This window comes from Canis lupus, chromosome 3 (genome assembly GCF_048164855.1).
Source record: "Canis lupus baileyi chromosome 3, mCanLup2.hap1, whole genome shotgun sequence".
NCBI classification, from domain to species: Eukaryota; Metazoa; Chordata; class Mammalia; order Carnivora; family Canidae; genus Canis; species Canis lupus.
The window spans coordinates 84,054,362-84,126,450 of NC_132840.1; the positions used below are offsets into that span (position 1 = coordinate 84,054,362).

Here is a 72,089-nt window from a genome sequence, read left to right on the forward strand (position 1 = left end):
TATCGCAATGGTATCTAGACCAACTATTAAACCATTTATAATGCCCAGGAACCAATTTGTGGCAGCCGGCAATTAGCTCTATGCCTGTTTTTAATTTTTCTCCCTTTGAAGTTTAATGGATGGTTATTATGGTGTAGTCTTCACTGCCTCCAAGTCTGCAGGCTGCTCGCAGCCCAGGTCTCCAGCTAAGGATTACCTTCTAGAGAGAAACTGCACCTGACCTAAAGTGACTCTTAGAATTCTGTTTCCAAGCCAGCTTTGCTTGGGTCTTCTTTCCTCACGAAGAGAATCGGGATGAAAAAGGATAAAGAATATACCCATTGGTTCATTCATTCATGGCCACACACCTCGAGTGAGCCTACAGTTTGTTCCTTGCATCAAGGAGAATCCATTCCTTCAAGTCCCTTAAGGAGGTTGTGGGAGACAGAGATGTGAATAAAAGGTTTCCAATTCATCACGATTGTCAACATTTCTCTTCCAGATGGCCCCTCTCCCCACAGCTTAAAAAACATGCTCAAAAGTCTCTTTTGTCCTGAAAAGAAACATTGACCTCACTCAGTGTAAGCCCTCCCCTCCCCTGTGACAGTTGCAAGCTCTTCACCTCTTCTCTTCCTATGTTAACCAGCTTCACCTCCTCCCTTCATTCACTTTTCCTTACCCAGCTGCCAGGCTTGCATCTCTGTACCCCACAGAACCCCTGCAGGAGCTTATCCGTGGCCCTCAGTGGCCATATTCCAACATATTCGTTTATTTGTTCAACACGATTTAATTACGCATCTCCTCTGAACTAGGCACTGTTGCAAACCCTAGGCTATGATGCCGTAAAGCCTCTGTTGGAGTTTACACATCAGTGGACTCCTTTCCGTTCTTAGGTCCCTGGAGCATTTGCCTTTGTTGCCTTCTGGAAGCCCTGGCTTGCTTTCTGTGACACTAATCTCTGATCGTTCTCCTATCTTTCCTATCATTCCTCCTCAGTCTCCTCTGTGGATTCCTTTTTCTCTCCCTACTCATTAAAACCTGACATAAGGTAGGTTGTGTTCTAGCCTCTAGACTTATCCTCCAAGAATAGATCCTTTTTTCTGATTTCAGCTCACAAACATGTATCTCAGTAATCGTATTATCAGCTCCCTCCAGACATCTCCCCATGGATGGCACCTCAGTGTCGACATAACTCCAACTGAACACCGTGTGCCGTGCCCCCAGGCATTTCCCAGATGTTAGTGGATCCTGCCATGCAATCATGGAAGCTCAAAGGTATCCTGGACTCATGAGTTTTCTTATCCTTGTGCTCTCTACGCCTACAGCTTCTCTTCTTGTCCAGGGCCCACATCATCTCTCCTGGAACATGACCATAGTCTCCCCGCCTCCAGATGGATCCTATCTAGCCCATGTTCCATGATACTATCAGAGCAGTCTTTCTAAATTGCAAATCTGACCATGTCCCTCATGGGGACAACGGTTCTCAAAGTACAAGACCCCACGACAGTTTCAAGAGGTGCACATGGTCTGAACTATTTTCGTCACACTAAGACATTATTCACTTTCTTCCTTGTGGTGTCATTTACACTAATGGAGCAAACGCAATGGTGGGAAAACAGTAGGTGCCTTAGCACAAATTAAGACCATAGAATCAAGTGGCTCTATGCCCTAGCAGTTCTCTTCTTATGCACGCAAAGAAAGTATAAAAGCAGTTCACTTAATGTCCCTGATGAAACAGTAAAAATTACTAATTTTATTAAGTCTCAGTCCTAAATAAGCATCTTTTAAAAATATTCTGTGTATTGGGGCACTTGGGTGACTCAGTGGTTGAGTATCTGCCTTTGACCCAGGGCGTGATCCTGGAGTCCTAGGATCAAGTCCCACATCGGGCTCCCTGCAGGGAGCCTGCTTCTCCCTCTGCCTGTGTCTCTGCCTCTCTCTGTGTGTCTCTCATGAATAAGTAAATAAAATCTTTTTTTAAAAAAATTCTGTATGTTAACATGCAAAATACACATAAAGCAATCTTCTGCTGTGTGTCAAAATATGATGGTTGTCTCGGGGAAAAGCATTTGTGTGATCATTCGAGTTGCAAGCTAAACTAGCCATCCCCCCCCTCCCCCCCGCCCCACCATAACACCATTTTTACTTGAAAGCATGACTGATAGCTAAACTGGTTACATAGGCCTGGGTATTTGGAAGGCATGTTCTTAAAAATTAAGTGATAGCCTGTCACTTTAAGGAAAACATTGAATGGTGTTTGTTGCCAATGTAAGATTTGATCTTTCAAGCTAAAGACAAGATTTTAAAACGCATGCATCTGCCACTATAAGCATGTAAGCTTCCCAATACTTAATGACTTTTGTTATGAGATCGGTGGTGATATTAAGTATGTGGGGTTTGTTTTGGATCTTCCCTAATGAGATATGCCAACATTTGGAAGATTTGAATAACTCAGTGAGTCAGTATTTTCCAATGGTCAATAGTTAATGTTACAAAATCATGCATAAGTAAGAAAAACAAAAAAAACAAAAAAAAGATCTGTTTGGGTGCAAGATGGACCAATGGGTTTTGATGGAACAGTCTAAAGTGTTCATTAACACAGCTTCAGGTTCTACACTGCAACTAACCTTTGAGAAACTACCACTTACTAGGGTGCCTGGATGGCTCAGTCCCTTAAGTGGCTGACTCTTGATTTTGGCTCAGGTCATGATCTCAGGGCCCTGGGATCGAGCTCCATGTGGGGCTATGTGCTCAGTATGAAGCCTGCTTGGGATTCTCTCTGTCTCTCTCTTTCCCCTCTCTCACCAAAAATGAAAGAATCTACCACTTATAGAATTTTAGTGTAAAATTAAAGAATATCCATAATTATATAAAAAGGCTGTTAAAATATTTCTCCCTCCCTAACTGCATATCTATGTGAAGCAAGATTTTCTTCATATACTTCAGCTAAGACAACATATTGTGAAAAATTGGATGTAGGTATGAAAATCCAACTATCTTCTATTAAACTGAACATTTCTTACAATATTTTCATCTTGGACAATACAAATATGTCATTTGTATTAACATGTAATGAGTTTATTATTATTTTTAAATGATTAACAAAATATTACATAGTCTTAGTTTCAATTTTGAATATAATAAATATCTATCTATATATATATATATTCCACATAAATACAAAATCCTTTGAATCATCACTAACTTTTTTTTGAATCCTCAGTAATTTTTAAAGGTATAAAAGAGGGGTACCTGAGTGGCTCAGTCAGGTAAGTAGCCGACTCTTGATTTCAGCTCAGGTCATGATCTCAGGGTCCTGGGATTGAGCTCTACATGGGGCTCTGTGCTTGGGATGGGGGGCGGTCTGCTGGAGATTCTCTCTCTCCCCTCCCTTTGCCCCCCCGCATGTTTTTGCATTCTCTCTCTCTCCCTCTCTCTCTCTGTCTCTCAAATAAGTAAATAAATCTTAAAGAAAAAAATTAAAAAAATAAAACTGTAAAGGGGTCTTAAAGCCAAAAAATTGACCAACAGGATTAAGGATCCAATTTAAACAAAAATCTTCTGGGCATTTTTATTATTAAGATTTATGTTAATTTTACAGATTAATTTGACACTTAATGTTCAGGAATAAAATACAGATAGCAGATAAGTGACAGTAGCTTGGGAAGTGAGTACAACAGAACTGAAATCTCTGAAATTGAGAAATGTTCATACTTAAATGATGATTTACTTTAATGACAAAAAAAAGGTCTTGATAGTCCCGTTAACCTATTTTTTTTCTTTTGTTGCCTATGCTTTGCTGTTGCATCCATGAAAACATTGCTAAATTGGTGTCACAAAACCTTTGTTTTTATAAATGGGTTTTGATGGAAAAAAACCATTTTTGGGGTACATCGGTACAAAACCCATGGTTTTGATGGTTTTTATAAAACCAAGAGTTTTATAACGTCAACTCTTACATTTAAGTCTTTGATCCACGTTTAGCTCATATTTATGGTATATGAAGGCCCCAAATTCTTTGCATAACATATTGGATCATTTGTCATTTGGCCTCCACCAACCTCTCTGGCCTGTGCTGTCGCCAGCATGCCGTTGTCACCCCTCCCACTCTTGCCGTGGCCGCACTTACCCCCTCCGCATGGGTTGGGGGTGGTTATCGAGAGGATGTGACCTCTGGTTGACTTACAGGCTGGACCTCAGCAATCAGAGGCTCTCTACCCCCCTCCCTGTCCTTGGACTGTGCATCCGGCTTGTGTTCTCTATTCGCAGAAGCCGGCCAAGAACCTAACCTTGAGGTAGTGATGTGGTCCTGAGGCCACCTGGACTGTAGGTGTGGCCGAGCTCGGTTAAGGCCTCCCAATAAACTTCAGGATTTGGCAGGTCATGCATGCAGGGAGCTACTCAACTTGCAGGCACCCTAGACAAGCCTCATGTGTGAGTTCCTTTGCTTACTAAACCTGCCACCTACCAACCCGGGGTGACCTGTCTCTTTTTTTCGCTGTCTTCCTGCCCCAGTTTCAGATTTCATCCAGAAGCTCCAAGGAGCTTGTGAATCTCCACCATGTGCCGGGCTGGCTCCAGCCAGGGTATGCCTTCACTTACCCTCAGCCTGGTCCACCCTCTTGTTTTGTCTTCTTTTTTCTCGACTTTCAGACTCCTATGCACACTTGAGAATGCACTGTTTTCACCTTTATTTATTTATTTTTTTTTATGTTTCTGTCTAGAATTATTTTTTCTTTTTTTTTTTAATTTATTTTTTATTGGTGTTCAATTTACTAACATACAGAATAACACCCAGTGCCCGTCACCCATTCACTCCCACCCCCCGCCCTCCTCCCCTTCTACCACCCCTAGTTCGTTTCCCAGAGTTAGCAGTCTTTACGTTCTGTCTCCCTTTCTGATATTTCCCACACATTTCTTCTCCCTTCCCTTATATTCCCTTTCACTATTATTTATATTCCCCAAATGAATGAGAACATATAATGTTTGTCCTTCTCCAACTGACTTACTTCACTCAGCATAATACCCTCCAGTTCCATCCACGTTGAAGCAAATGGTGGGTATTTGTCATTTCTAATAGCTGAGTAATATTCCATTGTATACATAAACCACATCTTCTTTATCCATTCATCTTTCGTTGGACACCGAGGCTCCTTCCACAGTTTGGCTATCGTGGCCATTGCTGCTATAAACATCGGGGTGCAGGTGTCCCGGCGTTTCATTGCATTTGTATCTTTGGGGTAAATCCCCAACAGTGCAATTGCTGGGTCGTAGGGCAGGTATATTTTTAACTGTTTGAGGAACCTCCACACAGTTTCCCAGAGTGGCTGCACCAGTTCACATTCCCACCAACAGTGTAAGAGGGTTCCCTTTTCTCCGCATCCTCTCCAACATTTGTGGTTTCCTGCCTTGTTAATTTTCCCCATTCTCACTGGTGTGAGGTGGTATCTCATTGTAGTTTTGATTTGTATTTCCCTGATGGCAAGTGATGCAGAACATTTTCTCATATGCATGTTGGCCATGTCTATGTCTTCCTCTGTGAGATTTCTGTTCATGGGCAACTAATATTCGATAAAGGAGGAAAGACTATCCCTTGGAAGAAAGACAGTCTCTTCAATAAATGGTGCTGGGAAAATTGGACATCCACATGCAGAAGAATGAAACTAGACCACTCTCTTTCACCATACACAAAGATAAACTCAAAATGGATGAAAGATCTAAATGTGAGACAAGATTCCATCAAAATCCTAGAGAAGAACACAGGCAACACCCTTTTTGAACTCAGCCATAGTAACTTCTTGCAAGATACATCCACGAAGACAAAAGAAACAAAAGCAAAAATGAACTATTGGGACTTCATCAAGATAAGAAGCTTTTGCACAGCAAAGGATAAAGTCAACAAAACTCAAAGACAACCTACAGAATGGGAGAAGATATCTGCAAATGACATATCAGATAAAGGGCTAGTTTCCAAGATCTATAAAGAACTTATTAAACTCAACACCAAAGAAACAAACAATCCAATCATGAAATGGGCAAAAGACATGTTTTCACCTTTAATGAGACACCTTGGACTCCCTCAGGAACACTAGATCACTCCCTGTTTTGTGTCCCCGAGGTACTGCTATCCGAGCACCCATAACGCCTCAGTGCTGGTTCTCCACTTTAACCTCTAGGCCTCACGCTCCGTAGAATGGTGCACAGATCCCCAATGTTAGGCAATGGATTGTTTCTCATTTCTTCTGTTCCTAACGAAGCTGCCCTGGACATGCTTGCACACGTCTCCTTGGGCACTTGTGCAAGCAGCTCTCAAGAGGAGATTCCTGGAAGGGGGATTATGGTGTCACAGGGTTTGTACCTCTTCACCTTTACAGAGAATTGCTAAGTTGTTCTCCAAAGCCATCATCCTGGTACGTACTACCACCAGCAACACATAAAACCTGCTGATTTACCCACATTTTTTGTCAACACTCCAAGTAATCAGACTAATTTTTTTTAACTAATGAAATATCTTAATGTTTTTTTCCTAATTACTAATGAGATAAAAGAAAATCTTTCTGTCATCCACCCAGGATTCCTCTTTTGTGAATTGCCTGTTCAGAAATATCCTTTGTCTGTTTTTCTGCTATTTTTGTCTTTTCCTTACTGATGTGTAATTCTTTTTTTTTTTTTTTTTTGAAGATTTTATTTATTTGACACAGAGAGAGAGCACAAGCAGGGTGAGCGGTAGAGGGAGAGGGAGAAGCTGACTCCCTACTGAGTGGAGAGCTCATGTCGGGCTCGATCCCACAATCCTGGGATCGTGACCTGAGCAAAGGCAGATGCTTAACCCACTGAGCCACCCAGGTGTCCCCGACTTGTAATTCTTTACATCTTCTGGATACTAACCATTTTTCTGCTATATGCATTGAGACTCTCTCTTCCTTGTGTGTGGCTGATCTTTTAAGTTGGTGTATGAAGTTTTTTTATTGTACAGAAATTTCCATGTGTAATACAATCAAATTTACCCATCTTTTCCTGTACAAATGAAACATTTTATTATTATTTAACAAGGCTTCCTCATCATAAGTTCAGAAGATTTTGCATATATTTTTGCCTAAAACTTTGAGACTTTTACTTTTCGTATTTAGGTCGTTAATCTTCCTACAATATTTTTTTTGGCAATGTGTAACTAAGAGGTCTACTTTTATTTTTTCCCATCTTGCATAATCAATTGGTCCAAATCCACTAACTGAATATTTTATCCTTTCCCAATTGTATTGAAATGCCATTTGCCATTAGTCTTTTATTCTGTTGGCCTATTTCAAGGGTCAGCATAATTTTTCTGTAAAGAGCCAGATAATAAATGTTTTATGGTTTGTGAGCCCCAGAGACTGTCACATTACTCACCTCCGCTGTCGTGGTGCAGAAGCAGCTAGCAGGCGGGGGTTGTGCTCCAATAAAACTTTATTTACAAAATAGGTAATAGGCTGGATTTGGCAGGCAGGCCTTAGTCCGACTCTGGTCTACTTATCTACTGTTGCACCATCAGGACACTGTTTCAATGATGTGGAAAGCTTTGATCTTTTATCTTTCTGTTTGGTAGAGTCCATTTCCCCTCCTTATTCTACTCTAAAATTGTCAAAGCTTTCCTTGGCCCTTTATCTTTCCACATAGATAGGATCACCTTCAGAATTCCATCAAAATCTCTGATTTGAAGGGAAGAGGAGTTTCTTCTATTTTACTTTCCTAACTTCTCAACCTGAACAGTTAACTCTTGATTTTTTTGGTCTTTCTTCTTGTTACACATTGTCCTTTAGCTGTTGTCTATCTGTATCTCACAGGTTTGGCTTGCTTGCTGTATTTTCACTGTTGTTGTTACAAATATTTTCTAACACCAATTATGATTTGCTTGAACTATGGATTATTTAGAAGTGTGCTTAACTTGTCCAGATATAAGGGAGTAGTGAGGTTTGTGTGCTCATTAGTTATTAACTTCATATTTGATTACATTGAACTTGGAGAGTCTGGTTTAATGAAATAAACAGGATTTTTTTTATCTATCGCAACTTGCTTTGTGACTTAGTACATGACAAAATTTTATAAATATTCTAGAATGCTTAAAAGACTATGTTCTCTGATTATTGGTAGCCAACTCCAGTATTCTTCATTTAGATCAAACTTACTATCTGTACTATTCTAAGCTTTCCAACATGACTATGGATTTCTCAATTTTTCCTCATAGTTTCACATTTTTGCTCTTTCTATATATATTTAAGGCTATGTGGTTGGGTGCTACTGGGGTTTTTGAGGAGGTCTCCAATAAATAACACACTCTTCCCTGCCTGAGTCTGATTATATTGAGAAATAAAATGAAAAGTAAAGATGTAGGACAAACTATCACTGTCATGGCTGATAAGGCTTAGACATATGTTGGTTGAGAACCAAATGGGCCTGCATACCTACCAAAAAGGGCAGGCATCCATACCCCCAGGTGCAGGCAGCTCTAGGTCAGGGCAACCCCACCTGAGAGGAGCAGCCCCTGAGGACAGCTTCCTTCCAAGAGGGCGAAGGCAATGGCAACGTGACCTACACATGCCATTTTTGGTGCCCACGTACCCATTGGATAAGTTACTCCCAAGGGCTTAGAGAGTCAGGTGACAGAGAGAAGTAGAACTTGTTTCAGGAAGCTCTCTGCTCGTGGAAGCCAGGAGCAAACAGTGTTTCCTTTAGCATACGCCTACACGTTATAATGGTTTCATCTTCCTGGTGAATTGCTTTTTCTACCACTGTGTATTGACTTTATGACTAATATGACCTTTTCATTTAAAAATACCTATTTTGTGTGACATTAAAGAAGTTACATGGCAAATTTAAAAAATTAGTTTATGCCTCATTTATCTTTTCTTCAACCCTTTGAACCTTTCTGTGTCATGACATTTAAATTGTGTCATTTTCATAACTTTTAAAAAAAGATTTTATTTATTTATTTATTTGAGAGCGAGTGAAAGCACAAGCAGGGGGCAGGGCAGAGGGAGAGGGACAAGCAGACTCCTCGCTAAGCAGGGAGCCCAATGTGGGGCTCGACCCCAGGACCCTGAGATCGTGACCTGAGCTGAAGGCAGATACTTAACCAACTGAGCCACCCAGGTGCTCTCAAGTTGTGTCATCTTCAAATAACACCAGCTGCTGGTGGTGATTGGAATTATTGAATAAATTTATTTTGTTTTTCTCTTGAAAATGTTTAAACCTATGTATGGAACACCACTATACCCCTCAAATAAGGAGTTAAAAGTCTTGCAAAGCTCATGTTCTCTCACATGTGTGTGCGTACACATGTGTACCTACACCACACTCTTTACAACACTTCACTCCTAAGTATTTCAACACGTGTTTCCAAAGAGCAAAAACATTTTTTATACAACTCCATCGCCATTACGACAGCTAGGAAAATCAACATTAATTCAGTAATATCTTGTGATATTCATATTTTCCAAGCTGGTTTTTCATCTTTGATTGAGGGTCCATTCAAAATCCATGTATTGCATCTGGCCATATGTCTAATTTCCATCAACCTAGTTAATCCTTACCATTTCCTTCTGTTCTCCATTATATTGAACTCTGTAGAGAGTCCAGGCCTGTGGTACTATAATAAGTTCCACATTTTAGATTTGTTTGTTTCCCCATCATGACATTCATCTTAAACATTCTGGATAAGGACACCACATAGGAGATGGTGTATATCTTGGGTAATGCTAAGCTTGACTCTTTGATTAAGTTAGTAGCTGCCAATTTGTTCCTTTGGAAAGGCACATTTTCTCCTTTCTATCTAAAAAGCAGTCTGTGTAGTGATACCTTAGAGCCAGTAAATATATTTCACTCAGTTTTTTTGACCATTGATTGATCATCCTTGCCTGCATGAATGGTTACATTGAGGAGTTACAAAATAGTGATTTTGTGATTCCATCTTTCCTTCTGTATTTGTCAGCAGGCATTCTTCCACAAAGGAAGAAATTTCCATCATGCTCATTCTTTCTTTCTCTTCTTCTCTTTCTCCCACTTTTGCTCTCTTCCTCTCCTTCCAACTTTATTGAGGCATAGCTTTCCATACCATAAATTGCACATATTTGAAGGATATACTTTGGTGACTTTTGACATGTGCATACCCTGATGAAACCATCACCACACTAAGATTTTCACCATCCCCAAAAGTTTTCTCATTTTCCAGCTCCAGGTAACCACTGCTCTGCTTCCTGTCTTCTGTCCCTACGGATTAGTTTGCATTTTCCAAAGTTATACACAAATGGAATCATGCTCTAGACACTGATTATTCTTTTGCCTGGCTTCTTTTATTTAGCATAATGATTTTGAGATTCATCATTATTCCTTTTTATTGCTGGGTAGTATTCTCTTGTGTGAATGTGCCACAGTTCATCTGTTCATCTGTGGATGAGCATTTGGGTTATTTCCAGTTTGGAGCTATTGCAGATAAAGCTGTTGAGGGTATTTTTAAAAAATATTTTATTTATCTATTCATGAGAGACACACACACAGAGGCAGAGACTCAGACAGAGGGAAAAGCAAGCTCCCTGCAGGGAACCCGATGCAGGATTCCATCCCTGGATCTAGGATCACACCCAGAGCCGAAGGCAGATACCCAACCTGAGCCACCCAGGTGTTCCTGTTGAGAGTATTTTATACAAGCCTTTGTCTCAGCGTAAGTTGCTATTTCTCTTGGGAAAATACCTTGGAATGGAATGACTAGGTCATACGGTAGGTGTATGTTTACACTATTAAAAATCTGCAAACTCTGGCTGGCTCAGTTGGTTGAGTGTCCAGCTCTTGGTTTCAGCTCATGATCTCGCAATCATGGAATCGAGTCCCATGTCAGGGTCTGTGCTCAGTGAGGAGTCTGCTTCAGATTCTCCATCTCCCTCTGCCCCTCTCCCCCCTCCTCTCTAAAATAAATAAATAAAAACTTTCCGATATGGATGTACCTTCTTACATCACCAGTAGTGGTGTATACAAGATCCAACTGCCCCACACTGCGTAACACGTGGTATGGTCAGTCCTCTTCATTATGGATGGGTGTGTGCTGGTATCTAATGGAGATTTTAACTTGAGTTTCCCTGCTGAGGCTTGGTGTTGAGTATCTTCCCATGTGATTATTGCCCATACGTATGCCTTCTTTTGTGAAGTCGCCATTCAAATCTTTCACCTTTTTTCCCCACACTGCTTCTCTTCTATCAGATTTTAAAGTTTTCATTTTTATATTCTGGATATAGGTCCTTTGTGTCATACCTAGATACTGTAAATATTTTCTCCCAGTCCGGCCTTATTTTGTTTGCTCTTTCAAAAAGCAAAAGTTTTTTTTTTTTAATTTTTATAAAGCCCAGTTTATCAGTTTTTTTTTCTTTTACAGGTTATGTCTCTATGTCCTTTAGTATATAAGAAATATTTGTCTGACCTAAGGTTACGAAGATTTTTCTCATATATTTTCTCTCAAGAGGTTTTTTTGTTTTGTTTTGTTTTGTTTTAGGTTATGTATTTAGATATATGGTTCATTTAAAATTTATTTTCATGTATGGTGAGAAGTAACGGGTTAGTATTCATTTTTCTCATAGGGACATTCAGTTATTACAGTATCATTTCTTTAAAAGACTTCCTTTTTCCTGTTGAATTTCCTTTACATTTGTGTTGGAAATCAACTGAATTTATATTTGTGTCTCTATTCCTGGGCTCTATCTGTCCTATTGATCTATATGCTTACCATTTTGCCAATACCAAACTATCTTGGTTATTGAAGGTTTATTGTAACTCTTGAAATTAGGTGCTATAAGTCTTCCAACTTTGTTCATTTTATTTTTTTTATTTTTTTATTTATTTTTTATTGGTGTTCAATTTACTAACATACAGAATAACCCCCAGTTATTAAAATGAACTTTGTTCATTTTAAACATTTCTTTTATTACCCTAGGCCCTTTGTATTTTCATATACAATTTAAAATCAGATTACCAATTTCTGCAAAATAGCCTGCTGGGATTTTTTTTTAAGATTTTATTTATTTATTCATGATAGACACAGAGAGAGAGAGAGAGAGAGAGAGGCAGAGACACAGGCAGAGGGAGAAGCAGCCTCCATGCAGGGAGCCTGATGTGGGACTCGATCCCTGGTCTCCAGGATCGTGCCCTGGGCCAAAGGCAGGCACTAAACCGCTGCACTACCTAGGGATCCCCATTCTGCTGGGATTTTAATTGAGATTCTGTGGACTCTGGAGATCTATTTGGGTAGAATTGCAATATTAACAATATTGAGCCTTATGGTACATGAACATGGTAACCCTTCCTATTTGCATGTTAGTCTTTTTAAATTTCTTCCAGCTTTTTCATATTATTCCTATATATTTCAGGTTCTTTGGTGCTGCTGTAAATGAAACTATTTAAAATTTTTATCTTCCACTGGTTTGCTACAATCGACTTTTGCATATTAACCTTATGACTTGAGACTTTGTTAAATTCACTTATTAGTTCTAGGAGTTGTTTTGTAGATTTCATGGAGTTTTCTTTGCAAACAGTCATATTATGTGCAAACAGGGACAGTTTTACCTCCTCCTTTCCTATCTTGATGCCTTTTTAAAGTGTTTATTATCTTATTGCAATGGCTAAGACATTCAGTACAAGGTTGAATAGAAGTAAGGAAACTGAGGTCTTTGTCTTGCCCAAACTTAAGGTCAATTTAGTCTTTAATTCATCATTAAGTTGGATGTTAGCTGTATGTTTTTTGTAGCTGCCCTTTATGAAATGGAGAAAGTTCCATAGTTTCCTGAGTTTTAAACACTTTCTCAGAATTTACCAGCCAGTATTCTTTTACAAAGAAAAATATTCCCTTTCCCTATACTTCTTCCTCAACCGCTCCTTTTCCAAAAAGAAAAAAAAAAAAAAAAAAAAAGACTATTAAATTGTAAATTATTTTGTTCCATTTGTTGTAATCCATCCTCATCTCTCTGATGCTCAAATTATCCCAATTTTGGCTGCTGGGAATCTTTTCATGTCACTTCCTATGTCCTTTTAATAGATCCTACTACTGGGATCCCTGGGTGGCGCAGCGGTTTGGCGCCTGCCTTTGGCCCAGGGCGTGATCCTGGAGACCCGGGATCGAATCCCACGTCGGGCTCCCGGTGCATGGAGCCTGCTTCTCCCTCTGCCTGTGTCTCTGCCTCTCTCTCTCTCTCTCTCTCTCTCTCTGTGACTATCATAAATTAAAAAAAAAAATTTAAAAAAAAATAGATCCTACTACTCTTTAAGCCCTTCCTTGCTAAATGGTATAATAAATGTGTCAGGTTCACCTTGTGCTTTCCTTGCGCCAGACACTTTCTTGAGCAACTGTAACTTCTTTTAGTGAGAATGATACTTAGAAACCAAGAGGTGGGTGGCTAAGCATATTCATTGTTACCTTAGATGCCATTGCTTCTAGATACTTTCAGAAGACAGAGCTAATACACACACACACACACAAACACACACACGCACACAGTTTATATTAATAACTCCAAATAAAATCCAACAGTACATGGTTCTTTACCTTCCCTTATCCCATGTTTGATTCTCCCTCCTACCACAAAACATGTTTTCCCCAAACATAGTATCTTTACTCTATCCTAAATATTATATTTTTACTGGGTTATTGCATCCCACATGACAAATATGTTTGTGCATGGAAATAGTGAAAAGCACCCTAGTGAATACTTAGGTTCCAGACATAGTCTTCCTTGTCCCCATTATATAGAAGGGAAAAAAGCCATATTTTCCTTTGCTAATTCAAACCATTTATCCAGCAGTAGAGTGACTCTCTCTCCTTTGAGACCTGAAAGGCCCCAGATGGCCAATGGAAAGTCTCAGCTTCTAACTTAACCATTTTTCATGGTGAAAGTATTACTACCTTGGGCATTATGATCTCAATTCCATTGAGCCTAATGATGCATGGATAGAAAGTGAAAAGTCTTAAGTAGGTTATTTATAGCACTCTACAGTGCTTTCTGCTCGTGCTCTTGGACAACATCCTAGCCTTGCAAAATGCTGTCCCCATTTGGTTTCGTAAATGACCCTTTAGCGGGCTATTTCGTCATTCTCCTAAGCTTGTAGGTAATGAGCCATGAGGTAAGGCCTTTGAAATCTGAGACCATGCGCCCACCGACACTCTCTTCACTGAAAAATATTTTTTTCTGATTGGAGAGTATATTGAGTGTAATGCCACGACAACAAATAGGATTTTCTTTATGTCCATGGATGATGATGCTGGCACCAACTTTACGGGCAAAGAAGATAAATCTGTGTCTATTCTTATGAAAATAAACCACTGCCCTTCAGTGATGTAACATATCTAACACAGTGAACCTGCCATCAGGGAGGAGGCTGCAATCCCCAGGGAATCCTGCCATTTGGGGATTGCATGTTGCTTTTTCCTGTTGACAGGTGTCTTTCGGCAATAGAGGTAGCCAGAGCATCTTTGGTGAGGAAGAGGTATGTTGTCACACCCACGAATGATGTCCATCTTGCCACAGAGGTAACGATTTTTCATGGGTTCATTGAGCAAGCACCAAGGTAGCTGAAGAAATAAGCCGAATGATCACAAGATGGGTCTTCTAATCCACTTGATTGTTGAGTACCTCCTTTCCAGTGGATGCCCTCTAGTGGGCAGCTCTCTTCATGCTTGAGTACAGAAGAGCCATCCACATTCCCCTTTCCCAAAACTCTTAGTTATCAATCTTCCAATCTTATCTTTCCAAGTCCCTGATCAGTCAGCCAACCTATTAGTAACTACCCATAAATTAGTGTAGAGTCATACCTCAAGCCATCTTTCTTTCCATACAGAGAGCAATCAGATATATTTCCAGTTATCCTGCCCACTGAGGGGATTTTCCTTCACCATGGTTTTTGAGGGCATTCTTGAGTGATTGCATTGCCAGTCCGTTTCTAGCCAGCGCCAGTATACTGTATACTGTATACTGTGCAGACTTGTTCTAAAGTTGGGCCTGTTAACTGTTAAATTCTGTTAACTGATCATTAAAGAAATAAAATAAAAAAACCACTCCACGAGGTTGTAGCCATGGGTCAAGGGTATGGTGGCAAAGGAGAAGGACTAGATACCATGGGAGCTGAGGCCACCTGTTCATGTAATTTATTTGTGCATTCCGGACCCACCACTTCCATTTAACATGCCACACACGTCCAATTTTATGATTCAATGAAGCAGACAATACCCAGCTAATGGTGGATGTTTCAGATCACATAGTGACTTGGTGTCTCTGGCTCAGGCACTCAGTTTCTACCAGAGCGTGCTAGCAAGCCAATAACTGCTTTTGTCATTATTAGCAAAAAACAACCTTACTCCAAATTCTTAGGAGTCAATACCATGATTCTCTCATTGAGTCTTACTCGAGTTTCCATAAGCATCTCCAGCTACCAGACACTAATTACCACTGGAGCTGCTAGGGCATAAGATCCAAGCAGTGGGGAAACTTGCACTGTGGTCTGGATCTGTTTTAGAGTTTCTCGCTCTGGGACTTACTCAGAACTGATAGCTTTATAAATTATTTGGGAATAGATCTATTGATACATTTAGTTGCCCTGCATTTTTTTTTAAAGATTTTATTTTTTTAAAGTAATCTCTACACCCAGAGTGGGGCTCAAACTTACAACCCTTAAGCCAAGGCTTGCACACTCTATTGACTGGGCCAGCCAGGCTCCCCAAACCCAGTGCTACACTTAAATATGTCTGCTTCCAACACCTAAAGAGGTCCATCACATAGTATGCCTCTTTCTGCATAGTAGGCAGTGTGAGATACAGCAATTTGACTCACTTTATAAGAGGATATCCTGACATTTTCTAGGTCAATGACCTTTTTTATTTTTTAACTGGTTTTGTGTGTCCTGGAGTTTCGTGGGGTTTATCTCTGATCTTCAGGCATGTATATGCTTTATTAAGACATTTAAGGTATGCAATATTTCCTGTTTACCAGATCTAATTAGCATAATATCACCATTGTGGTGGCCAAAGTAATGCTCTGTGGAATATCAAAATGCTCAAGATCCCTTCATACTAGATGAGGACAGAGAGCAAAACTCTGAGAAAAAACAGTGAAAGTGCACTGCTGATCCTACCACAAGAATGCAAACTGCTTCTGATCATCCTTATTGATGGGAATAGAACAGAAAACCTCTGCTAGGTCCACGCTGCATACCAGATATCAGGAGATCCATCTCCTTTCTCTAGTAAATACATCAGGGCAGCAACTTAGAGTTACCAGATCATTAAGTTTCATTCTCAAAGACCCACTTAACTTTTTCACCAGCCAAACATGAACATTAAAGGCAGATGGGAGACCCCTTGGTGGCTCAGTGGTTGAGCATCTGCTTTCAGCTCAAGGTGTGATCCCAGAGTTCTGGGATGGAGTCCTGCATCAGGTTCCCTGAGGAGCCTGCTTCTCCTTCTGCCTAAGTCTCTGCCTCTGCCTCTCTCTCTCTCTCTCTGTAACTCTCATGAATTAATAAATAAAATCTTAAAAAAAAAAAAGCAGCCGGTCTAGGAATCACACCCCCTGCATTTAAAAGTCCTCAGTGGGAGAAATGTATCTCAAATTCCCTTATGGAAGGGCAGTTCTGAGCACTTCTTTTTGGCCTATTGCACCCTAATAGCTTTCAATCCATAGATTACATAACCAATGTGGAGATTTTATTATTTACTAAGCATGTCTAAGTTCCACCACACATTCAGGGGTTTGAGAAATCACTACCAATTGGGTTCTTTATTTCACTGGACCCACCATGAGCAAGCCTGAGTCAAAATCCCTTCTATCACCTCACATCCATAAGTCTCCAATCTTAACAGTGAGCTCTGGAGGCATTTTCAAATCCAGGAATTAGAATCAGCTCAAAGCCAGTATCGAAGAACACCTAGAAATTCTGCATATTTACCTTTCACCATGCACGGTCACCCTGGTAAATGGGTACCAGCTTCTCAGGAAAAGATTTGCAGAAATAGTCATGGAATGTATGTTGTAACAACATCGAAGTCCCTTTGCCACAGGGACTCAACTTGCTCCTCAATCAAGAGACTCCAAGACTTTTTGAACTAAGCTATGTCTGAGAATTAGGAAAGAGGCTATGTAACCCCACTAAGGTATCTTGAATCATGTTGCCCAGATCTAGAATAGTTCCATGTATATATTCCAGTTAGCACCATTGCAGATTGACTCTCCATTCTGTTTCTTCGTAAGCCTGATGAATTTCCAATCATAGAGATCCATGTGAGTAAAAATATAATTTGCCCTCTACCCCAGTTTGTCCAGCATGTCTCTGATGGCTGAGCACTACCACCAGATCTCTCCTATGCCGGAATCTGTCATTTCTACCGTCATTTCTTTCCAGTTCCACTACATCATCTACTACTATGATCTCTGGCCCATGTCAGATTACCACACTTTTTCAATAATTCTTGTGCTTTCCTGAGCAATGCAGTTATTATATTTTGATGAAGGGGATATCCCCTAGGACCTCCAGGGGGATAGTTAAGCAGTGGCTGAGCTAATGGTGAGTCCATTCCAACCTTCTCATCTTCTGAGCCTTTAGACCCTTTTCTCCACATTATTGGTTACAGGTTTTTGCTATTTGAATATGATCAATGAATCAGAACTTGTTCTAAATGCATAATCTCAGGCCTAGCCTGAACCTACAGAATCAGAGTCTACATTTTCACAAAATTGCCCAGTGGTTTTCTGCATATTGAACTTTGAAAAACCCTGCTATGCACTATTACTGAGTCCTGGCTTCAATTATGTGACTCTTCTAGGTGTTTGAGTCAACATATTAAATCTAGAATACCGGGGGTGCCTGGGTAGCTCAGCGGCGGTTGAGCATCTACCTTTGGTTTGGGGCTCGATCCCAGGGTCCCGGGATTGAGTCCCACGTCGGGCCCCCTGCAGGGAGCCTGCTTCTCCCTCTGCCTGTGTCTCTGCCTCTCTCTCCCTGTGTCTCTCATGAATACAATCTTTAAAAAAATAATAATAAATACATAAATAAATCTAGAATACCAGGTGAGTGCTCCAGTATCAATAAATGCTGCCTAATTTTCTATTCTATATTCCTGTATCTCACACCTTCAGAACCCATTCCCATACATTCTGCCTATAAAGGAACACTTTAAAATATGCCCTGGCAGAGAAAGAGAACCTGAGACAGAGCCGCCCCTGTGGTATGCTGGGCCCTGGGCAGAGACAGTAGGGCTCTTTTCTATATAAATGATTTAATTGTAAAAATGTTCTGCAAAGTTCAAGGACACATGTGAGCCAAAGTGATTTACGATATATGCACAACTCTTTCGAACTTGTACTTTTTGACACAAATATGTCTCTTTGAGTCTGCCATTTTCTAGAACCATTTATCTCATGCTCCTGACATCATTACTCATGATGTTGCATCATCCATCGTGCTGCTCATGCACACTGGCTTCCAGGGACTCTCTCAAAAGTGGTTATTGTGTTTTACTCACAATGACTGTTGGTCAAATTGATCCAGAGTATGCAGAATGAGAATGATAATTTGATTTCTGGTCATGTTAAACATTCCATTCAAGGCTGACCTGGGAAAGCAAATTGATACCACATCAGTCAGGAGCAACAGAGGGTGTGGATTAAGACATGGGTAGCAGTCTTGAAAGCCTTCAGAGGATATAAGCATGGCCACTCCCAGAGAATTGCCTGGCACATGGCACAGAGCCTGTGAAGAGGGTGGTGGCCACCCAGTGAGCCAGCAGTGAAGCGTACACAGGATAAAGGACACCTGCTGTTGTCCCCACTGCCTTTGGGTACTAGTGATTAGAGTCAGTACCACTGGCAAAACACATTTAGGCAAGAGTAGTATAATGAGTCTACATAAAAGGCATAAGCCCAAAGGTCAACAACAGTCCAGTAGCCTGGAGTTCTGAACTCATCTCCCTGATATGAGTCACCCCAAATCAGCATATCAGCACCATTCTGTTCTTTTGGCCCAATTCTAAGTGGGTTACAGGGTCAAAATATGCCTCAAAGGTGATAAATAGGGCCTGGGGCCCACGCAGGTCCCAGCCCAAGCTCAGAGCTCCTGCTCAGATTGCACCCTTGATTCCAGCTGGTCCCAGGCACTGGAAGAGGACTTGGAAAATTTTGAGTAAGACACTTACCTTTAAGGGCCCTTGTAGGACCCAATATGGCCTGGAGCACCTTGCCTGGACAGCACTACCAACCACGGAAGGAAGAGTTCCAGCCAGTTCCAGCCCCTGAAGGAAGAGTTAGAAAATTATGATTCAATTAACCCAAAATCATGCAGAACCATGTGCAGGCTATGGTGTCCCACCTGTTCAGTACTACTGGTCCTACCTGTCCCACGTACCAGACAGGGGTCGAGATAATTTTAAGGAAGGCATTCCAGAACATGTCTCTACTCCATCCCCCAGCCCCCACACACCTTATAGTGCAGGGCCCAGAACAGGGGTCCTACTTGTCTGGATCTCAGGGCAGTACTGGTTTGGGGAATAAATACTCTGTCCTCTCTTTTGAGCTATCTTACCACCCTCTACCCTTACAGTGACTGAACCCAACCTGAAGCCAAAAAGCAAGTGACTTAAGTAATAAACGTCAGCCTCCTGGGACAAGAAGCAATGAGCAGAAAGGTGGAAGTAGTCCAGAGAGGCAAACTGAAAATATCTAGCACATGGATGGACAATTATTTTTTATTCATCCCTTTAGTCCATTGTCTTTTCATTTCTATTACTGCTAATAAATTGATTTCAGTTGAATTGTTCCTTTGTAGATATGCTGGATCATTTTCTCAGCTCTATATTCTGGCTCACTAATTCTCTGACTATTTAATCTGTTGCTTAAATAGTCCATTTGAGTTTTTCATTTCAGTAACTTATTTTCATTTACAGAAATTCTATTTTTTACCTTTCTTTTAAAAATAGTGTTTTTTTGTAGTTTCTATTCTTCCTTTTAATTCTAAATATTTGATTTTTTAAAAATAGAAAGCAGTTCTTAGGTGACGTTTGTTTTTTTTTTTTTTTAATTTGTTTCCTGGCTCTTATTCATGACGAATGACTTTCTTGCATGTTTCACCATTTTTAATTGTGAGTTCATTTTTAGTGGGGTTGTACTTTCTATGCAAAGTCTGTATGACCTGAGTTATGGAGGTATTCCCTCCAGAGTGGTCCTGCATTTGCTTTGCCAAATGGGTTAGAGCTATTATTGGCCAAGCTCCAAATTTTATGTTAATTTCTCAGGCTTGGAATTCCTGAACCACATGATTCAATAACACTTAGATGCCAGTCCTGAGCAGGGTGGAGGCTTGGCCTTTAATTTCTCATAAAAGGCATGTTCCTTCCGCTCAGCATTCTTGAGAGTTATAAGTTCTTGTCACCTTCATAGATGGCCTTCTTTCATTGTATGATTATAAAAACCTAAGCTTTATTCCTGGTCTGAAACTATACTAATCTTTTGGATTCCCTTACCATTCTCTACCTAGCCCTCATCCTCTACCCAATCCCAACCCCTGCTATTGCGATGTCAGCTTCTAGCTCATATGACTGACTTTCATGTCCCATTGGATTTTCTGTTTGCCGGTCTCTTTTTGTTTGTGGCACCTAAAATGTTTCTTGTTTTTCCTCTGGAGCTCAGCTCTATTTTAGAGTTTTTAGTTATATGTTATCTACCATTTCTAGAAATCTGTAGTGGGGAGGTGTCTTGTTGTCTCAGCCCACAGGTTTCCAGAATCAGAAGTCCTCACTGTCTTTCTATTTCACATAAATTTAATTTGACTCATCTAAGTTCATCAAGAATTGATTGAGAATCTAAAACATGTTAATTCACTGCTAGACATTAGAGATAAAGAACTAAATAAGACTTAGTCGCTGCTTTTAGGAAATTTGCCATCAAGTGGGAACTACAAGCATCTTTAAAAATTATAATACAATGTGGTAAGTACATTCCATTTTACAGAATAAGTGGTGGAGAGGATAGATTGAAGGATACATGGCATGAGGCCAGAGACCAAATGAGTGATTCTTTGACTACGAGATTATGGGAATCTGGACTACTGTTTTCATGTAGGAATTCCTTCCTGACATTTCTTGAAGAATTTTATGTTTATCCAAATCCTAACAATAATAATAATCAGAAAAATGAGAGAAAGTATAATTTGCCTGTGAGAATTAGAGCTTAACTATTAACATTAGAGGCATTAATGGCTCAAAGAAACCCATTCAACATCAAGTCAAAATCAAGAGCAGGAACCATGGAGCCACAGAGTCAAATATTGAAGCTGACATTCCAGAAACTGGAGCAGAAGCATGTAAGAGGGAAGCAGTCACAATATAATCAGTTGGTCTTGCTTATGGTTGTTGACATGCTATAGGTGTGTTTCTGTGGCTCTGTCTTCTGATAATGATGTCATTCTTGCAAATAAAATAAATATTAATAAGTTTAGACACATAGTATACTTCATACAAATTCTCAGTGGTGTGCTAAGAAATTAACAAGTTTTTGGAAGCAAAATAAGTCCCGAATGGGCAATTTGGGCATGCAATCCCATGGGGCACTGTTGAGCTTGTTAGAAGAGCTAAATGCTGTGTTGTTTGAATATTACCAAGCTCTTATTAGCATTTCTCATGTGTAAATATTCATCAGAAGCTATAGGTCTTTGCAAGTATTTTGACAAAAGAAATAAACAGAGAAAAACAGACTAATGTTATAGAATGCTCTAAAATAGGAGACCAGAAGCTAATCTAAAATTTGAATTTAGAAAAGCAATATCTATAAATGGCAAAACAAAAACCAAGCCAAGCAGACAAAATATTTTCATTGGTAAAAAGAGAAAATGAGCTTATTCGAAGCAACATGTTCACTAACACCCAATCCAAAGATGTTTTTAACACGTCTTCAACCAACCAATTCAACTAACCTCAACACAAGATAAAAGACATTTTTTGACACCTGGAATCTTTGTCCTAAAACAAAGTTAGATTACTGATCAAGGAGATTCATGCTTGTGTGATTTATAATTTTATTTTAAGAATAATTTTAATATATTAAATATTTGCAATTCTATCTTTCCATTTTTAAAATGATTCTAAAATCAATGATTTAAAATTATTACTCATAGCTAAAATTAACAACATAGGAAACAACAGTTGTGGAGAAAGGGGAACCATCTTACATTGTTGGTGGGAATGCAAACTGGTGCAGCCACTCTGGAAGTCAGTATGGAGGTTCCACAAAAACTTAAAATAGAACTACCCTATGACGCAGCAATTGCACTACTGGGTATTTACCCAAAGCATAAAAGCATACTGATTCGAAGGGATAGATGCACCCCAATGTTTATAGCAGTGTTATCAACAATAGCCAAACTATAGAAAGAGCCCAAATGTCCATCGATTGATGAATGGATCTTCATAAAAGAGGTGATGTATCTACATACAATGGAATATTACTTGGCCAACAAAAAGAATGGAATCTTGCCATTTGCAATGACATGGATGGAGCTAAAGAGTATTATGCTAAGTGAAATAAATCAGAGAGAGACAAATACCATATGCTTTCATTCCTATGTGGAATTTAAGAAACAAAACAGGTGAACATAGGTGAAAAAAAAGAGAGAGAGGCAAACCATAAAACTGATTTTTAACTGTAGAAAACAAACTGATGGTCACCAGAGGGGAGGTGGGAGATGGTGGGAGGATGGGCAAAGTAGATGATGGGGAGTGAAGACGGCACTTGTGATGAGCACTGGGTGTTGTATGGAAGTGATGAATCATTATATTGTACACCTGCAACTAGTTTACACTGTGTGTTAACTAGCTGGAATTTAAATAACTTTAAAAAACATAAAATCATTACTCAGCATTTCTTTGGGGTTAATATTCCCTTCTAATTTTATCTTCTCATTATTTTATCTTCTAGTCATCATCAAGTGTCTACATTAAGCAGAGGTTGTTTTTCATGTTATTGAATTATGTAATTTGATTGCAATATTTTGGCTCATAATAGTAATAACCAAGCATTTATTATTATATCTTGTTCTTCTTTACAGAAAACCTTTCAAATGCTTATTCTAACCCTATGACAGAAAAACTACACATTGTTTATCATGGTGGCCAATCTTTATTATTTAAAAATACTTAAGGGGGTATGAAAACTATAGACTAACATGATTTCAGAAATTCAGATTTCTTGTGTCTGCACCACAAAAATCATCATGCCAGACATTTGGAAACGCTGGCCTGTGCTAAGGCAGCCGTCGTGAAAGTGGAGAGGAAAGATACCGAAGAGTTGGAATCATCAGGCTTTAGTGGCTGAGCCGATGTGAGGAATTGGGGAGAAAGGAATCTAGAATATCTTCCCAGTGTCTGGTTTTGTCGACTTGGTTGATGCGGATTTGAGAAAGAAAAGCACAATGGGGAATCGAGATTGTTGGAGTGTAGAAAGTCTAAGGAACCTGAGTCATTAGTCTGGGGATGTCCTCTGGTGTCTGGAACTCAGCAGAGAGGTTTGTTCTGGAGATGGAGACTTGAGACAGCCGTGAACAGAAGGGAGAATCGTGGGCAAGTCAGTATTTGTTTCCGACTGTTCGGACTCGTTTAGAACACCTAAAATATAATAGAAGAGGTGGGTGTTTGGGAGCAATATGCGATAATTATTTTACAGCTTTCCCAACCTTATGCATCATCTTAGTCATTTTGGCAAACAAAATACGACAGCTGGTCATGGCTTTTAGCCCCTAGAACTTTCAGAGTTGCAGATTTATATACTTCCAAAAGTAAAACAGAAGTGCCTTTCGGTTTTACTTTAAAAGGAAACTAAAATTGTAGGGAGGGGGAAGAAATCCTATTTAACCCTTCCTTTTCCTTTAACTACAACAACGTTTACACAAATGTGGAGGAAAAAACATGAAAATACATTAAAGCACCTAGGAAATAATACAGTATCAAAGAAGAGATGAAGAGAGCCCAGAGGAACCACTGGCATATGAATATGGAACAGTAATTGTGTGTGCAACAAGTACCTCGTGCTAATTTTTTTTTTCAGTTGAACGTCTGTGACTGTGTTCTGATTTGTATGCTATGGAGCCTAGAGCTAAAAGCCAAAGCTCCAGAGCTAGACACATTGAAGCTTGGATCTTGACTCCTCTGCTTCCAAGCTGTGTGACCTTAGGTAAGCTGCGTGACCTCTCTGAGCTTCAGTCTCCCTATGTGTGAAATGAGTCATCCTCAACTTCTTCCATCCCCTAAGCCCTCCGCCGGTCATGTACTAAACATTTCTTGCATCTGTGACCTTCTCTCCAGCTCCACTGCCCATGGCCAGGTCCAGGCTAGGGAAAGTTTCATTGGCCTCCTAGTTTGGTGTCTCTGCCTTCAGTCTTGGTCTCTTGAAATCCATTCTGGATCCTGTAGCCAGAGTGATTGCTTGGAATACTAAGCCTGATCCTGGGGATGCCTGGGTGGCTCAGCGGTTTAGAGCCTCCCTTCAGCCCAGGGTGTGATCCTGGGGTCCTGGGATTGAGTCCCACGTCGGGCTCCCTGCATGGAGCCTGCTTCCCCCACTGCCTGTGTCTCTGCCTCTCTCTCTGTCTGTCTCTGTCTCTCACAGATAAATAAATAAATAAATAAATAAATAAATAAATAAATAAATAAATAAATCTTTAAAAAAAATAAAAAACATAAACCTGATAATGTCACTTGATGATTTGAAAGTCTGCATTATCTCCCCATTGCTCGTAGGGCTTCCCACCCGCCTCCCTCCTGCCCCCACAATGGGGCACTTATCAAAACCCTCCCTGAACTCCCTCTGGCCTCTGGGTCTTTGCACAGGTTGAACATGACCCCCGTCTCCTCCACTCCATGCACTTTGACCACCTCCCTTTTATCCATCCAGCCTCAGCTTGGAGACCGCTCAGGGAGTCTCTCTTCTCCCGCCCTCCAATTTTGAGATGTAGTTCCCTTCACAGGCATTCCCATAACACAGTATACTTCTCTCCATCCTGTTTTCTCATCGTGTATTAAATTACTTAATAATTACTTAACTATAGCGGTCTGCAGTTTATCAGGAAAATGGAAGCTACTCTGTGTATTATGAGTATTAAGAGTTTTATGATAAAAAAAAAATTTCCACAACCATCAGGGAAGCAAAGATCAGGGAGCTATTGGTAATGTCACCTGGGAAACTCCAAAAAATCTATTAGGGGCTCCCACCAACTATTTAAGCCGGTAGCACAGTATAGACCATTCTCAAAAAAGTCCATCTGAAAGCTGTTTACATTTCTCTGTGCATCTGTTCACGTCTGCCTCTGAGGAATAAAGATCTCAGTCTTCCCCCTTCCTCACCTAAGAGCCTCTCCCTGGAAGATCTCTCTTGGAACCATGTAGAGAAGATTCTGGGAAATGGAGCTACCAGCTTCTCTTCTCCAAGGCAGGAAGACATCAGAATGGGATGACAGTGATGTTCAAGGTCACAACACATGGTTCAGCACACTCGTCCTCTGGAAACAGTTCACTACAGTCACGTTAACGACATCGATGATATTGAACTTAATGGATATTTTGTTTGTTCACGGGGCACCCTTGCCCCAGTTCCTGTAAAATCACAAAAACTCAGTGGGAGTGCACATTCACTATGGTCCATACAATGAGTATTATGGCTGAGGCTGAGTTGTTTGTGTACTTTTCTATGACTGTTAAGTGGATAGATGAGTCACATCCTTGTGTCCTGCACATAACCCATTAAAACCAACAGGCCTCTACAGACCTGGGAAAAAAACAGGGCTGTCTTGCACTCCTAGAATTCATTCCTGGCAAAGGTGCTACAAGTCAAAATGATGTAAGCTGAATCAGATTTTCCAGTAGAAACTAAGCCACATGCATTGCCAACCACCAAATGACCAACTTTTTATAGCAAATAATCACAAGTGCAACAACAAACTAAATACAAATTATGTATCTGTACACGAGTCAGTACAACACTTCATGAAATGCATAGACACCAACCAGGGCAACACAGAAGCCAATCGCTGTAGCATAGTAACGTTAAACCTTTAATATCTTTTTAATGATTTCTGTTATATTTGCCACAATGACTAGAAAGTGAAATTGCATTTTTCTAGGGAATCTTACACTGTCGTAAGAATCTTTAAATAGAGGGGCGCCCGGGTGGCTCAGCAGTTGAGTGTCATCTGCCTTTGGCTCGGGTCGTGATCCCGGGGTCCTGGGATCGAGTCCCACTTCGGGCTCCCCACATGCAGCCTGCTTCTCCCTCTGCCTGTGTCTCTCCCTCTCTCTCTCTCTCTCTGTGTGTGTGTGTGTGTGTGTGTGTCTCATGGATAAATAAATACAATCTTTTTTAAAAAAAATCTTTAAATAGAACTTTGAGTTGCTAGTGCACAAATAAAATTGACCATTTCAAATTTGAATTCTGTGTTTTGTTTTCTGAGCTGCCGCCCTGTAAGCACTAGCTTCTCCCTCACACCCAATCTTATGCTAGGCATGCTTTCTTTAAAAACTTGGCTTTTAGGACACACAACCTAACCTTGCACTGAAATTTCCACCACTTTCTCTCCTATCCTATCATTTCACAGCTTCAAGAACTTTCCTTACCTGGCCTGGAATTATAGCTAGACTCATTAATAGGCATCATTAGGCTGGTCCTGAGTCCAGAACTCATTCTTTTGCAGCTACAGTTGAATAGAAGCCTCTAGGGGAGAAATGTACTTTCCATTAAGAGAAGGGGGGAGCTCTAAGAGACTAAGTAGTTAGAATATGTTTGAGTTAAAGAGCTTCTTCCTTCCTACCTAAGCATGCTGCAACACAGAGATCCAAATTCATGGTAGTCTCCCAAGGTGGCTGCCTTGGTTGAAGCACTTCTGAATCGTGAATTGTCTATAGAAGTGGTGTAATCAAGGTGATTACTCCCACTCTGTGTGCACAGGGCGATTTTCATTGGTCTGTAGCCTTTCTTTTCTTCTTCTTTCTCTCTCCCTCCCCGCCAGCCCCCACTTTCTCTGCTGGAGTCCAGTCTTTCCTCCTACTCTGCTGCCTTCATGCTGGAGCCAAAAAGGAAGGGTCTGGGCGCCCTCAGGGTGGGGGGTGGTGGTGCCAGGGACAGGGATGGTGGAGGCCGAGACGGAGCACAGCAGGAAGGCAGGTCCCAAACCCAAGCCACAGAATGACAGCACTGCACTTTGCGTTCCCAAAGTCACTGACGAGGCGAGTTTTATAGAGTCTCCAGTAACTTCCAGGTTCTCGTCTGTGAAATGAGTGGGCTACAGTAGTGAGCCCTTCTTCCCACTCTGACATGCTTCGGCTATGTGATGTGTATTGTCTGCCTGCTGAGAGAACACAGTGGCATGATTTACTACGCCATGAAAATATGTGCCACAGGCCAGTGTGAACATAGATGGAGAGAGCAAACATCCATTTGAGTTCTAACACCATAGGTAGAAGGTGAAGATACTGGGTCGGGTTGGGCACATCTTGGGAAGGGGTCGGGCAGGAGGTGGGATTTCCAGAGACAACTGAATAATGAGAGAAAACAAATCAACTTAAAAGCTTCTAATTCAGGGGATCATGTACTTTAAAGCTCTAGAAAATGTTGGTCCTCCTTAGATGAGCTGGCTCACTCTGCCTTCAACATCTTCCTTGCACCATCTCTTGTCCTCCCAGGGTCATGTCACATCGACCCCATTGACTTCCTGGAATTCTCTCCAGTGTGGAAACCTCCTAACTGGAAAGTCCTGACTGCCAGGACATAGTGGTTTTTCCTGCAGAAAGCACTTCCCCGTATCTAAAACTCAAAGCCCTTACCCCATCCTGAGTACATCAGCCCCGACCTGGGACCAGGATGTCATTGGTGTCAGTATTGGACTCATTGCTCCTGAAGGCTTTGTTTCCCCATTGTGAGTCTGTGCTGCTTAATTTAGACCATAAACTCTTAGAAGGAAGAGTTTATTTCATCCGATTTGGCTCTGAATTTGTGCACATTACAGGTTCTCTTTGGATTAACTGTTGAATGAAAAAGATGTTCTCGGGCTTAATAAAGGTTGATCGCAGCTCATATCATCCTTCAGAATTGTGGCTGTGAGATGATCACTGCAGGCCTCCCTGCTCTAACCCTCTGTAAATGTGAGAGTGACCAAGTCCCATGGACAGGGATTGGAGCCCTGGTGCCAGTGTTGTGGTCCAGGCTGTCTTAGGTGGTCCCATATTTGAGCTATTCTCCTCTCCTTTGTATTCCTCGTTCCAAGAGAGGAAGTATCTGGCTGTGTTTGTGTGGGTCTTTCTCCCTAGATTTGGTTGACCTCTGGAGTTTCTTCAGGAAGGGATGAGCCAAATCACCTTTCTTGTCAGACAGGCTGAGATTCCTTGAGATGCTTATGAGTAGCAGAGAGGCCAATACGAGTCCCTATTTTGCAACTGGGAAACGTGAGATCAGGGAAGCATGAAAGAACTCATTCTGGGATTATAGTAAATAGATGGGAGAGATGAAAATAGGCCCCGTAACCCAATCTGCTGAGGATGGATGGTGGATAGCTAGATAGAACCAGCAACAAGAGACCTGAGTCATCTGGGCCAACCTCTTCCTTTTATAGGATCTTGAAACTCAGAGAGGAGTAGTGACTTGCTCTCTTTGCTAGTGAAAGTCTCCATGTTTGGATTCCATCTGATCTTTGTGTTTTACTACAGGTATATAGTCAGTCTAATTCCAAAGCAACAGCACTCCTTCTAGGGTCCCAAGGAGCCAAGGAATGTGGGCAGGGCCAGTATTACCTACCCCACACCCATCTGCATCAACCCTGTCCAAAGTCCCAACAAGTTAGGTCAGCAAATAAATAAATAAATAAATAAATAAATAAATAAATTTCAGCTAAATAAATAATCATAAGGTATGTATTTTAAATTACCAGGCCAGGAAGGTCACGGAATAATCTAGAAGAAAGAAACTAAGCAGAAACAAATGCTATACAACTGGAATAATTGGCTAAATATAAGAAAGAAAAAATAAATTCCAGATTTTATGTTCGCATAAACCAAAGAGTATCTCACTGGTGTAAACAAAGTATATATTTTTTTCTCTAATTGTGCTTTTATGTTTGTTTCCTTTCTGGTGATCACTTCCAGCCAGCTGATCACGTGGTTCATGAAAGCCCAGGTTTAGGACAGATTCCCCAGCCTCCGCTTCCAAAGTTGGTGCCCCTATGACCCTCTTCTATAGAAAGTCTGGAGTTGCCACCGAGAGGAAAACATGTGGCCCACCGTGGTGTTCCAGGGAAGTGGGCGAGGGCTGTGCTCGTTTAGCCAGACTGTCTGAGAAACAGTCATAAAAACTCCAGATGTTTGTGCCATCAGGGCCAGGCTATCAAAATCAGAGGGACTCTCCATGCTCGTGTCATCAAACGATATAACCCCACTAGTGATGGGAGCCCCCCGAAGCTGGTTGACGGCGAGCAGGAGCTATTATGAAATTCCCCCAGTGACCTCAAGATTCCTGCCTTGAAGAACACAGCACCCGACTTGGCTCTGCATCCAACTTTCCTAATGGCATCTGTACAGAAGAAGCTTTTTCTCGGTCCTGCCTCTTAATAGGGCACGTTGCCCATTGGAAATTTCCTCCAGGGTCCTAGGTGGTGAGAGGCTCAGGGTCAGCTCACAGTGTGTGGAAGCGCTTTAGAACCTCCACGTACAGTGTTCGCTGTCCTTGGGACGGAGGAGTGCTCTGTGAATCAAGGCCTTCTCAGTTGTCAGCCCTGTGTCAGTGTTTGCTGAGGCCTGAAGTCAAAGGCAAGTCGGAACAGTGTGGAGACTTTGGCAAAGGGCTTGTTCCCCCATCTCTAGCTCCCCATTCGAATGAAACAATTCTAGGGTGAGGTTGGCCCTAGGAATTATTTCTCTGACTCATATTCCCTTTGCGCTTTTCACACACTCAGAATGTAACAACTCTGAGTACCTCATAGCCCTGGGCAGAGAGAGGCCTGGGTTGGGGCAAAGCCCTACTGGGGCCCACTCCCAAGGCTGAGAAGACAAATAGGGAGGTGTCTCTCCACGCCGATTTCTTTCATCACCCCAAGCTATTTGGGGACACCATTGCCACACACTTAGTGAAGAAGCCACAAACTGGTTCTAGCTCTCAAAGGTGGGGACAGGCCTACCGAAGACTTTTCTTTTGGACACTTACACATCTTTAATGGACATGTTAAAATAATTTTATATTTCCTCTCATTGCTAAAACTCTGAAGGAACATCCTCCCTTCTGTAGTCAAAGTAATAATTTGTCATCATGCAAGGAAATGTTTTTGTTATCACATTCATAAGTAGAAGCCAAAGCTGATAGAGAATTGGGCCAGGCAAGGAGGGACACGGGTTGCCTTGGTGTCTGCCCTTGTTGCCGGAAAGAGGGGCAAGGGGACCCTTCATCCTCAGAGATTTGGGCCAACACGAGAGATACAGATCCTGGCCCAGAAAAGCAGCTGGACTCTGGGGGCATCTTGTCTCATGTTTCCTCTTAGATCATCTGATTCAGGACACATTACCTCTCTTGGCACAGAGGGTAAAAGACGATGTCGACAAAATTCCCATTTTCAGGCAGCCCACATTCAGTGGGGGAGGCGGGCACAGAACAGCTTCCGTATGCGGGGTAAGCGCGGAGGCAGGCTTACTCAGGGGCTGCTGGGCTTCCTTTCCAAAGGACAAGGGCTGTAGCCCATCAGGCACACGGGCATATGTGCACGCAAGTGGACACCACACAGCACTCCCTTGCAACATCAACTCTGTGCTGCTAAATGTCCCCATTGTGACTGGAAAGGCAAGAATAATGCAGGTGGAGCAAGTTAAGTTCTGGCAGGACTGAGAAAGAGAGTTTGCACAAAAGCCACCTGTGTTCTGCCACTTTCTTGGAGATGTTCCCACTCCCCAAATTTCACAAGCCCTGGCTCAGTCCGAAACAAAAAAGTGAGTGTACAAATCCTGTAAAATGCACAGCTCACGCCTCCAGGTGGCAGCCGTCTTGTTCTCTCACACTCCCTGGAGCACAGAGACAACAGGTTGTCAGCTCTCTAGGGCTCAGGATTCCCAGATTCTCGGCCCCGCTCCTTGACTGCTCTTCTGTGACCTTCATAAGCTTCTGCCTTATTAGACCTTAAAGTTCCTTTGAATAAAATGTAGAAATGGGAGTTTATTGGAAAGTGAACGTGGAGTGCATGAAGGTGATGATGCCAGGTGGCATTCATTCATTACCTTGCTCGTTATGTCTGCATTTCACAATTATATTTGGGTGTGTATTCTGTGGTAACATGTTGGTGCAAAAGTCATGGGCGTGCAGAAGACAAAGATGAATAAAATGTGCCTGCCCTTCGAGGCGTTTGCCCTCAGCGTGAGAGACCTAAAGTTAATCAATTAGCAACAGTTCAAGGACGAATGATATGAGTACTTGAATAAAATATACCAGTAGAATTTCTAGCAACAGGCTTGCCTACCCTGACTTGGGCACTCCCTCTTATTTCCTCTATGCATGGAAATGCTAGCTAAACAAACGAAGAGAAAGAACTCAAACCCAGAGAAAGGGGAAAGTAGGAGCTGCTGTCATAATGGCCCAAGAGGTTCTTCAGGCCTGCATTTAGGCTCGAGGGACTGTGGACCAGTTTTTCATGTTTACACTCGTATTGATTAACTGGTCTTGAGCATGCATACATTTGGAAACTACAATTGAATCCCCCCCCCCACACACACACACACACCATAAAGGCCTCAGTGACCCAAAGGGCTTCCCAGTCCCTGGAAAGGGAACTAGGGAAATTTCATCCATCAACCTTGGAAGTAGCAAGGAACTTTGTCATCCCGTGGAGGCTTCCTGGAGTTCAAACAAACAAACAGTCATCCATGAAAAGGCAAAACTCCAGGCTTGTGCCGTGACAGGTGTGAGATCTAGATGTGTGCTATATATACATACAGATGGAAACCCCAAACCTAGATATTAGCATAACATAAAACATACTTTCAGGGCACCAGGGTGTCTCAGTCATTTAGGCATCCAACTCTTGATGTCAGTTCAGGTCATGATCTCAGGGTCCTGGGATCAAGCCCAACATCCGGCTCTGTGCTGGGCGTGGAGCCTGCTTGGTATGCTCTCCTTCCCTCCCCCTCTGCACCCCACCCTCACCCATGCGCATGCTCATGCTCTCTGTCTCTAAACAAACAAAAACTACATTCTACACCATTGAAATCCCTGTGGCTCCAGTAGAAGTAATTAAAAAGCCACTTTGTAGAAGCACTGAAGCCAGATTAGACAGGATTCCCCCAGGGGGAAAAAAAAGCTATGCTAATGATAAGTTCATAATCAAAATTTATAAAGCACATGAAGAAACAAACAACCATGGGGTGAGGGAGTGTATATGGGTGTTGACTCAAGAACTGGAATAATTACACAGCTTGAAAAAGATGACGATATATGGTTATTTAAACTGATGAGATAGATCAATGAAGAAATGGAGGCTATAATCACAGCAGAAAACAGTTTGGAAACATAAAGATAAATTCAATAAAGAACTACATGATACTTTTACAAGTGAAAAATACGGTCCCTGAAAACTAAAAAAAAAAAAACTCAATGGACAGGTTAAAAAGTAGATTTGTTTGGTACAATCACATAGGAAAGACTGTGCCATTATCTTGAAAGCTGAGCATTCCCATATTTTATGTCTCAGTAATTCCATTTCTTGGAACATAAGCAGGAGAAATGCAAGAGATGTGAACGGTGATGTTTACCATAGTGCTGTTTGTAATAGCAAAAACCTGGAAACAGCCCAAATGCTTGTTGACCAAAGAGTGGATAAATAAACTATGACATAATCACCTGATGACACAATGGGACATTATGGTGCAGTCAAAACAAATGAAGCTACATGCAGCAGTACGCATGAATCTCAACAACACAATTGTGACAAAGTAAGTCCCAGAAGACAATTTTAGCATAGAACCATTTTTATAAAGTTACACCCTTTTTTAAAAAAAAGGAATAATGTGCTTTCTAGGAATCCATATATTCTTAAAATATGATTTTAAAAACTTGTAGGTAGAGAACTAATAAGCACAAGGTTCAGGGTGGTGATTTCCTTGGAGGAGAGGAAAAGCACTGGGACAAAAGTAGATGGAAGTAGATTTAAGTTATTGCTGACATTTTAATGCCTTTGGGGTTATTTTGTATGTTATTAATGAAAAGATACATACCTCAACAAGCCAAGGAGGGCCGTGTATTAACAAATGAAGACAGTATGTAATGAGCCAAGGATTAACATCAATCTAATTCTGTGTGCCTGAGATTTTTAAAATCCATAGTCAATGAGACACAGCTAAAGATGCCTGGAGAACAGAAGGGTAATTGAAATTACAGAGACAGAGATAAGAGATGGAATAGGGATCAGCAGGGAGATACAACAGTGCACCTGGGTGCTCAGTCAGTTAAGTGTCTGCCTTCAGCTCAGGTCATGATCCCGGGGTCCTGGGATCCAGCCCCACATCATCAGGGCTCCCTGCTCAGCAGGAAGTCTGCTTCTCCCTCTCCCTCTGCCCCTCCCCGCCCCAGTCATGCCCTCTCTCTCTCTCTCAATCTCAAATAAATCTTTTTATTTTTTTTTAAGAGTGAAATACAAAAGGACAGTTGGGATTTGGAGACTAGGATGAACAGGTGAAATACACATCTATTAGGCATTCCAGAAAGCAAAACGGAGAGATGCAAGAGCATGATTTAGAGAACAAAGGGAGGGAGGGAATGTTCAAGGCCATAATGGCTGAGGATTTCCCAGTATTGAAGATAAACATAAGACCTTGGATTAAAGAAATATACCAAGTTCCAAACAGGGTAAGTAAAAGGAGATACTAAAACATTTAGTAGTGATTTTAAAGGGCATCAAAGATGAAAAAAATCTCACCAAAGATGAAGAGAAAACTTAAAAATGAAGAGAAAACTGACTAAGCCAACCAGGTGCCTCTCAAAGCACTAAAATCTTGACTGCAATAAATGATTTGGGGTCTATGTGACCAAGACTCAGAATATCCGATGGGGGCCTTTTACTCAAAGCTTTATAAATACAGCACAAAGGGTTAGATGAAAATGACTAGCTCCATACAACTAGAGAATTATATATAATATACTATCCTTTAAAAATTAAGATTATCTCGGGACACTTGGGTGGCTGAGTGGGTTAAGCATCTGCCTTCAGCTCAGGTCATGATCTCTGGGTCCTGGGATTAAGCTCATGAAGGAGCTGGTGAAACTCAGCCTGGTGTTTCCCAGCTTTGTCAAGATCCTCTCCTTTCTTTCTCCTGGCACTGCCTTGCCTGGTAACCCTATTCGGGGCCCTACGATGACCGTCCACGGTACTCTGCACTGGACTTGGCATTTCCTTATATTAGATGGTCGACCAGTTGCAAGAAAATGACCCTTTTCCTGTCTGCAATTCCGTAAGTCCTCAATTTAAACACAAACATAACAATTATATTTTTATAGCTCCAGTTTGTGATCCTATTTTGGAATTTCACACTTAGGTGCAGTGTTGGAACATAGGAAACTTAACTTCTGGTGTGTTCTTTGTATGACCCCACAAATGGCTTCTTTCTCCCCTGATTTTCAAAGTGTTGGTGGAATAAGTTCTATGGGGGGTGCCCTTGACTTCTGTCGGGATATAATTGGCTCTCAAGTTGAGTACCACCCAGGTTGAGCCCCACTGTAGAGCAGTCACTGGCTGTTCCAACTAATATATGTACTGTCTCAGCACCAGGAGAACTCTAGAAGGGGTGCAGAATTACTTATGTAGTGTGGCACAAGGACCCAGCCCCAACACATCCCTCCCATCCAATATCCTTTACTCTGCTTCTTCTGACCAAAAATCCCTGCTACTTGAGTCAATGGGGGACAGGACCACCTTGTAACTTTACAAGTATACCTCAGAGATACTGCTGGTTCTGTTCCAGACCGTGGCAATAAATAGAATATTGCCATAAAGTGAGTCAAATAATTTTTTTGTTTCCCAGTGCATATAAAAGTTGTGTTTACGTTGTACTGCAGTCTCTTAAGGGCGCAAGACCATTATGTCTAAAAACCAATGTAAATACCTTAATTAAAAAATACTTTATTGCTAAAAAATGCAACCATCATCTGAGCTCACTGTGAGTTGTAATCTCTTTGCTGGTGGAGGGTCTTGCCTCAATGCTGGTAGCTGCTGACACTGCAGGGCGGTGGTTGCTGGAGGTTTGGGGAGGGAGGAGCATGGCAAATTCTTAAAATAAGACAACAATGAAGTCTGACCTGTTGACTGACTTTTCCTTTCATGAACCATTTCTCTATAGCTTGCACTATGGGGCACAAGAGGCCTAGCTTTCAGCCTGTCTTGGCTTTTAAGATGTTTTCCCCACTACACTGAATCATTTCTAGGTACCAATTTAAGGTGAGAGACACATAACTTTTTTTTTTCACTCAAACACTTAGAGGCCATGAGAGGGTTACTAATTGGCTGAATTTCAATATCGTTGTCTCAGGAAATAAGGAAGGCCAAGGAGAGGGACAGAGATGCAAGAATAGCCATTCGGTGGGCCGGTCTGAACGTAACATTTGTTGATTAAGTTCACTGTCTGACATAGGCGTGATTTATGGTGCCCCCCAAACCATTACAGTAGCAACAGCGAAGATCCCTGGTCACCATAACAAATATAGTGATGATGAAAAAGTTGGGAATATTGCAAGAATTATCAAAATGTGACACAGAGACATGAAGAGAGCAAATGCTATTGGGAAAATGGCACTGATAGACCCTCTCGATGCAGAGTTGCCGCAGACCTACAATTTGTCAAAACAAAACAACATAAAAACCCCACAGTATCTGCAAAGTGCAATAAAATGAAGCACAGTCAAATGAGATATGTTTGTGTATTAAATCCTTCTTAGATGCCATTTAAACTTGCCTTTTACCCCAAGGCTGATAGAAGCTGAAGTTTTAGCAACTCTAAGCCCCTTTAAAGATTGATTGATTGATTTGATTTGATTTGATTTTAAACAGAGAGAGAGCATGGGGGGGAGGGAGCCAGAATTTCAAGCAGACTCTACGTTGAGGACAGAAACAGAAGCAAGGCTTGATCTCACGACCCTTAGATCATAACCTGAGCCTAAACCAAGAGTCAGACGCGTAACCCACTGTACCACCCAGGGGCCCCTAAACCCCTTTAGAAGAGATGATTCTAGGGAAAAAAAGGTTCTGTAATTCTGTACAGTGACAGGTGTAAACGAGATGTATTGTGGTGTTCATTTGCAAATATCCATGCATTACGTTGTATACCTGCAACAAATATAACGTTGTATGTCGTTTATACCTCAATAAAGAAATAAAGAAAAGAGATGAACACATCATAAAATCCAAGCTTAGAAAAGACTTCAGAAAGAATCTATTCTGGCTTAACGTTTTGGTTTACAGGTAGAGGAACTGAGGTCTGGACAGGCAAATGATGTATTATTCCTTTCACATATTTTTGAATTTCATTTTCTAATATTTTGTTAAGGATTTTTGAGTTTATGTTCATGAGGAATACGGCTCCAGTTTTCTTGTACTGTCTTTGGTTTTGGTATCAGGGCGATTCTGAATTTATTAGACTAAAATGAGGCGAAAGGTGTTCCCTACCTTTTGTATTTCCTGTAAAATTTGTGTTGAATTCATAGTATTTTTCCTGTAACCGTTTGTTTGAATTCTTAGATGAAATTTTGTGGGCCTGGGGTCTTCATTACGGGAAGATTTTTAATGACACATTCAACTTATTTAAAAGTTACAGAGCCGGGATCCCTGTGTGGCACAGCGGTTTAGCGCCTGCCTTTGGCCCAGGGCGCGATCCTGGAGACCCGGGATCGAATCCCACGTCGGGCTCCTGGTGCATGGAGCCTGCTTCTCCCTCTGCCTGTGTCTCTGCCTCTCCCTCTCTCTCTCTCTCTCTCTCTGTGTGACTATCATAAATAAATAAAAATTTTAAAAAAAAGTTACAGAGTCATTCAGATTTTCTGTTTCTTTTTGTGTCCATTTTGATGATTGGTGTTTTTTAAGGAACTTGTTAATGTCATTAGGTCATTAAATTTATCTCAATAAAAGTATTTGTAGTATATCTCACTATTCTTGTATCATCTCTAGTACTTTCGTGATATTCTCTCTTTCATTCCCAATATTGGTTATTTATGTCTTTTCTTTACCATTCTAGCCAGAAGTGTACCAATTTTATAATTTTACCAATTTATTAATCTTTTCAAACAAATCACTCCTTGTTTCACTTGATTTTTTTTTTTTTTGTACTTCATTAACTTCTACTTTTTTTAATGGTTTTTTTTTTCCCTACACCCAATTGGGGTTTGTACTCATGACCCCAAGATCAGGAGTTACATGCTCTTCTGACTGCCAGTCAGGCGCCCCATTTAACTTCCACTTTCTATTGTTTCCTTTCTTCTATTCCCTTTGAGTTTAATTTGCTCTTTGCTTGCTTTTAAAATGGAAGCATAGGTCCATTCACGTCTTCTTTTCTAATATAAGTATTTAAAGCTAAATTTCTTTGTAAGTGCTGCTTTAGTAACATCCCCACAGACTTTTATGTGATGTTTTCATTTTCATTTAATTAAAAATTTTTTTTCTAATTTCTTCTGTGATTTCTTCTTTGGGCCCATCGATTCTTTAGAAATATGCTGTTTAATTTTCAGGTATTTGGGGGATTTTTCAAATACCTCTGTACTATCAAATTGTAATTTCAATTCTGTGTTCAGATAGTGTAATTCCAGCCCTCTTAAATATATTAAGAAATGTTTTATAGCCCAGCATATAATTGATCTTGGTGAATATTCCATGTGTACTAAAAAAAGGATGTGTATCCTGCCACTGTTGGATGTATTGTTTTAAAAATGTCAATCCGAAAAAAATTAAAAATAAAAAAATAAAAATGTCAATCCAGTCAAGTTCGTGGCTAGCCCTCTCAGGGCTCCCACATGCTCAGTGATTTTCTGTTTACTTGTTCTGTCACTGAGAGAAGAGCCCCCAACCATAATTGTGGATTTACCATTTCTCTCTTCAGTCTGTCAGATTTTGCCAAATGGATCTTGAAACTCTGTCGTGAGGTGCATAGATATTTAGAATTATGCTTTTTAAAATCTAATTTGCACCATTATAATTGTGAAACATCTCTTTTTATCTCTGGTAATAGTCCTTTGTCCTGAAATCTACTTCGTCTGTTATTAATATAACCAGCCCAGCACTCCCATGAGGAATGTGTGCCTGGGATCTATTTCTCCAGGCTTTTAGTTTGAACGTCCTTTTTTATTTTTTTTTAAAGATTGATTTATTGATTTTAGAGAGAGAGTGTGTGCGTGAGTGAGCAGGAGGAGGGGTAGAAGGAGAGGGGGAGAGAGAATCAATCCTAAGCAGACTCCTCCCTGAGCCCAGAGCCCTAGCCGGGGCTTGATCTCATGACCCCGAGATCCTGACCTGAGCCAAAACCAAGAGTCAGACGCTCAACTGACTGAGCCACTCAGGTGTCTCCTTTTTAAAAATAACATTATATTGAGCTATGACTGGCATATAAAAAGCTGTATATATTTCATGTATATGACTTGATGCTTTTGGACAGAAGTTTATACCTATGAAACTTGGTCTGTGCCATAAACCTATCACTTCCAGGTTTCCTCCTGCCCTCTACATTATTATTATTATCATTATCATTATTGTTATTCTGTGTTACAGTATTCTTACAAACACTTAGCCTAAGATCTACTCTCTAAGCAAATTCTAAGTATACAGTATTACCTGTAGGCTCTGTGCTGTATAGTAGGTCTCTAGGTGCTGTTCACCTTATATAAGTGAGACTTTATGCCCTTTGACTACTACCGGCCTGCTTCCTCCTCCCTCCACCCCCCCCCTCCACCCACAGGCTCTGGCAACCACCATTGTAGTCTCTGCTCCTATGAGTCTGATTATTTTAGATTCCTTATGTGCACGATATCGTGCCCTTCGGTGTGTGGCTTGTTTCACTTAGCATAACGTCCTCCAGTTTCATCCCTGTGGTCACAGATGACAGGATTTCCTTCTTTTCTAAGGCTGAATGCTATTGTAGGCATACTGTATATTGTAGGTGTGTACTACATTTTCTTTATCCATTCTTCCTTCCACGGACATTAGTTTGCTTTCATGTCTTGGCCACTGTGAATAATGCTGCAGGGAGCATAAGGGTGCAGATATCTCTTTGGGATCTTGATTTCAGTAACATTTTTTTCTTTATATTTGAGTACATTTTGTTTGTATTTGAGTACATTTCTTATAGGCAGGATATCCTTGGGTCCTGCTATTCTAACAAGCCTGACAACTTGTCTTTTATCTGAACCATTCAGACTTTTGGTCATTAGTGCGGGACACTAGGAGGGGAGCACGTTAGTACCTCTGTCTCCTAGCACTTGCCCATCTTTCCTGGTCTATATATCAATGTTCCCAACACTTGATTTTTATCCTGAGAGTTTCTCAACACATAGGACATCCAGGTGCTTTAATCCAACCTGCACTAATTACAATACTTGTCTTTTCCTGGATGTACTGGGCCCTCAAAGGCCTAAAGAACATAGCGATGGATTGCTCCAGCTGAGCACATTCTTGCATCTGTCCAGTGCATGGGAATAGATCCTAGCCTGAGTTTCTCAAGGTAAAGAGAGGCTATGCTTCTAGCCAGTTATGTCCCCTCTGGCAAGTCCTTGACATTCTGGATCTTGCTGCCCTTGACTATAAAGTGAGGAGATTACACCAAAGGACCTCTAAAACCTCTCTTAGCTCTCATCTTTTATGAGGCTCTTAATTCTTCTTGAGGATCATTATAGGCCAATAGCAGGAAACACAAACTAGAAAGTTCTGGAATTAGCTAAGAAAAGTGCTACAGAGCCACTAGTGGGACTATGAGTTGGGCCTCATCTGCCCCACTGCCCCTAGGTTTCCATTTTCTAGACTTTGACTTAGTGGCATCTGTGACAGCAGGCTCTTGCCAAGGTCGTTTGAGGTTGACACCAGGACATCCCTAGAGATTGGATGAGTTGAGCTCAGTATCTCCTTCCTCTACTTCTCACCCTATCCCTGCCCTTTGTCCCACCAGAACCATGCATTCAGTTGTTGAAAAAAGTCATAGGAAAGCAAGTATACATGTTCCTTAGGCTTTGAGTTAGAACCCTTTGGAGAAGCCAATTACCCAATTATCTTTAGAGCTGCATTTTCTAATATGATAGCCTCTGGTCACATGTGTCTACTGAGCCCTTGAACTATGGTTAGTTCTAATTGAGATGTCCTGTAAACATGAACTACACACCAGATATATTAGACTATTAGTATGAAAAAGTATCTAAGATATGTCATTAGTAGTTCTTATATTAATAGCATGTTGAAATGATAATACTTTTTATATATCAGGTTAAAATATAGCATTAAAATTAATTTCTCCTGTTTCTTTTTACTTTTTAAATAAGACTACTAGAAAATTTTAAACTATTAGTATGGCTCACTTTAGATTCCTATTGGACAGTACTGCTCTCTAGAGTATCAAATTTAATAGCTTTTAATGATAATAATAAATCTATTTAGAAAGGGAAATATCCTGTAATTGGACACTCATTATTCATTATGTAACTTCAGCTAACTCTATTGATTTTTTTTCATTCCTTTCTCCCATAGAATTAAAAGAAAATTGATCAAGACAAAGTGAATAGGGGCACCTGGGTGGCTCAGTTGATTAAGCGTCTGTCTTGGGCTCAGGTCATTGATCCCAGGGTCCTGCGAGTGAGCCTTGTCCCTGCTCTATGGGGAGCCTGCTTCTTCCTTTCCCTCTACCTGCTGCTCCCCCTGCTTGTTTCTCTCTCTCTCTCTCAAATAAATAAAAAAAATCTTTTTTTTTTTTTTAAAAAAAAGACAACGTGAACAAATCATTTCATTTTTTTTTTTTTTTTCAAATCCCTGGATATTGGCCGGTGGAGGGCGGGGGGAGTGATAGCAGGATGCTGGATAAGATAGCAGAGACTGAGCCTTTGGAGAAGTTTAGATTTGTTTGTTATCTAGGACAGGGAAATGTGGCCAGGAGCCAGTTGTTCATCTAGAAAATGAATTGCAAATGAGCCTGTATACATCTATAGCTTCCCCATCTGCACTTATGCTGAAGTTAAAGACACACATGACACATTTAATTGACTGTTGTATGTCAGTATTAGGCAGTTTTCCTCTTGGTTGTGTTTTCTCTATTATTATTATCATTGGTATTGTCTCTTCTTCCCTTTTTGTCTCTTGCAAACTTTGTGAATCAGATGCTTGTTTCCCTCACACTGCTGCTGCTTCAGAAATAACAAGGCTTGCAGGAAAGGAATCTGTAAAGGAGATTTACGTTCTGAAGTGTTATGGAGGTTGAATGTGAGGGAGATGAGGTATGGGGTAGGGACCCAGAGTATGACTTCTGTGTCCAGAAAGAGCTCTTAGAATGGCAAGTATTGGCTGTCTTTCATTTTGTTCAGAAACAAGGTCTTGGGTGAACATAAACTCTTTGGGGAGCAGGGAATGTCAATAGTGCATAGTTAGCTGACACCATCTCCTCCTCTTCCTCTATGGCCCCATGAGTTGTTCACTCCTTCATTACAAACATGCAGATCAAGTTAGGCAGGGGCTCACTGGGTCCAGAAGGAGAGAGCAAGCTACTGGTCGCTACCTAAACCTTTGAGTATTCTATGGGGTCAGAGTTATGAGAGTTCTCAACAAATCAATGCCTACAGGCAGAAATGAACCACCCTTGGTGAGAAGCCAGTCTTTGCTCGGATTACTACCATATTCCCCAGGAACTATTGTGAGGGCTTGTGATGTAGTTGCTCTGCTTGCAATGTAGCCCACTCTGAACCACCCATTACAGTGTACTCAGAGGGATCTTCTGAGGGATCTTGTCATATCATACTTGAAACCCTTCAAACAACCTTATATAAGTTTTAGGGGAAAGTGTGAAGTTCATAACATGTCTGACAAGGCCTTCCACATCTGGTTCTTTCCTATTTCTCTCTCATTATCTCTGACCCTATACTTCCAGCCTCCATTAAGCTACCTTTCCCTCTTCCTCTGGCCTTTTCTGACATTATTTACCTGTATATGTTCAGTTCAATTTTATAGGCACTCATTCAGCATGTATTATGTCTCAGGGACTGTTCTGAAGCCACCAAGATGAAGAGGACAAGTGCCCTCAACAGGCTTGTAACACCCAAAATGTTCTTTCCTGTTCATCCAGCTGATGAACAGCCAGTCATCTTGAGGCTCAGTCTGTGTCACACCAGCTTTACTGGCTTTTCTGGCCTTGCCAAGACAGAACTGCCCCTGTGCTTATTTCTACAATATCTAGAACAGTACTGCACAAAGGATCAGTCCACTATGAGGTAAGGAGCTTGTGCCAGAATTTAAGACAACGTACAACTTCTTTTACTGAGGAAGCCTTAATTTTAAAATGTCAGCTGAACTAAACAATGTATTTAATGATGCTGGCCAGTAATAAACACTTCTGAAGACCCACAGTTGGTGGATGAGCCCCAGAAGGAAAGAATTAGGGACACCTGATGGCTCAGTGGTTGAGCATCTGCCTTCAGCTTAGTTCGTGGTCCCAGGGTCCTAGGATCAAGTCCTACATCAGGCTCCTTCCAGGGAGCCTGTTTCTCCCTCTGCCTGTGTCTCTGCCGCTCTCTGTGTCTCTCATGGATAAATAAATAAAATCTTTTAAAAAAGGAGAGAATTTTTTAAAAGGTAGAACCTTGAATATATAGTTGCTGATAATTTGGAAATTAAATAATACCAGAGAGTTGAAGCTGATAGTCAACAAAGAAAATAAGGTGTAATCCTGAAAAGTAGTTCATAAGAAGACAGAAAATAAGGGGGAAAAAAAAGAAAGAAGGAACAGATGGGTAAATAAAAAACAAATAGCAATATTATAGAGTTAAGCCCAGCCAAGTAAATAAATATATTAGGTGTAATTTGTCCAAACAATTCAGTTAGAAGATTGTCATATTGGATTAAAAAGGAAGACCCAACTATACACTGCCTGCAAGAAACCTACTTTAAACATAAAGACACAAATAAGTCAAAAGTAAATAAATTACAAAAGATACACCATACTAACACTAACGAAAGTAAAGTTGAAGTGAGTACATTAATATCAGACAAAATTGATTTCAGAGCAAAGAATGGTACCAGGATAATGAAAGTCATTTCACAATGGCAAAGATTTATAAAGATTACATCAAATCCTAAATGTTTATTCCCCTAATAACAAAGCTTTAAATGTGAAGAAAAAACTGATTGAATTTCAAGAGCAATAAAAAAGTTTACAATTGTACTTGAAGATTTCAGTGCCTCTCTCAAAAATTGATGGAAGAAGTAGCCAGGAGATGAGTAAGAATAGTTTTGACAACACTTTCAACTAAGCTGTCCTAAACATTTATAGAACACACCATCTGACAATTCTGAAGCATATGTTCTTGTTGACATTTACCCTGATGTATAATATAGTGGGCCATTGATATACTTAAAAGGACTCAAGTCACAATTTTCTGACTACAGTGGAATTAAATTCAAAGTCAATAACAAAGTTCTCTGGAAAATCCCCAAATGTGGAAACTAACTAATGGACTCCTAAATAATCTGTGGGGTAAAATAGATCAAAAAGGAAATTAGAAAACATTGGGTGAAAGTGAAAAAAACAATATGAGTAGAGGGCAGCTAAAGCAGTACTTGGCGGGAAATAATTAGTACTAAATGCCTACATTAGAAAACAAAGATCTCTAATTATCTCAGCTGCTATCTTAATAAACTAGAAAATGAAGAATAGCATTTTGGGAAGTAGAATTCACAGATAAATAAAATAAATAATGAAAAAAAATAGATAATGATCATGTGGAGTTTAAACCAGGAATGCAGAGTTAGGTTAACATTTGAAAATGAATCAATATAATTTACTGTATTGATAGATTTTTTAAAACCGTATGATCATTTCAATATATGCAAAAGAGCACATTTATTGTACATGTTATTCCTCAGTGAGGTGGCTAGGGTTAGATCATACAGGATCTTGTAAAGACTCCAGCTTTATCTTTGTTCCAGTGACATGAAATGCCATTGGAAGTATTTCAAGAGAAGACGAATATAGTTTCTATTTAGATGTCAATGAGATCACACTCACTGCTGTATTGGGGATAGACTTGCGGAAGGGGGTGAGAGTTGAGCAGTAGAGGCTCCATTTGGGAGGCATTTACAATGATGCATGTGATTGATGGCAGTGGTTGGGTAGTGGAGGTGATGAGAAGTGTTAGGATTCTGGATTCTATTTTGAAAGATTGAGTTGATTGTGAGGTACATTAAAAAAAGAGTCGAGTCAAGGATGATTCCCATGTTTTTGTCCTGAGCAAATGAAAGGATGGTGATACCATTGACAATGATGGTGAAGACTACAAGGGAGTGAGTTCGGGGAAGGGAAGGTACTGGAGATCAGGAAGTCGATTTTGCACATCTTAACTTTGAGATGTCTATTGGACGCTCAGTGGAAATGTTAAGTAAGTGTAAGAAATACAAGCCCAGAAGGTAGGCAAGAGGTCCAAGCTAAAGTCTGAAATTTGACAGTCATCAACTAGTAAATGATATTAACATGACAATGGAGGATAAGGTCATCAAGAGAGTGTAGGCAGAGAAGAAGCCTAAGGACCTCTTGCTTGCATGGGCACCCAACATTTGGAAGTCGGGGAGATGAAAGCCCCCCTCCCTTGGGATGTTAGTCCTTAGTGTATGCCGGGCACTGTGACAAGCACTTTGCACCTTCTAGATCATTTAATGCTCAACCTGTAAAGTACTATTATAATAATATTCCCATTTTATAGACTATTGAAATTGAGAGACAAAGTTTAAGTAACTTGCTAAAGATAAGAAATATTGTAAGAAAAGAAACAAACAGTATTGAAGAAAGACCAAAGAACTCAGACATGTAGAGATGAGCACCGAGAAAAATTGATTCACACTCTATCCAGGCAAATGGGATGTGCAGATAGGGCTGCTTATATTACATCTTTTTAAGAATAAAATTCATGAAAAAGAAAGAATAAAATTCATGGCAACTATGCCAAGAAGTTAAAGCAAAAATAGAAAGGAAGAAACATAATGTAAATGGGTAACAGAGGATCCATTCTAGAAGATAATATAGCCCCAAGAAACAGCAGGAAAATCTACACTGAATGTTTTGAACTTAGAAAAAAATAAGGAAAATAAATTATTTGAGACAAAGTAATCAGATGAGAAAATGAAATGAGATGAAAAAATGGTCATAACAGAACTTTAAAAAAAACCGAGGAGCAAAATAACAATTACGGAGTTAATAAACAACTTTGGAACAGCAAGAAACAAAATTAACATATCTAAATACTAAATCCATCACAATTTGGAAGAACTTGGGATAAGTCACAGAAAATGCACAGAAAAAAAACAAAATTGAAGTGGTTAGGAGGAAGATAAATTTGTAGAGGAGAACGTTCCAATATATGGTTATTCGTGTCCCCAGAGGAAGTACTACAACACATTAAACAGGAAAATTATTTACTAATATTTTTAGAAAGGAAGAAAGAACTGTGTCAGGAAATTAAAAGAGATACATTGGGTTCTGGGGAAAAGTGATAGAAAATGCTCAACTCTGAGACATGTCTTAATGCATCTGCTATACTTCAAATGAAGTAAGAGGAAAAGGTCTTGTGTACCTAAGAACAAAAAGTAATTTACTGATACTGGTGGGAGGCAAGGTGGGAGAGGGCAATGAGCATTGAGAATCTGGCAGCATTTAATGCAAGAAGACGGTAAAACAATGTCCATAAGGCTCTGAGGAAAAGAACATGGGACACAAGAACTTTTCACCAGACAGGTTACTGTGAATCAGAGCCAGGAGACAATGTGAAGCCTAAAAAGCTCAGGGAACATAATATCCATGAGCCCTTCTTGCAAACAAATGAAAATGAAACACATTCAACCAAGAGATGAATCAAATCAGTTCAGAAATGGAAAAGTACTGCCATCGGAATTCTTCTTAGAGAGGGAACTTCCCTTAGGAAAAAATACTTTGATAAGCTTCCAGGGGTAATAGAGTATTTCCCACCTTCACAGACTTTTCCATATCTCTATATTATCTCTACCGGTATTTACTTAATATGTTTCTTTAAAATCACTCATGACTCAATTTAGATTCATTTGCTTATAAAGGAAAGTTGCTGTTATAGGCCTAAAAGAAAAATTGGCATTGCTTACAATAAATAGAAGATAGCCAAGCATGAAAATAAATTCAGTGAAGCCCAATGTTATTAGTATCTCACCGGATCCTATTGCCCGCTCTCAGAGCTGAGCCTAAATCCTGCTTTTTCTTCGATAAAAGGGAGATTTACGTTACAGGTTATATGCTTATTCCCACCAAACTAAGACTTTCTTTTTGACTAATTCACCTTACTAATAAACAGAGTGTGACATTTCAGTATGTGATTCAATTTAAATGAACGCCATGTCCTTCTATCACCTTCAGGCTCTGCTTTTGCGGAGCACAGGTGGAGGATGAGACCCTGGAAACACAGCAAATAAAAAATCATTGTGCTTAGGACCATGAGAGGAAGCTGGTTTTGCTCTCCTACAGGGAGAGCTGAGACGCTATAAAGGGAAAATGAGCCCAATGCGTGTCTTAGTTTCCTAGGACAAATCACCACATAATGAATGACCACAAACCTGGCGGCTTACAATAACACATATTTGTTCTCACAGTTCTGAAGGCCAGAAGTCCAAGAATCAAGGCGTTGGCAAGGTTATGTTTCTTCCAAAGACTCCAGGGAGGTGGTTCCTTCCTCACCTTGTCCAGCTTCTGGAGACTCCAAGTTTTCCTTAGGCTTGTGACTCAATAACTCCAATCTATCTCTGCCTGTCTTTATGTGACCTTCTCTTTCTCCCTCTGTGTCTCTCTCCTGGGTGTTTTATATAAGGACATTTGTCATTGAATTGAGGCCCACGTGAAGTGCCAGGTGATCTCATCTCAAGATTCTTAGCTTAATTACATATACAAAGATCCTTTCTCCAAGTGGGGTCCAATTTATAGGTTTCAGAGGGTTGGAGCATACATATGTCCCCTGGGGGGGTCATTGTTGAATGAACTACTGTGGGAAAGCAGATAAAACATCAGTGAGATGCTTTAGGGACAACTGACTGGCTCAGTCAGTGGCACATACAGCTGTGCAACTCTTGGTCTCAGGATTATGAGTTTGACCCCACATTGGATAAGGAGATAACTTAAAGAATAAAATCTTTTAAAAAATTTAAGAGTCAGTGAGATGCTTTTAAGATGGGAATTTATTAGGTTGAAATTCCCTGATGGTTAATCAGCAAAATGGTATTTGAGCATGTGGATGTCAAATGCTCCATTTGAAATTATTTAAATTGCTAGGACATAAAATCCTCTTTTTTTCCCCTAAATTTTCTGTCTAGCTATTGCAACCACACACCCATACACTCTACATTTTATTTTATTTTATTTTATTTTTTTACACTCAACATTTAAACTCTCCTATAATATTTTTCTCAAGGTATGTAGGTATGTATTTTTCTCAAGTGCACATGTTTAAGTAGATCATACTCTTCCTTTTATGAAATGCTATCATTATTGGTTCTTTCAAGACCCCATTTTGTCTTATTCGGTTCCCTTTTTTGCTCAACATTATATTTTTGAGAAATATCCACATTATTACATATATGTCAAGTCTATTTTTTCCAAATTCTAGACAGTATTCCATTATATACATATAAAGCATTTTATCTCTACTAGTTTCCCCTAGATGAGCCCTTAAGACATCTCTAGTTCCTTGCTACCATAATCGGCACTGTGACAAACTTACTCTTGAGGTCTCCTTCTGCTCTGTACTCATGTGTGAGCTTTTCTACTATGGAATTGCTTGGTATATGCTTGATATAGGTATATGTACACTTAAATTCAAGAAAACTAGCTCTCCAAAATGTCTGCACCAATTTATACTTCTACCAGAAGGGCATTAGGGTTTCCATCCTACCAGCACTTATTATTACATGGCTTCATGTAATATATAGTTACAAAATTACATATGTATTATCATGTAACAATAGAGACCATGGTGCCATATACTACTATGCTTGTATAGTAAAGATAGTCTTTCAAGATGCTGGGCAACTCTCAGTCAGCCACAAGGGCCAACAATCAATACACTTAGAGCCATTCTGTTTTTCACTTTTAGTAGAATTTTCAATAAATTACATGAGATTCAATACTTTATTATAAAATAGGTTCTGTGTTAGATGATTTTGTCCAAGTGTAGGCTACTGTAAGTGTTCTGGCTATGTTTAAGTAGGCTGAGCCTGCCTATGATATTCAGTAGGTTAGGTGCATTAAATGCATCTTTGATTTATATTTTCAAGTTACAATGGGTTTATTGAAATGTAACTCCATCGTAAGTCAACTATCTGTACCTATTGGTGAGTCAAGTTTCCTTTTCTGTGTGTTACCTATGCATATGCTTTTCCTAGTTTTCTTTGGGTATCCATATTTTTCTGGTTGATATGCCAGATATTAATTTTTTGTTACTTTTAGTCATAGAAAATATCTTCTAGTTTATCAGCTTCCTATTCCTTTGTTGAACAGAAATCTTTCATTTCATTTTAATGTGTTCAAATAACTCTATTTCTCTCTTAATGTGTTGTGTTTTGGGAGTCCTTCCTCCATCCCAATGTCAAAAATGTATTTTAAATTTTCTCTCATTAGCTTTGTAGTTAGACCTTTTTTATTGGATATTTATTCCATGTAGAATCCTTACTTTCTTATATATATAAAGTAGGAACTCCAATTTACCTTTACTATATAAAGAGCAAACGTTCCCAGCACTATTAACCAACTAACCTATTCTAGTGTTTTTAATTTTTTGGCAAAGATTTGCCAGATGGGAAAATGGGTATTCATAATCTACTGGTGGGAGTCTAAATTGATAAAAAAAATATTTCGGGAAGGATATTTGGAAATACTAAATACCCTTGACTTGTGACTACAGTCTTTATTAATTTCTGTCAAAAGAATATAACCTCTGGAGGGGGCACCCAGCTGGCTCAGTAGGAAACTACTGTTTAAGACTCTTGTTTAAACTAACTATTGTTTAAACTCTTGTTTAAGAGTCACATATTCTCGGGGTTATGAGTTCAAGCCCACACTGGATGTAGAGGTTACTAAAAATAAATAAAAACTTAACATAAAGAATAACCTAGGGAAAAAACTGCAGCAATGCCCATGCAGCCAGAGGATGCCAGATAAAGGGATAGGCTACTCAACTTTGACATGTAAGGAAATTTCTATCATATCACAGACTGACCACAGAGATAATGGGATGGAAACTCCAGTGACCACATGCAATAAGAAATACAGTCATTGCAAATAGCATGGAAAAGTCACTGGACAAATGGAGGGCCAAGGCCTCAAAAGCAATCCTAAGAGGAGTAGAAACTGATTTTCAGAGTCACCACACTCAAAATATCAACTTCTCAACAAAAAATTATAAAGTATATAAATATAAAGTATATAAAGCTCATTCAATGAAAAAAAGAATTTGATAGAAACTATACCCGAAGAAGCCCAGATATCAAAATTACTAGTCAAAGACATTAAATCAACCCTTGTAACTATACTCAATGAGCTAAAGGAAGCCATGGATCAAAAACTAAAGATTAAGAGAGCAATGTGGGAACAAGTAGGGAAAGTCAACAAGGAGATGGATATTATAAAAAGGAACCAAGTGAGACTCAGGAGCTGAAAAGAGTAGTAACTGAAACAAGAATTCACTATAAGAATTTAACAGCAGGGGATCCCTGGGTGGCGCAGCAGTTTGGCCCCTGCCTTTGGCCCAGGGCGCGATCCTGGAGACCTGGGATCGAATCCCACGTCGGGCTCCCAGTGCATGGAGCCTGCTTCTCCCTCTGCCTGTGTCTCTGCCTCTCTCTCTCTCTGTGACTATCATAAATAAATAAAAATTTTAAAAAAAGAATTTAACAGCAGATTTGGTCAGTCATAATAAAGAACCAGTGAACTTGAAGATAAAGCAGTTGAAACTATCCCTTCTGAGGAGCTCAAAAAATAAATAAAAATGAGCAGAAGCTGTGGGACACCATCAAACATACCAATATCTGTATCATCAAAGCCTAGAAGGAGAAGGGGGGAAATTTGAAGAAATGATGGCTGAGAATTTCCCAAATTTGATGAAAGACATAAAAATCTACACATTCAAGAGGTTCAACAGGCCACAAGCAGGATGAGATCAAAAATCTTCACACCAAAAAATACTACAGTCAAATTGTCAAAAGACGAAGACAAAGAGAATCTCAAAATCAGCAAAGGGTAAGCAACTCATCACATCTAAGTGATCCTCAATAAGAGTAATAGTTGATTTCTCATCAAAAACCATGGAAGTCAGAAGACTTTGAGATTATATATATATATATATATATAAGATTTATTTATTTATTTGAGAAAGAGCACAAGCAAGGGCAGGGGCTGAGGAGAAAGTTGAAACAGACTCCCCATTGATCAGTGGGGCTCAATCTTGGGACTCCAGGATCATGACCTGAGCCAAAGGGAGGCACTTAACCAACTGAGCCACCCAGGTGCCTTTATATATATTTATGTATATAATATGTATATTTATTTATATACTATATATTATTTATGATATATTTATTTTTAAATTTATTTGTATTTAAGAGGGCTGAAAGGGGCAGCCCGGGTGGCTTAGCCATTTAGCGCCACCTTCAGCCCAGGGTGTGATCCTGGAGACCCAGGATCGAGTCCCACATCAGGCTCCCTGCATGGAGCCTGCTTCTCCCTCAGCCTCTCTCTCTCTCTCTGTCTCATGAATAAATAAAATCTTTTTTTTAAAAAAGGCTGAGGGATCCCTGGGTGGCACAATGGTTTGGCGCCTGCCTTTGGCCCAGGGAGTGATCCTGGAGATCCGGGATCGAATCCCACTCCAGGCTCCCGGTGCATGGGGCCTGCTTCTCCCTCTGCCTATGTCTCTGCCTCTCTCTCTCTCTCTCTCTGTGACTATCATAAAAAAAAAAATTAAAAAAAAAGCTGAAAGAAAAATACTGTCAATCAGAAATTTCATACCTGGCAAAACCATCCTTCAAGAATGAAGGAAAATTAAGAAACCCACAAACAAAAACTAAGGAAGCTTTAGTTACCAGATCAGTTAAATAACTCTTGGCAGTAATTCAAAGCCATGTGAAGAAATAAAGAACACTTGTACTACACAGGTAAATATAAAAATCAGTGCTATTTTACATTTTTCCTGTAACTTCTCTTTTTTTCTATATTACTTAAAAGGCAAATGCCTTAAAAATTATAAATTTGTGTTAATGAGCAAACAATGCACAAAGACATAATAGGTGACAATAAGAATATAAAGGGGGGAGGGACAAAGATGCATAAGAGCAAGTGTTTGTAAATTATTGAAACTGAGTTGGTATTACTCAAAAGTTGTCAAGGTTTAAAAAGTTAATTGTAATCCCCAAGGCAGCCATAAAGAAGATAAGCAAAAAATATACAGAAAAGGGGGAACAAGGAATCAGAATGGTGTACTAGAAAAAATTAAAAGCTAAATACCAAAAAAAGGCTGTAATGGAGGAATTGAGGGGGGAAAGCATATAAAACATACAGGAAACAACTAAATGGCAGAGGGCAAGTCCTTTTCTTGTCAGTGATTACTTTAAAGATAAATGTATTAAACTTCCCAACCAAAAGGGCCATAGACTCACTGTGCCCCCAAAATTCATACTTTGAAACCTAACCTCTAATGCGATGGTATTAGCAGATATGGCCTTTGGAAGATAATTAGGTCATGAAGATGTAGCCTTCATGAATGAATTTAGAGACCTTATAAAATAGACCCCAGAGAGCTCCCTCAACCCTTCCACCATGGGAGGACACAGTGAGAACATGCCAATTATGAACTACTAAGTGGACTCTCACCAGATGAAATAGATAAATTTCGGGGCACCTGGGTGGTTCCGTCAGTAAAGTGTCTGCCTTCAGATCAGGTCTTGATCCCAGGGCCCTGGGATCAAGCCTTTATCCAACTCCCTGCTTCTCCCTCTTCCTCTGCCCCTCCTCCTTCTTGTGCCCTCCCTCATTCTCTCCCAAATAAATAAATAAGATCTTAAAAAAAAAAGAAAGAAATTTCTAGAAGCCCTACCAGAAATGAATCATGAAGAAATAGAAAGCTTAAGTAAGCCTAAAACTAGTAAGGAGATGGAATCAGTAATTAAAAACATCCAAATAAAAAAAAGCAGATGGCTTCACTGGTGAATTCTATCATACATTTTAAAATGAATAAATACCAAAACTTCTCAAATTCATCCCCAAGAAATGAAAGCAAGGGACACTTGCTGACTGACTAATTCTATGAGGTCAGCATTACCAAGCTAGGTAGAGACATCACAAGGAAAAAAACTGCAGCCCAATATCCCCTATTAATATAGATGCTAAAATTCTTCACAAAATACTATCAAACCAAATTCAGGAGCATCTTAAAAATATTATTCACCATGGACATTATATTGAACTTCATCAAAGTAAAAACACTTTTGAATGTCAAAGGATTCTATTAAGAGCATGAAAAAACAACCCACAGAAAGGGAGAAAATATTTGCAAATGACATCTGGAAAAGGTTTAATATCCAGAATATATAAAGAACCCCTGCAACTCAATTCAGAAATGAGCAAAAGACTTGAACAAATGTTTCTCCAAAGAAGATACACAGATGGCCAATAGGCACATGAAAACATGCTTAACACTATTAGTCACTAGGATGCAATTAAAAGGAGAATGAGACACCACTTTGCATCTACTAGAATGGCCATATTTTTTTTTTAACAGAAACTAAAAAGGTTGGCAAGAATGTGGGGAAATTGGAACTCTCATGCTTTGCTGGGAGGAATATTAAATGGCGCAGCCACTGCAGACAAAATTTGGCAATTCCTCAAAAGTTACACATAGAATCATGATATAACCTGGCAGTTCCACTCCTATGTATGTACTTTAAAAAGCAATTAAAAAGAAGAATTCAAACAGATACTTGTATGACAATGTTCACAGCAGCATTATTCATAATAGCTGAAAGGTAGAAATGATCCAAATGTCCACCAACTGATGAACTGATCAACAAAATGCGATCTATATACACACACAATGGAATATTAGTTGGCCATAAAAAATGACATTCGGCTACCTGCTTCAACTTGAATGAGGACATTGTGCTGAGGGAAATAAGCTAGACACAATAGAATAAGTGTTGTGTATTCCACTTATATAAAATGTAGAATAGGGAAATTCATAGAAATGGAGTGTGGGTTTGAGATGATGAGGGCCATGAGGAGTGATCACCTAATGGGTACAGAGTTTCTGTTTGGGGTGAGGAAAAGTTTTAGAAATATTTTGGAATAGTGGTGAATGTTGCACAATATGTGAATATAATTATACCACTGAATGGTATCCTTAAAATGGTTAAAAGGGCTAATTTTATGTTTTATATATATATATATATATATATATATATATATATAAAACATTATATATTATATCTTATATATATTATATCTTTGATAAAAGATTAAAAAGAAATGAAGTGATGGTCCTCCATAGCAATGAAAGGAAGACTTACTTATCCAACAATTTGGACAATTCTCAAAAACATAAGGTTAACTGAAAGAAGGCAGATACTAAGACATTTAGAGAAAAGGAAACATATGATTCCATACAATTCCAGAAAAGTACTCCTGGCAGAGGCAGGGGTGAAGAGGGACTGAATGAATACAAAGGGGCATGAGGGAACTGTTGGGGTGATGGAAATATTCTATATTTTGTCTGCGGTGGTAGTTGCATGATGATTTACCTTTGCAAAAATTCATTGAATTATACACCTAAGAAGTTCAATTTTACTTCATGTAAATGATGCCTCAATAAACCTGATTTTTTTTTTAAAAAGCCCCGGGCAGCACGCGTGGCTGAGTGGTTTAGTGCCGCCTTCAGCCCAGGGCGTGATCCTGGAGACCTGGGATCGAGTCCCACATTGGGCTCCCTGCAGGAGCCTGCTTCCCCCTCTGCATGTGCCTCTGCCTCTCTCTCTGTGTCTCTCATGAATAAATAAAATCTTTAAAGAAAAAAAAAAAAAGCCCCTTGCAGAAATGTTGGCCTGTGCTTTTGGAAAACAATAGGTCTGCTAATCCAAACTCAACAGTTCATCTGTCCCTGCAATTTGACTGTCTTCTCCTACAGGCCTAGCAGTCATGCCTGCGAGAGCCATGAGTTTCAAAACCATTGGCTGGATGATATTTTTTTACTTCCAGCTCTGGAAGCCTGGCTAATGGAGGGCTCCCTACGAGCTGACAATGGAGGAGAAGCGGAAGGGAGGGTTTGTTGGAGGCGGGAGGGATGCAGAACCAAAGGCAGAGATGGCCTGTGCCCATTGCAGGCCATAGCTGGGCAGGGAGGTAGTGGGGCGGGCGGGGGCGAGCTCTGAACACCTCTGTTCTTCCTTTCATACTCCCTCTGCCAAGAAGAGGGAGATTCCTCCCTTCTGATAATCCTGCATCAAGAGTCTTGGGCAGCTGCTCCTGGCGTCACTCATGGAAGGAGGGTCTCTCCTGGCTGAGATGTTTGTCTCTGATACCCCCAGAGGAAAACAGATGCACTCCTGGTGACACGCAGGCTACCCCCGCCTTCTCACTGACGCTGCACCCGAAAATGCCACCCTGCCCAGGAAAGGACACTGCCTGTGCCTCCCCCTCCCCTCCCAGAGGGACCTGTTCAGGCGTGTCTCTTGTTTCCTCTGCCTGTCGCAATCCTGCCAGCCCGGCAGGGGTTGTTGGGGGCAGACCATGGGCGTGCCTCACCATGGGAAACTGCTCTACTGTTGGTCCCAGCCAGGAAAAGTAATTGCCTTGGAGAGAGCTCTACTCAGCTCCCATGGGTGAGGCAAGGAATTCACCCTCTCTTCCAGGGCCCCTGGCTCTCCCTTCCAGATGCACCTGGGGACCTGGGTTTGCCTGTGGCGCAAACTGGGAAAGGAGAGTGAGGAAAATGAAGTGTTAGCCAGGGAACCGTGGCACGCTCTGCAGCAGACAGAAAACCCGGTGAAGAGTTTGCTTGGTGTGGTCTGCATCTAACACCAAAGGATTTACAGTAGACCTTCGAAACACCCCCAATCCAACCATCTTATCTCACCCCTAATGCACATACACCCCAAAGATCTTACCTGATTTGTCCAAGTGTCATGGCAGGTGCCTGGCAGTGCCAGGACTGGAATGAGTTCTCCTGGCCGATCTTGTCTTGCCCCCAAACCTGCCAGGGGCTCCCCTTTTCTCCCAGAGCAAAAGCTGAAGTCCTTATGGTGGCTTCCAAGGCCCCACATGATCTGTCTTCCTTCCCCCATGCCCAAACATCTCTGGCTTCCTCTCCTTCTTCTCTCCTGATTCCCTCCACCCCCACTGCACTAGCTGCTCCCCGAGCACCTGGGCCTGCTCCACCTCCTACCCAAATCTCAGTGTCTAGCTCCTCGCCTCCTTCAACTCTTGGCTAAATCTCACCTTTTCAGTAAGTCCTTTCTGGAATCGCATTTAACAGTTCATCCAGTCCCCTCACCCCTCTGCCACTCCCATTCCTCCTACCCAGCCCGACTTTTCCTCTTCCTCAGTTCTTCCCACCTAACATACCTGCCAATGTCCTTATTTATGATGTTTCCTGCCTCTGCCACCAGAATGTCAGCTCCACAAGGGAGAGCCCCATCTGTTTTGTTCACTTCTGTGACTCCAACATCTATGAGGAGCCTAATACAACCAGTGTTTGCTAACTGAATGATTAAATGAGCTTTCTAAAAATAAAAATAAAAAAAAAATGAGCTTTCTAAAGTGTGCATGCACTATATGGTTACTTCTCTTTCTAAATTTTCCCCAAAGGCTTGATATCAAACTTAACAAATGATACACCTGCTTTTTAAATTTATGCACCTAGTCCCTCTACTGCTGAAGGCAGCATCCACTCCCAGCTCCTTGCTTAGGAGCTTGTTGGAAACACCCTACAGCCCAGGAAGAAACAAGCCCCAGCCAAAAGCTGGCACCACCTCAGAGAGGTACCAAGTAGGAGAAAATAGCCCTTGCTGGTGAGAGAAATGTACACTGAGAACGATAAGATATCAATGAAAGAAATCAAAGAAGAAACAAATAGAAAGATATTTGTATTCATAGACTGGAAGAATTAGTGTTGTTAAAATATCCATACTACCCAAAACAATCTACAGATTCAGTGCAATCCTTATCAAAATTCCAAAGGCATTTTTCACAGAAATACATCCCAAAATGTGTGTGGAACCACAAAGGACCCCAAATCACCAAAGTAATCTTGAGAAAGAACAAAGCTGGAGGCATCATGCTCCCTGATTGCTAACTAACTATATTACAAAGCTATAGAAATAAAAATTGTGTGGTTTTGGCATTCATTATAAATATGAAGATTAATGGAACAGAGGAGAGAGCCCCGAAATTAACTAACCCCAAAATGGTCAATTAATTTATGACAATAAAGCCAAGAATATGCAATGGGGAAAGGACAGTATCTTCAATAAATGTTGGGAAAACTGAACAGCCACATGAAAAAGAATGAACCTAGACCACTATCTTATGCCATACAAGACTCAAAATGGATTAAAGACTTGCATGTAAGACCAGAAACCATAAAACTCTCAGAAGAAAACACAGGCAGTGAGCTCTTTGACTTTGGTCAAAGGCAAAGACAACAAAAGCAAAAGTAAGCAAGTAAGACTACATCAAATTGAAAAACTTCTGCACAACACAGAACATCACCATCAAAGTCAATGACAACCTACTGAATGGGAGCAAATGTCTGCAAATCGTATGTCTGATAAGGGGTTCATATCCAAAATACACAAAGAACTCATACAACTCAAGAGCAAAAAAATAAAAAAACAAAAAACCGCACAACCTAATTAAAAAAATGGGCAGAGGATCTGAGTAGGCATTTTTCCGAAGAAGACATCCAGGTGGCCAACAAGCACATGAAAAGACGCTCCAGATCACTCATCATCAAGGAAATACAAATCAAAACCACAATGAGATATCACGTCACACCTGTCAGAATAGCTAGTATCAAAAAGACAGGAGTTGACAAATGCTGGCCCGGGTGTGGAGAACAGGAAGCCCTCGGGGAATGCTGGTGGGAATGTAAATTGATATAGTCACTATGGAAAAGAGCATGAAGATTCCTCAGAAAGCATGATCCAGCAATTCCACTTCTGTGTATTTATCCAAGGAAAATAAAAACACTAATTGAAAAGCGTGTTCATTATATAAGCACCCCATGTGTTTATATTTTCAGTAGCCAAGATATGGCATCAACCTAAATGTCCATCAATGGATAAAGAGTGGGTAAAGAAGATGTGAGATATATATATATAACAGAATATTATTCAGCTCTAATAAAAAATGAAATCTGGATGTTTGCAACAACATGGAAGAACCTGGAAGGCCTTGTGCTAAGTGAAATAAATCAGAGAAAGACAAATACTATATGATCTTACTTATATGTGGAATTTAAACAACAAACCAGGTACATGGATATAGACAGCAGTCTGGTGGTTGCCACAGCAGAGGGTGGGAAACACATGGAAAGGTGGTCAAAAGGTATGAATTTCCAGTTATGAAATAATTAAGTCCTGGGGATGTAATGTATAGCATGGTGTCTATAGTTAGTAATACTATATTGCATATTTTTGAAAGTTGCCAAGGCAGTAGATCTAAAGTCCTCATCACAAGAAAAAAATGTTTTGCCACTGTGTATGGTGATGGATATTAACTAGACTCATTGTGATGGTTTTATATTATGTGCGAATATTGAATCATTGTGTTGTACGCCTGAAACTAATATAATGTTACATTCATCTATACCTCAGTGAGAAAGAGAAAGAGAGGAAAGAAAATAGAAAGAAAGAAAGAAAGAAAGAAAGAAAGAAAGAAAGAAAGAAAGAGAAAGAAAGAAAGAAAGAAGAAAAAGAAAGAAAGAAACAAAGAAAGAAGAAAGGAAAGAAAGAAGAAAGAAAGAAAGAAAGAAAGAAAGAAAGAAAGAAAGAAAGAAAGAAAGAAAGAAAGAGAAAGAAAGAAAGAAAAAGATGGAAGGAAGGAAGGAAGGAAGGAAGGAAGGAAGGAAGGAAGGAAGGAAGGAAGGAAGGAAGAAAGGTCGGTCCTAGAACTCTCCATAGCCAGGGAAGGGGGCTGGGCATCCCACCCTGGTAGGGCGCTAGCACATTGCCCCCAAAACACTGAGCAATGCTCACATGCCACAGCTCACAGACCCTGACCCAGGAAATCCTTTGAGATATGCCTGCCCCTCGTCAAACCCAAAGAACTAATACGTGTGTTCTTAGTGCCCTCCCCCAACCCCAGGCATGAAATGCCCCAAGAACAGAGGCTCCGCCTGGTGTGAAGTGCCAGGTTTCTTTCCTCTGGGTTTTCCCGTCTTCGGGCCGCAGCTCTCAGTCCCCTTCCCTGCAGGTGGACTGCTCGCCTCCTCCCTGCTGCTGCTGGGCTGCCCAGCACCACTCCCGCGGAGCCCCGGGCCAGACACACTCGTGCCATCAAGGTCCTGGAGGGCTACGAGGTGACGGGGACCACATGGAACCGAGACACAGAGCACCTGGACCTGAGGGCTGAGGCCCTTGGGCAAGTCTCCTCCATAAAACGAAGAGTCGCATGATAGTGCCTGTCCTCCAGAAACGTCCCGAGGATTCCTGAGGCTTGGATGCAGAGGCACCTTAGAGACCAGGAAGCAGCAAAGAAAAGTTGGCTGTGACTGGTCAGGTTTACAGGATGCCCGGAAGAGAGGGCGCTGCCTGTCTTGAATTACTTTCCAACTATGGAATTTTCGACGTCCTTGAATCTTGGTGAGGAAAAGACTTTGGTTGGACCAACTGCCTCAATGGCTCTCACATCACCTGCTCACCCATTTTGCCTGGGGGTGAAGACGTGTGGGGAGGAAACTGCTCCATCCTGTTCTTTCCCATGGGAGACAGGCCCTGGGAGTAGGCGGACAGGAGCCCCGGACAAGGGGCCCTTCCTGACCTACGGGGGGCTCGGGTGTCTGGCTCCCTCAGCCTTGGCAAAGAAGGTGGCTGCAGCTGCCAGAGAGGGAGGCCGACCTGGTGCTTTATTGGGGGCTGCTAGCTGGAAATGGAGCCCCAAAGAGCTTGTTATTCCAGACATGAATTCTCTATCTCACTTTGCACCTTCAGACTTGGCCTAAATGCTAGAGAGTCCGTGAGCAAATGGCTCCCGGTGGCCTTGGGGAAGATCATGGGACTAAATGCAGAAGTCCCAGAGCAGGTGGGGCCACCCCACAAGGAGTCACCTCCAAAATGCCAGGACTAGTCCAGCCAGACCTCCCTCCAAGGTCCAAGTGGAGCCACCAGGCGCCATGTCACCCCAAGGCGGCCTTGACCCCTGGAGAAGATGTTGGCTCCTCCAGGAAGGACCAGAGGTCCACACTTGGCAGGGAGGGAACAGTTCAGGCCAGGCCAGGCTCAACAAGAGGGTTTCCTGTGCAAGATGGAGGGGGGCGGTTCAAGAACTAATCCAAGTTACCCTCGTGGGAATTGAACCCATGGCCAGAAGGACACCAAGTGGCATTATGGTCACTCCCTAGGGAGGCGTGCTCTGGCCAGATTTTGTGGGTATAGCACAGGCATCTTCCTTCACCATATTCCCCCCACCTGTAATCCTATAGTTATCCAAGACCTTGTCACCCAGTGTCCACCTCCGTGAAGATGGCCTCCACCCCCTGCTATAAGGTCAGGACTGGAGCAGTCTTGAGAGAGAAGTAGGAATTCAGGCAGTAGGGTGACTGTGGGTGTTCTGGGCAGAGCGGGGCCGGGTATGAAGAGGTGCAGAGGCCCAGGGGGCAAGTGCAGAGCTTACCGTGGGGACCTCGGGGCACCTGCTAGGCAATGCAAGAGAGGATGGAGAACAGAGGTTCCTGACCCCCTCGACTATGGAGCGAGGGATAAGTTGGGGGGCTGTGGAAGGACTTTAGGCAGAGTATGTGAGACCATCAGACTTCTTAGGGAGATGATCTTTATGACAGCATGACAGAGAGGACTGGAGAGAAGCATCCAGAGGCACGAAGCTACAGGACACTGGTGCTACCGTCCAGGCAGGAGACAGTGGAGGCTTAGACTAGGATGTGGCAGTGGGGTTGGTGTGAGGAAGACGGAGTCCAGAGATAGTAGAGCAAAGGACTTGGAGCACAGTTTGGAGGTGGGTGGAAATGGGGTGAAAGGGACCAGGAGCCAAGCAATCCAGTTCTTCCTACCACACCTTCACCCCACGTCCTCACTCACGGGGCCTGGGAGCACGCAGAGACCCAGCTCACTGATCACGTTCCAGGTACCTCGGCCATTTCCTCTGACCAACACGGATATTTCAGAAACCCCACCTCTGTTCAGAAACAGCCTCCTACTAACAGGTTTGTCCTTGGTCAAAGGGGGAACCCCTGTGCCTCTCTGACCCCCATTTGGAGCCTATGCATCTGGGCCCAGCTGGCTGCCCAGGCTCATCATCTGTGATGTGCACTCGTTCGTCCCAACCTACCTGTTGGGGGCCAGAACTGCAGGCGGGAGATCAAGGTCTAGGGCCTGCTCTTTCTGTACGGGGGCTACAAAGCCTGAAAATCAGAAAGCTCTTTCTCCTAGATCCCTAAGGTTTTTGACAACCCTGAAAGAAACTGGTAAAAGTTCCTCCTTGCTTCCTAAATGATCTCACCCATTGCCTGGAGATGATGACATGACCTCTGCGCACAGGCAGGGAGCAAGCAACAGCTGAGATTACTGGAAAGATTAATTTCCCCATACAGGGCAGTTTTTCCCCTTTTTGCATAGGCAGCAATTCAATAAATAATTAATGCTTGTTCATCTTCTAGCTATTTCTCCCGTTGTAAAAAATTAATTGGTCTTCCATCATCTATTGCATTGCAACCTGGACGTATTTGGCCCCAGTCCACCACCTGCTGAAACATGCTCCTCCTCGTGCTCACTGGTGAGCGGCAGTCCCACTCGCAGTCACGCCCGGCCCCCAGATCCAGGGAGCGAATGGGAGTGCACAGTGCTGTGGCAGGCACCTCCAGGGGAGCCTCGCGCAAACACTGGCTCTTTCTTCCAGAAAGCTCGGGGAGTTTGCAAGCACTGCTTCTCACATCTCCTCCCTAGGTGCTGAGACTCTCATTTTGCAAATGAGGTTGAGCAAGATTAGTGATGGGATGCACCCTCTCTCTCCAGGCCTCAGTCTAGGGACGTCGGATGTCCTGGGATCTTTCTAGCTTTTGCCCCCGTATGCCTGAGCAGGACTATCAGATCCCTAAGAGGTGAAAGGGAGAGGGTCCCTAGATGGCTTGGTTCCTCCAGCCTCAACTACTACCTTTCCCCCTCTTTTAAATTATAAGTCAATGGTAGCAACTCCTCCAGGAAGCTCTCCTAGATTATGACAGTCTGATGTCCCCACTCCAATGCCTGACTCACCCTTTCCCCTCAGTGCCCTTTCATGATCCCAAATAGAGTTCTGCTGATTACGAGTTTGTTTCCTGAAATTAGAACGTACGCCCTGGTAGGTAGGGCAGTCGTGATGTTTGCTCTGTATCAAATACACCAAGCCCTTGTGTGGCTGCGAAGAGTCCCAGAGGAGAGATGGGGGCATCGGCGGGAGTAGCTGAGGAGCAGGCCAGTGAGGGCGGGCCACGCAGCAGCCCCTGGACTTGTCGCCCCCCAACCCTGGAAGGAGGCCGCGCAGCTAGCCTTCGGGGCTGCGGCCCAAGCCCTGCCCGGCCCTCACTCACTGAGTCCCAACCCTGCTCCTTCGCCTGCCCCGGGCTCATGCCACTTAACCTTTTCCAGCCCCGGGACCTCATCTGAAAAATGCCTCCCCCCCATAAGGCTCATAAGGCAGTTGTAGGGATTCCACGAGATGATGCATGTAGACGATGTTCGCACACTGTAGCGTGCTCAGTGGTAGACAATGTATTGTTATCATCGTCTGTGTGGTCCTCCCCTTCCAATACCCTGACCCGGAACCCTGTTCAGAGACACCGTCCTGTGCCCACCCTGGAAGCCGCATGAATTCCAACGTGCTGATTCACCACCCCTCCCTCTGGTTTCTTAGGGTGACCTGACACTAGTGTACTATAATAGTGAGCTAGAAGGATCCCTTGAGGTCAGCCAGCAACTCGCTTCTCAGGTAGGAAAAGTGACTCCAACAGTGCTTGACCTAAGAGCGTTTTTATTGCCTGCTTAGCTTGTGCTAGGGTCTCTGCTAAGCACTTAAATGGATTATCTAACTTAATCCTCATACAACCCCGTGGGCTCAGTACCATTATTCCCCTCATGCTATAGACAGATAACTGAGGCACCAACAGTCACCACCTCAAAGGAGCCAGGCCAGATCCTAAGTGATTCCAGAGCCCGGTGCTCTTGGCCACACTCTGCTGCCTCTATATACTATCTTCTCAGAGGTTGACTCTCTCTAGGAAGAAAACTATGTGAAAAATACCCTATTAGTCACAGGATTCACTGAAGAATAAAGTAGAATCTCAGCCATCAAAGAGTTAGGGTCACTCTCTTCTTCATCTCCATTCCTTCCTTTTCCAGAAGAAGTCCGTCCGTCCTAAATCCATTAGTGGAGCTAAACAAGATAGGCTTCCAGGTCAGAGAATGGGGGTGTGATGGCCCAGAATGGGGGAGGCAGAGCACAAGCAAGGCAAGGAGGGCATCCTTGTAGGACAGTGATAAGAGGCCAAAACAGATGAGGGAGGCATTCCCGGGGGACCCCCAGCTGAGCGCCTAAGGGGAGCGTCCAGGCCGCAGTGGACCAGTGTGGACCGTGGGCACCCAGGCAGAAAGAGGGGGTATTTCTCAGGGAGACGAGCCAGAAGAGGATGCCAGAGCCTGTCCGGAGTAAGGAAGGCATCATGGGGGTGGAGGTGCTGGGGGTGCTGATGGGAGATTTGATAATGCAGACAATTGATCAAATAAATAAATAAAGGTAATGGGAGCCAAGTCTCCATCAGTAAAGGGAGTTAAAAACCACAGAATGGGACAAAAATTAGAAGGAACCTTGCAGCGTGGGGGTGGAGCTGGGGGTACCAGTGTGAATTCATGGATTTCCAGACATGGTGGCCTCACTTAAGGGTCTGTGACCAAGTGGGATAGTTCTGCTTCTTTGGGGGAAACCTGGTCTGCTCTGAGGTGTTGGAAGGCCAGGTGCAGGGGAAGTGACCTGTCTAGCCTAGAATATGCTGGGCCAGTGGGCCCCCAGCTCTTCCTGCTTCCAGAGAAGATGCTCGCCAGGCAGGGCAGCCAACACCAGCTGTTTCTTCAAACCTCAGTGCCATCATCGGACGCTCACCCAGCACCTCCTTCTGGGTGGGGCTGTGTGCTAGTCCCCGGGAGCGGCTTACAGTCCTGCTCTTAGATCTGCGGTTCCTGAGCCTGAGCGAGCATGAGAGGCACCTGGGGAGCTTATTAAAAATAGTGTCCTGGTGCCTTCCCAGAACCACTAAATGAGAATCTCCAGGTGGGGCCTGGGCAGTTGTATTCATAACAATCTCCCAGTTAATTCTTGTCCCATCAACCCATGGTTATGGACTAGGATTGGGACCCACTAGTTCAGAAAATGGTGTAGATACTTCAGTATTTGTAGTGCTGAATAGAAAGCCCTTCATCCTCAAATAAGTCTTTTAAAAAAGAGAGGGGAGGGAAGGTAAAGAGGGGGAGGGAAATAATGACAACTTGACATAATTAGGGCGTCTCCCTTTTAAGCCTCACAGACAGTATCTTGCCTAAATTCTTCTTCCAGCTTCCACTGGTTCTCACTATGAGTTGGGCACTACCCTAAAGGCAATAAGACTCCAGACTATAGCACAGAATCATATGTTTCTAGTGTAGAAAAAGTGGAGTGAACGATTCAGAAATTCTGGATGCCCTTTAAAGGCCTAATACGATCATTCCACACCATTAGCGGAATTCAACTGTGTCATGTAAAACGTTTGCTCATCCCCAAGAAAGTCACCAACATCCCAAGGCTACTAAGGACTAAGAGGTTGTACCAAAGTGAATAGAAAGTTTCTAACAAGCCTCACCCAAACTTCCATCCACAGTCACCGTCAGGAACGGCATTGAGAGTTCCAGAATATTCGAAGAGGGATTTTGAGAGGCCTTTGATGGCTCCCAGAGCACTCATCATACCTGAGTGTATACTCCGGGAAGGAAGGCAGACAGAAGTGCTTCAGTAAAGGCATGAATGTGAAGGCGTATCCGTGAAACAACAAATAAATAGTCCAAGATGGTCCGAGAGCAGGGCACCACACAAGATTTTTCCTTTTCCTTTTTTTTTTTTTTAAGATTTTATTTCTTTATTTAGAGAAAGAGAGAGCACAAGCAGGGGTAGGAGCAGAGGGAGAGGGAGAATTTCGAGCAGACTCCTTGCTGAGCTTGGAGTCCGATGTGGGACTTGATCTTGAGACCTGAGAACAGGACTTGAGCCAAAAACAAGAGTCTGACGTTCAACGGCCTGAGCCACCCAGATGCCCCCATGCAAGATTTTTCTATGCAGCTCCAAGAGAAAACACAATGAGGAATCAAGAAGCTAAAGGCTAAATGCAGGTTTGTACCTCTGAGAGATCCCGCCACCACAACCCAGCATAAGTCATAGAGACGTCCTTTGAAGGCATTACCATGACCCAGAGACTTAGAGAGTTCATAATCTCTTATACCTCCATTTACCTCTAAAAGGGACTTTGCTGGAGACAGTGCCTTAACCGAAAAGAATGAGTCCATGGTGGAAATGGTGAGCCCCAAGACACAGCAGTTGAGGGGAAGTTTACCAGACAGGTGAGCCTGTTAATGTCCCTCACATGCCAGCATATTGTACCCGCATTTGTCAATCCTACTGAATGTGGGGTCAAGAGATCTGAGTTCCAGACCCGGCTGTGCCATTTGTTTGCTGCGTGGCCTTGGAAGACCTCTTAACTTCTGTGAATCTTGAATTCTTAGGCCACAAATTGCAGATAGAGTATCTGCCCTGCTTACCTCACGAGATTTCTGTAGATGAAGCAATGCCCAGAGTGCTCTGTCAACTATTAAGCATCAGTGAAAGATAATGAGCTACTGTATGACTCTAGGTCCACATAATCCTCCCTTGTTTTCTGCTTCTTGTCCTTTGCAGACTGACCACCGCTCCTTTCCATGGGACACTCCGAGTCAGGGATGGTCTCTCTTTTCTGTGGTGTCTGCTCACCACCCCCATCTGTCTGAGTCAACCATGAAGAGGCCCCCAATCCAGAACACTTGAGTCCCATCCACATGAGCCCACCACACATTCTAGGGGAAATGCCTTTGTCGTGTCTTACAGATTTTGCTCTTGCCCCAAATCACAGAACCAACCAAACTATGGTAGGAAGAAAGTCCTGCTTGGTGAATTCGGGTTTTGCCATTCTTTTGACAGTGGTTGACACCAGAGCTACACCTATGCTATTGTTTATCCAGCCTATTAAGGTTCTGTTTTCCATAAGAATTTTTCTTGTATTCCATCCAGAACTGACTTGGTCGGAGCTCAGGACTGCTAAAGAAAGATGGCAGAGCCAAGTCCAGGACTTCCTAGTGTTTACTCAAGGAAAACCCATACTAAGGGAGCACCTTACTACACATAGGTGCTGAAAGCAAACGAAGCTAGTTCTCATCTATCCCCCACTGAGGCCCCCATGACCTAGTTTCTCTCTTTCTCCCAAAGAGATCATGAATTGTGAAATGCCTTCATGGAAAAAACAGCCGCAGGGCTCCAGCCTAATGGGATTATATCCAAAATCATTATGTCATGAAAAGTTTCTTTCCCCGAGTACACACAGGCTGTTTTCCAGCATCTATCCCAAATCACTTTTTATAGGGAGATGGGGCTGAGGAGGCGGTTTATAGCCAGAGAGATGCACAATCCCCCAATTCATCCCTCTTGGCTCTGCATTCCCCCGTATTATAAAGGGTTCGTCCCCAGCCCTGAGACACTAGGCTCTCCTCCTGACTGTCTCTGGCCATCATCCCTCTTTAAGTATTTAGAGGAACCCTTGACAAGAGATTTGCTGAGTTGGTGATTGCCTTTGTCTTGTTACGCAGTCTTGACTAGAGGGAGCCCTCCAAGGTTGGGGATGAAAACAATGTTATCTCTTACAGGACGTGGGCACCCCCAGGACAGGATCATTTGACTGGGAGAGGATGGTGCAATGCCATGTAATAAACATGACTCTGGGAGTTCTGGCTCCAGCTCTGTCATGGATCAACAGCTCTCTCACAGGATCTGGAGGTAGCCCCAGAATGATCTGCCAAGTTCCATATAGTTAGATGAGTCTCTGAAAAGACGGCGTCTTGCCACAGTCAGCCTGATTGGGTTGAAGAGAATACAGTTGAGCATCATGGAACCTAAACCACTCTTCAGGAGCCAGCATTTCATTACTATTCATAGAGGAGAGGTCAGGAATGTGACTGAAGGAGGGCTAGGTGGAGCTGGAGGGGGAGGCAGGTGCACGGGATGGAAGATAACAATTTTCTGCAAATGATTTGGGAGATAACTGGTCCACCCAGTTTAGAGGCCAGTTCAAATGGCCTGAAGTTAACTAATGAGAAAATCAAGAGAAGAGGTGGCATGTCAAGAATGAGGCCACTGCCTGCTTCCCTGTAACAGGGAGGATCATCAGTAGCAGTGGGTTCTGAGAGCACTGTGTGGGTACAGGATAGCCTGAATACACGGAACAAAGCCAAGTGACTCTAAGAGCGAGAAGAGTTGTCTCCTTACTGCCTCGCCCACGTGAAGATTGCCAGGTTCCAACACATTCTGCCTTTTGTATCTGATGGCAGGTTAATTTTTTAAAAATATCCTGAAGAAATGTGTAAATATGAAACTGATATAGCTAGATTTTTAAGAAGCAAGGATCTGATTGCCGAGTATTTGCCTGTGCAGATTATAGATTTAATCACCCTCGAACCTATGGCCAAATCCTTCTGGGGATCATGTCTATAACAATGGGGAATTCCCAAAATTAACTCAATCCAGCCTCCACACATTAATATTAATGCTATGTTGATATAATAGAGATAGTGTTAATAAGTTTCCTGGTTTCAACACCCCAGCAAGAGTAGGGGAAGTCCCAGGCATAGAACAAAGTTCAGTTGCTTTACTTCCCACTCTCATATTATTCTTCAAATGGTCCTTGGCATCTGTACCAGAAGAGAACTCAGGCTTGCTCCCAGTGGGGGACCTGCAGAGAAACCTTCATTGGAAGGAAAGGATCAGGCCCTTAAGAAACATAACAGAGGAGCATAGGGGAAGGGAGGGAAAAATAAAATAAGATTAAATCAGAGAAGGAGACAAACCATAAGAGACACTTAACTCTAGGAAACAAAGAGGGCTGCTGGAGGGGAGGTGGGCAGGGGGAGGGGTAACTGGGTGATGGACAGTAAGTAGGGGATGGGATGTAATGAGCAGTAGGTGTTATTTACAACAGATGAATCCCTGACCTCTACCTCTGAAACTAAGAATACATTATATGTTAATTAACTGAATTTAAAGAAAATAAAGGGCAGACCTGGTGGCTCAGTGGTTTAGCGTCGCCTGCAGCCCAGGGTGTGATCCTAGAGACCCAGGATCGAGTCCCACGTCAGGCTCCCTGCATGGAGCCTGCTTCTCCCTCTCCCTCTGCCTGTGTCTCTGCCTCTCTCTCTCTCCTCTCTGTGTATTCTCATGAATAAATGAATAAAATCTTAAAAAAAAGAAAAGTTTAAAAAATAATAATAAAAAAAAAGAACTGGAGATCATGGAGTGCTAGAACCAGGCGACAACTGAGTCTAATAATGGTCAGTTCCATTCCAATAATAGCACTAACATTTTGATATGTATTTCCCACAAACAAGGACACTTCCCTACATAATAACAACGTGTGTAAAAATCAGGAAATTAACTCATTTACATTACTATCATTAAATCCCCACACCTGTTCAAGTTTTGCCAGTTGTCCCAATAATGTCCAGGATGGCACCTTGCTTTAGTTGTCACGTCTCTTGATTTCTCTTTAACCTGGAATATTTCTTCAACTGCCCTTGACTTTCACGTCCGGGACTCTTAAAGATTGCATGACAGTTATGCTGTAGAATGCCCCCTCCATTAGGATTTGTCAAATGTTTCCTCATGACAATTTTCAGGTGATGCATTTTTGGCAAAAGGGACGCAGAAGTGATTTTGAGCTCTCCTTGCATTCTACGAGACGGTGCGTGATTGCAGCGCGCCTTATTACAGCTGAGGCTAACTTTGACCGCTTGGTGCAGGTGCTGTCTGCCCGGTGTCTCCACGATAAAGTTGCTCCTTTTCCCTTTGCAGCTATGAGACCATGTGAGACTACAAAAAAAACCCTAATCCTCATCAAACTTTCACCCACTTGCTCTAATGTTCATTGATATTTCTTGGCTGAATTAATTGCTCTGACGGTTGCCAAATGGTGATATTCTAATTTCATCATTCCTTCTAAGTGTACTAGTTGGCATTCCACTGTAAGGAAAAGCTTCCTCTTCCCTGCATTTATTTATTCACTTAAATATTTACACAGACTCAGGGATTCTGCTTCATTCAGTGGATTATGATTGGTTACTAACATCATTCATTTTCATATTCAAATTATGCCTGATTCCGTCATGGGGAGCCCCTGTGGACTGGCTCGTATGTCCTCTATTTGTCTCCATCACACTTTGAGCGCTTCCTTACTTTCTAGTGCAACAAAATATTCCAGGACCATTATGTCCTTTATCTGCCACACCCATGAGATTTGTCATTTTCCCCAAGAAGCCTGGCTCATTTTAGTGGAGAATGGAATTTAGGCTCTAAGATCTGAGCTCTAAGTTTGCTTTTACTGCTGTTGGGGTGTCACTATTCTCAGGACCTCTCGGTGGTGAGGATGCACACACACACACCCCACATACCACACAGTACATGCATTTAATCTATTATGACAGAAAGCAGATCAGTGGCTGCACAAGGGTGGCCCACAGGGATGGGAAAGATGAATTATAAAGGAATGCAAGGAAACTCCTGAGGTGATGGATAGATTCATGTGTCAAATTTCAGCAAAACGTACATTTTAAATATATACACTTAATTATATGTAAATTATACTTTGATAAACTGGTTTAAACTTTGACATCCCTGGATTCACCATATAAGGAAAGCAGTATTCAATGGGTGTCTAACACCCTGCCTGCTGAAGTATTACTTAAAGAACAGTAATGAGTGGGGGCACCTGGGTGGCTCTCAGTTAATCACAAAATGTTGATGGTTGTTACTTCTGAAGGTAGAGCTGTGAATATTTTTCTTGGTGGTTTTCTGTATTTTCCAACTTTTATCCAATTGCATGTATGTACATATGCGTGCCTGTGTATGAGTTCATCATCCCTTATCTATACTTTAGAAATCCAAAAAAGCTTTCACGATGAAAGTTTTTAGTAAAATGGACACAAACTCATTTAGCAACAAAAACCTGGCCCGAACAGACATGAGACTTGACGTACTTTATAAGCATTAGTCTTGCATAATCTGTATTTACCCCATCTGTGTGAACACGCTTGCATTTGCTGCAAAAAGGCCACTGCCTCCAGACTCCTGGAGGTGCTACAGAATATTCCTATACGTAGCACTCTAATACTCCAAAGACTCCAAACTCCAAAGCGTCTGTCCCCAAGGATTTCTGACAAGGTATTACGGACAATATTTTGTGATTAGGGCAAGAGGGAAGGAAAGGGGGCTGGAGGAAAAGAAAGGAAACATTTCTAATCTGGGTGGGTGAAAAAAAAGTCCCGAAAGGGGTGTCGAGGGCACATTACATGTAAGAAGAGGTTAAAATGTAACCTTGGCTGCCTATTCTGCCAAAGTTCTTCAGCCAAAGGCCACCAGAACAACAAGTCGGGCGGGTCACCTGTGCAGGGAGGGCGCACACATGCGCAGGGGGGAACCTCGGGATGTTTCAGGAAGGGGGAGTTAGAATGTGTCACGTTAGAACGTGATTTAGGTTTTTATCTCTTGATTTGGGGGAGGATCTAAGGGAGAAGGGGTTCACTCTAAAGTGGGTGCTTTCAGAGAGTGGGTGCAATTCTAGGACCGGGTATCTGGATAAATCTTACCTACTGCAGGGGACACAAGAAGGAGGGTAGAGCTGCAATGGGGTGAAGAAGCCATCATCTGCTTCAGCCAGGACAGGCTGTGTTTGGCATTTGCACGACACGCCGTGACTTGTTCGGGTCTGTGCTTAGACGTGGTTCTGAGGCCACCTTGCTGGGTCTCGTTTTATCACGGTGTCAAGCGCCCTGAGCTTGGGGGTCACAGCCAGTGGGAGATAACATGGCCCAGCCTCCAGTGCCAGGCCGGCTCCTGAACCTCAGGGGCTGTGCTTTTTTTTTCTTTCTCATCTCAGCGTCAGCTGAGGCCCAGAGCTGTGGCAAACAGGTGCCAGAGGCCCCACTATTCTAAAGAGGGGGTGACAGCATCGGTACAGAACTTGATGGGTGTCACCCCGATGCCAGTCCAGGAACCCTTGGCCCATCACCTGCTTGAGGCGATCAGTAGGCAGAGATGGGAGCCAGGAGTTTGCTAGAATATGGCTCACAGAGGCTAGAGTGCTTCCCCTCACCCACAAACCATAAATATGTCCAAAGGTGAGAACCACAGGAATCTCTAAAGGGGAGAGAGAGGCTGTACCACCCAGCTGTGGGGAAGGGCAGGGAGGGAGACTGGGAGAGGTACTACCAGGTTCGGGGCGAAGGGACCCCAACACACACTGTCTGCTGCGGAGAGGGCCCCCCGGGAGCCAGGGGATGAGAGGCACCCAAAGACAGTGGGCTGCCCGGGACCCAGGAACCCAGCACAGAGACCCCCGGGGAACCACAGCAGCCGCCTTGCAGAGAGCCAGATGGGGACAGCTGCCATCCGGGGCCACCAAAACCAGATCGCATCCCATTCCCTCCTCCGTGTCCAGGGAAGTCATAAGCAGACATCTGGGTGGAGAAGACAGAGGAGAAGGGAAAAGAAGTAAAATAGTGAGGAAGCCCCCCCTCCCCGCCTCCTTCCCCCCCCCCCCCCCCCCGTCACCCAGCCTGAGACGGGCCCACGAAGGGGGGACAAGCTCTGGGTCAGGCCAGAGGCTGATGCATGAAGAATTCAAGGGACCAGCCTCCCTAGTACCCCTGAAACAAGATGTTTTAATATTGCAGAAGGACTGGGAAAGCTACAGGATCTACCAATGACCTCAGAAAGGAGAGGGGAGAGAGATTCAGACAGAAGCAACGGCGTCAAAGAGCCGAGTTGCCTTCTGCTTGCACCCAACACGGGGGGGATCACAGGGTAAGACCTTGTCAAGCTTTGTAAGAAATTGCCGAGCCGTCTTCCAAACTGGCTGGGCCCCAGATGAGAGCTCGTCTGGTTTCAAACCCTCGTCTGGTCTTACCAGTGCCTTTGATCGTGGCCATTCCCGTAGATGTCTGCTAGTAGATTATTATGTTTTTTAATGTTAGCCATTCTCAATGTGTTGCTAGCAAATTTTTCAATCAGCTCTCTAGCAAAAGGGAAACCCTGAAATGTTGCCCATTTTCCTGACGGAAATACCCCCACGATGGCCAGTGTAAGCGACCAATGCGACATCACTGAAGAGTCAGGCTGGGATGCGCAGGGGTGGGCGCCGGCTCGGGCACACCATTGCCTGTACGAATGCCAAGGCCAGCGAGCGGGCTTAGCCATTCTCAACAAACCCGTCACCTTCTCAGACTGGTTGGTCACTACTCCGTGGCAGGGGGTGTTGGCGGGG

At 42.0% G+C, this 72,089-nt stretch overlaps 2 long non-coding RNA genes across 5 annotated transcripts; one reads left to right on the forward strand and one right to left on the reverse strand.

The window, feature by feature from the left end:
• Positions 1–18,380: 18,380 nt before the first annotated feature.
• LOC140625672 (uncharacterized) lies at positions 18,381–32,155 on the reverse strand. Of its 3 annotated transcripts, none has more exons than XR_012025005.1 (4): positions 32,022–32,155; positions 23,482–23,632; positions 19,175–19,270; positions 18,381–18,595 (listed from the first exon to the last, which is right to left on the reverse strand). It is a non-coding gene; the product is annotated as an uncharacterized lncRNA (long non-coding RNA). The 3 variants fall into 3 exon arrangements; XR_012025006.1 differs by lacking the exon at positions 32,022–32,155 and adding an exon at positions 30,562–30,747; XR_012025004.1 differs by lacking the exon at positions 32,022–32,155 and adding an exon at positions 25,367–25,604.
• Positions 32,156–32,908: 753 nt separating this feature from the next.
• LOC140625678 (uncharacterized) lies at positions 32,909–37,003 on the forward strand. Of its 2 annotated transcripts, none has more exons than XR_012025012.1 (5): positions 32,909–32,971; positions 33,664–33,884; positions 34,439–34,486; positions 35,372–35,469; positions 36,836–37,003. It is a non-coding gene; the product is annotated as an uncharacterized lncRNA (long non-coding RNA). The 2 variants fall into 2 exon arrangements; XR_012025010.1 differs by lacking the exon at positions 36,836–37,003 and adding an exon at positions 35,561–36,820.
• The last annotated feature ends 35,086 nt before the right edge of the window (positions 37,004–72,089 follow it).